This window comes from Coregonus clupeaformis, chromosome 33 (assembly GCF_020615455.1).
Source record: "Coregonus clupeaformis isolate EN_2021a chromosome 33, ASM2061545v1, whole genome shotgun sequence".
Lineage (NCBI taxonomy): Eukaryota > Metazoa > Chordata > Actinopteri > Salmoniformes > Salmonidae > Coregonus > Coregonus clupeaformis.
The window spans coordinates 7,523,208-7,590,016 of NC_059224.1; the positions used below are offsets into that span (position 1 = coordinate 7,523,208).

A 66,809-nucleotide genomic window follows, 5' to 3' on the forward strand; every position below is an offset into this window, starting at 1 on the left:
AGGCCTGAGACCCAGTTCAGGGTCTATCGGCCGGAGGGGGCCTGGGAGGAGTTTAATCAGCTTCCCGGGGTTAATCAGGATATGGCCAAAGGTTGGACGGGCCTATGGAAGCTATAACATTGGAACAAGTTGATAAAGGAAATGATGACGGATTTCTGAATCCCGTGCGAGGAAACGGGAATTCAGATACCTAATGAAAAGGGGGGGAAATAGTAGTAGGCTGCGCTACATTCTGACCAGATTGGATGGCTGGGGAAGTAGGTAAGTTCAAATCAGGTGTTGCAGAGGAGACAATTAGTGTGCTGCAGGTCCCTTGGAGTCAGGCAGACCGAGCGCCTGTCCACTGACAGGGAAGGAGCCTGTGCAGCTGGGGGGGTGAAACTTAGGACGGTCTATGTGCCGCTAACGGGTCAAATCAAATCAAAATGTATTTGTCACATACACGTGTTTAACAGATTTTATTGCGGATGTAGCGAAATGCTTGTGTTTCTAGCTCCAACAGTGCAGTATATCTAACAAGTAATATCTAACAATTTCACAACATATACCCAATACACACCAATCTAAGTAAAGCAATGGAATTAAGAATATATAAATAAATATATGGACGATATATGCAAGATATGTAAACATTATTAAAGTGACTAGTGTTCCATTTATTAAAGTGGCCAGTGATTTCTAATCTATGTATATAGAAATCAGCCTCTAACGTGCTAGTGAAGGCTATTTAACAGTCTGATGGCCTTGAGATAGAAGCTGTTTTTCAGTCTCTCTGTTCCAGCTATGATGCACCTGTACTGACCTCGCCTTCTGGATGAAAGCTGGGTGAACAGGAAGTGGCTCTGATGATCTCTTTCGACAGACGTAAGAGTCAGGAGTTGGAACTGACCTGGTAAGAAAGGACGCCCAGAACCAGAACGAGCCAGAACCTAGGAAGGGTAAGAATGGGGACAAAGGGAGGAAAAAGGAGATGGAGCCTTCCCACCATCTGGGCCCGCAGGAAAGCCAAGCAGGAAGCGGTGTAAACGAGGGTATGAAATTAGCATGTTGTTTGGGGCTCTGCTCATGGTGGGTCTCTATGTCCTCGGGTCATCTGGCTGGGAACGCTCACACGTTAGGGAATAAGGCCAACTAGGCGGTATAAAGGAACAGCATATAATCCAGTGTTTGAAACCTACATGCAACCAATGATCTGTGGATGGGTGCATGGTCGGGGCCCCAGAGATGGTAGTCATTTATTCAGGCACTGGAATGTAAGCTAAAAGTGGAATGGGTTCAACGAAGCAATGGGTAGGGAGTTGAACAATACGGCTGACAACTGTACACAAGGGCTGGATAATTGGGCCACTGATGGCAACTTGAATGATAAGACTGGCTTTCGAGTTTTGGACATGAACTGGGACCGTAGGTACTTGTACCTGGCCACGTTGTCATGGTCCGAACTAGAGGACAGATCTATGCAGGTGAACTGGATTAGAGAAATGGGATCACATCCTTGGCAGTATGCTGATTGGTGCATTAACAACCCTAAGGGAGATCCAGACACACCATTCTGGGAAAGGGGATGCGTGGAAACGTTGGATCAGGGGGAGGCTGAATGCATTGTAGGCATATATTGGGATGGCCGGTTCTGGGGAGAACTGAATTTGACATGCCATGGGTCAAGGGTGGCAAGCACAGCTGTAAGATCTGAAGGTGACCTGAGGCAGGTTAATAAAGACCTTGGGCTCTATAAATACAATGAACAGTGTGTTACGAAGATACTGGACATGGACACGGGGGGTGTTGGGTCAGGTAGTGGTTCATGCATGAAATGGCCCAGCCGCAGTATAACCGAGGTGGGGGTAGATAGGGAGATTAATGAAACATTGGGTGTGGAAGAGGCCAGTTACACTATACATATTAGGTGTAAACGACCCCCCGGAGAAGTGGGAAAAGGTACAGGTAGAAATGTGGGTACAGCGCCAGCCCACCCCTGGGGATTTGGAAGGGGTTGAATTGAACTTACTTCACGGCACTGGATAAGTGTGTGAGTGAGGCGATGGCTGAGGCCGAGATGACAAGGACTACACCTTGGATGGAGATAGGAATCCTTGGGGAACCCCTAGGACCTAGGTGCTCTATACGCCAGGGGGGAGCCTGGGTGGAGGGCTATTGGAGGTATAATTCCACAGGGCTATGAGGATCGAGCATGGTGAAAAGCTCACAGAAATTGTACACCCAGGTGTTTACCATTGATGAGGCCCGGGTTTGGTGGGGTCTGCAAACTAGGGAAGTGCTGAACTATGTGAAACCATGCCTGAATAAACTGGATTGGAGGAATAATTACTGGACTAGCTATCAGTATTTGGCCACGGTTTATTCAGCAGCGGATACACAGGAAATACCCGAGCCCTGACGCAAGCCCTGAAGCAAGCTTCAAGAAAATTGGAAATGAAATGGCGCTCCACCAAACTGGAAGTCTTCCTACTAGCTTGGAAAGAAAGTACAGTGCAATATCGAAGAGCCCTCACTGCTGCTCGATCATCCAATTTTTCCAACCTAATTGAGGAGAATAAGAACAATCCAAAATGTATATTTGATACTGTCGCAAAGCTAACTAAAAAGCAGCATTCCCCAAGAGAGGATGCCTTCCACTTCAGCAGTGATGAATTCATGAACTTCTTCGACGAAAAGATCATGATCATTGGAAAGCAAATTACGGACTCCTCTTTGAATCTGCGTATTTCTCCAAAGCTCAGCTGTCCTGAGTCTGCACAAAACTGCCAGGACCTAGGATCAATGGAGACATCCTATATCTCTTGACACATTCATGAAAATAGTAATGGCCTCTAAACCTTCAAGCTGAATACTGGGCCCTATTCCAACTAAACTACTGAAAGAGCTACTTCCTGTGCTTGGCCCTCCTATGTTGAACGTAATAAATGGCTCCCTATCCACTGGATGTGTACCAAACTCACTAAAAGTGGCAGTAATAAAGCCCCAAACCTAGAATCTCCCATTCCTCTCAACATTTTTAGAAAAAGCTGTTGTGCAGCAACTCACTGCCTTCCTGAAGACAAATAATGTATACGAAACGCTTCAGTCTGGTTTTAGACCCCATCATAGCACTGAGACTGCACTCGTGAATTACCTTTTAATGGCATCAGACCAAGGCTCTGTATCTGTCCTCGTGCTCTTAGACCTTAGTGCTGCTTTTGACACCATTGATCACCACATTCTTTTGGAAAGATTGGAAACCTTAATTGGTCTACACGGACAAGTTCTTGCCTGGTTTAGATCTTATCTGTCGGAAAGATATCAGTTCGTCTCTGTGGATGGTTTGTCCTCTGACAAATCAATTGTAAGTTTTGGTGTTCCTCAAGGTTCCGTTTTAGGACCACTATTGTTTTCACTATATATTTTACCTCTTGGTGATGTCATTCAGAAACACAATGTTAACTTTCATTGCTATGTGGACGACACACAGCTATACATTTTGATGAAACATGGTGAAGCCCCAAAATTCTCTACCCTGGAAGCCTGTGTTTCAGACATAATGAAGTGGACAAAACATAGATGCTAGTTCTAGGTCCCAAGAAACAAAGAGATCTTCTGTTGGATCTGACAATTAATCTTGATGGTTATACAGTTGTCTAAAAAAAAACTGTGAAGGACCTCAGCGTTACTCTGGACCCTGAACTCTCTTTTGACGAACATATCAAGAATATTTCAAGGACAGCTTTTTTCCATCTTTGTAACATTGCAAAAATCAGAAACTTTTTGTCAAAAAATGATGCAGAAAAGCTAATCCATGCTTTTGTCACTTCTAGATTAGACTAGTGCAATGTTCTACTCTCCGGCTACCCGGATAAAGCACTAAATAAACTTCAGTTAGTGATAAACACGGCTGCTAGAATCTTGACAAGAACCAAAAAATGGTATCATATTACTCCAGTTCTAGCCTCTCTATACTGGCTTCCTGTTAAGGCTAGGGCTAATTTCAAGGTTTTACTGCTAACCTACAAAGCATTACATGGACTTGCTCCTACCTATCTCTCCGATTTGGTCCTGCCGTACATACCTACACAATTTTATGGAATGGTCTGCCTATCCATGTGAGAGACGCAGACTCGGTCTCGACCTTTAAGTCTTTACTGAAGACTCATCTCTTCAGTAGGTCCTATGATTGAGTGTAGTCTGACCCAGGGGTGCGAAGGTGAATGGAAAGGCACTGGAGCGACAAACCGCCCTTGCTGTCTCTGCCTGGCCGGTTCTCATCTCTCCATCGGGATTCTCTGCCTCTGACCCTATTATGGGGGCTGAGTCACTGGCTTACTGGTGCTTTCCATGCCGTCCCTAGGAGGGGTGCATCACTTGAGTGGGTTGAGTCACTGATGTGATCTTCCTGTCCGGTTTGTCGCCCCCTCGGGCTCGTGCAGTGGAGGAGATCTTTGTGGCCTATACTCAGCCTTGTCTCAGGCTAGTAGGTTGGTGGTCGGTTCACATCCCTGTTAAAGGCAGAGAATGGGATGTAAGCCAAGTGTTGAGGGTGAGGGCTGCACTTGAGAGAACGGGAACCAAGGAGCAAGATGGATAACAACCTCACCAACAACACTGAAGGCAACTTTACTGAAAACGAGGCAAACCTGAATGGGTCCTGGGTGAGGGAAACCAATGAGCAAGATGGATAACAACCTCACCAACAACACTGAAGGAAGGCAACTTTACTGAAAATGAGGCAAACCTGAATGGGTCCTGGGGGAGGGGAATAGACTACACCTTACATACATACTGGTATGGTTGAGAGACTGTGTACTGGGCTCATGGAAGGAAGGTTGGGTAATTAGAGTGATTATTTTGCTAGTAGGAACACATCAAACAGGCAGGGCGGATCTGGTTGAGAGGGTCATGGAGGTACCCACGTGGTTGGTTCGTGGCCTACCCACTGGAGAGAAACCAATAGAACCGGGCAAGGCTAGGTACTGCAAATGGAGAGTATTGATGGTGTGGCCAAGCCGTGGATGTAGGTGTGGAGGTCTACGACATCCCGAGGCCTCTGTTATGGGTGATAGAAGCCCTGATAGGAGTTTACTTAGGACCGTATCTAGTGGTGTGTGTGTGAACATGGGAAACAGGAAAGCGCGCCAACAAGATAGGACCAAAGCGGCTTTGCAAGGATGGGAAAGTGCTGCGGAGCTTAAGTGTGTATTTGTGAAGACCCAGAGAACTGGGCCGCATGTAAAATGTTGGGGTGGCTGCTGTTGTTGGGGGGTGTTCACCGCATTAGACTGGATTATACTTAAAAGGAACGATCTGGCTGTGCTCTGGCTCGTAATGTATGGTATCCTCTTTACAGAATGGGAAAGCCGCTTGGGGTCCCTCGATGCCCTTGCCGTGTCACAAGTGTAAACGAGTGACGAACAGGGAACAAGGAGGGGTGATTTAGAGGGGCTTGTATAGCAATCTGCAGCACATGTCACCAGGCGGGTAAAGGAAGGGACCCTGCAGGGTCAGAACTTAGGGCCATGGAGTGTGTTACAGGGGGACTTCGGACGACCTGCGAGCAGGGAGGATGAGCAACGTGTTATATCCTGGTGGGTGGCAGGATATCGAATATGGTCAGGTCCCGATACACCTAACCTGAACGTTACGCTGGTGGGAAGAACCTGGTACATGGGTCAGCCGGCGCATAGAATGAGTGGTGGCGCCGTCGGGGATATAAGGGTATACTACAGGCTCGGCCGGTGAGGGGTCATAGGGCGCCTGTTGTATTACAAGGGGAACCTACGGAAAGGATGAGGGAACCGAGCTACTCAACCATAGGTGGAGTGGCGGCCGACGGGCTCAGGGGGAACCAGGGTCAGGCACCGGTGGAGGTAATAGTGGTGAGCTTTGTGGAATCGGTAGATCAGATGGGTCATGAGGATGACCAAGAGGTACCGGTGCCGAGTGAAACTCAAGCTACCTCCCCGGAGGTGAAACCCGTCTCCAGAGGGAAGGTATGGAGAGTATTACATTTACATTTTAGTCATTAGAAACAGGGGACTCATATGTATTATGTGCTATCTGTTTAGAGAGACGAAATGGTTACAAGGTTGAGGTGTAACCATGAGTTCCATAGCGCATGTCTTCAGGAGTGGCTGCGCACCAGGGGCATGACAGGTAGGAGCGCGAGTGGTGGGGGATCTTTTTGTATTAGGTCTAGACGAGTGGTCCAGGGAGAATCCCGTAGTCCTGCTGAAAGCACCCTAGAACGAGCTAACCGTTCATTGCTAAGGTTGCTCGAGAGGTCCCGCTAGGGAGGAAGACTGGGAGAGAGGTTATACCTGCTGACTTCCTCATATGCGTTCTCCTGTTCTATTGGTTTCTTTCAACTGTCTTTCATTGTCTAGCAGCCAAAGGCATTATCCCAGTCATATTAGCAACCCATGATAGCTGTTGCATCTTTAGATCTCCCATCTTTCTACATTTCTAACGGATGTTTTCATCTTTCATTTTCATTCATTTTAGAATGTTTTTTTCCCCCACAAATGTCATTTTGGAACATTGGTGCATAGGTCTACCTCCGTGTGCACATTGCTGCACCTAAAATGTGAAGAAATAATAGTTTATCAACATTTTAAGCTAAACGTTCTGATTCGTTCCATCAGCCTTATTAATTGATACAGCGTATACTTCCACTACACTACTTTAATACCAGAGGAGGCTGCTGAGGGGAGGACGGCTCATAATAACGGCTGGAACGGGGGAATGGAATGGCATCAAACACATGGAAACCACGTGTTTAATGTGTTTGATACCATTCCACATATAATGCTCGAGCCATTAACACGAGCCCGTCCTCCCCAAAAAGAAATGTTTTGTCATACCCGTGGTATACGGTCTCATATACTACGGCTTTCAGCCAATCAGCATTCAGGGCTCGAACCACCCAGTTTATAAATAGCCTTTTGACTGTAAGACGATAGACTTGCTATTTATTGTTGCATCTTTCCATTAAGCTCTAAACAGTGCTTGACTTGAACTAAAATAGGTACCGGTACTCATTAAGAGGGTGCCGGTACTGTTTATATTTAGGTGCAGGAACTGCAAAATACTTTTGAGCTAATATTTTTAAAGAGGTGTGAGAACAAAATGCAGTAGAACATTTGAGGCGCCGGTAGTCAGGTCCGGTGAGCTCCTGCCCAAGTCAAGCACGGTCTCTTTTGCCCTCAGAACAGCCTCAATTCGTTGGGGCATGGACTCTACAAGGTGTCGAAAGCGTTCCACAGGGATGCTGGCCCATGTTGACTCCAATGCTTCCCACAGTTGTGTGAAGTTGGCTGGATGTCCTTTGGGTGGCGGACCATTCTTGATACACACGGGAAACTGTTGAGTGTCAAAAATCCAGCGGCGTTGCAACTCTTGACATACTCAAACCGGTGCGCCTGGGACCTACCATACCCCGTTCAAAGGCACTTAAATATTTTGTCTTGCCCATTCACCCTCTGACTGGCACACATACACAATCCATGTCTCAATTGTCTCAAAGCTTAAAATCCTTATTTAACATGTCTCCTCCCCTTCATCAAATCCACTGATTCAAGTGGATTTGAAGTGACATCAGTAAGGGATCATAGCTTTCACCCGGATTCACCTGTCATGGAAAGAGCAGGTGTTCTTAATGTTTTGTACACTCAATGTATATCTTTTAGATCTAAGTGCTTTAAGTGTTCTTGATCGATGACAGTCTTGCAGAAATCCTTACAGCATTGGAACACTGACTGTAAATATATGCTTCTAGAACAACGGCAACATGAAACATTCTATCACTGCAACGTTCCACTCTGAAGAGACAGACAGCAGAGAAAGAGAGGAAGAGAGAGAGACAGAGAGAGTTCATACTTTCCTACTGCTTTTTTAATTGAAAATACTTGTTAAATGACCTGTTTAATTAAAAGACTTGTTAAATGACCTGTTTATTTAAATGACTTGTTAAATTACCAGTTTATTTAAAAGGCTTGTTAAATGACCTGTTTATTGAAATGACTTGTTAAATGAACTGTTTATTGAAATGACTTGTTAATGACCTGTTTATTTAAATGACTTGTTAAATGACCTGTTTATTGAAATGACTTGTTAAATGACCTGTTTATTGAAATGGCTTGTTAAATGACCTGTTTATTTAAATGACTTGTTAAATGACCTGTTTATTGAAATGACTTGTTAATGACCTGTTTATTTAAATTACTTGTTAATGACCTGTTTATTGAAATGACTTGTTAAATGACCTGTTTATTGAAATGATTTTTTAAATTACCTGTTTATTTAAATGAAAGAATGTCTCTACCCTAGTTTACAGTAGAATGTGTCTACCATAGTTTACAGTAGAATGTGTATAATTGTAAAACATCTTATCACTTACTGTGTAAAAAAATAAAATCTATGACAGATATTTTAATGTCTCTGTTATTATTTTGTTATACAATTGTTATTATTTAATTTTTTTCTGACTAAGCCGCTCTGGATAACAGCATCTGCTAAAAGACCCAAAATGAAAAATGTAAATATTTTCCTAACAACAAAAGACAAAAAAGAGAGAACTGGAGCTGTGTTCTGAGTTCAGTCAAGAGAAGCGTTTACTGACCATGCCAAAGAGTAGATTAGAACATAACGAATACACATATATCAAGTAAAACCCCCACATTCCCCAAACATATCACACAACTCCACAATGAAGACAGAGGTCATGTCCTAAATAGCACCCTATTTCCCTATATAGTGCACTACTTTTGACCAGGGCTCATAGGGCTCTGGTCAAAAGTAGTGCACTATGCTGGGTTTGATCAATCAGACCTGAAAAAGATCTTGATGTGAAAAGATCTGATGTGATTGGTCAAAAACACAAATGAGATCAGAATTGGGCTGCCTGTGTAAATGCAGCCTATGTAGGGAACAGGGTGCCATTTGGGGACGTACCCAGTGTGGCTCTAGCTAACGTCAACCCCAATCTCTTCTCTCATTCTCTAATATCTCTTTATTTTCTCTCATAAAAAAAAACAACCCATCAGACAATCACAGTTAACAGAGCACAGTGACATCATGCCAAAGAAAAGCGCACCCATTGGATGGTCTGGTCTGACAGCTCAAGCAGTTTTACCATCCTGTCAATCAATCAATGAACCAATCAGAACAAGGTCATCGCCTTCCCTAACGTCCAAGATGTGTTCTGCTCCATGTTCCTTTGTATCGGGAGTGATTTTGAGTTGTGGTTTAAATAAGTGATGATTTATATGTCAATTAATAAACAGAGTGCATTTTGTGCTCTAAGTCTAGCTAAATGTATGTCAATCTATCAGTCAATCTATCAGTTAATAACTAAAGTTGATAAAGTTACTCGAGAGCTTTTTCCAAATGACACCAACCCAATCTTTTATCTGACATTCACAAATTCATAATTTATAGTGTTCCCTGGTAAATTCAAAAATAGCACTTGTTTACCGCATCCTGTTCAAGCTATAGGGTAGACATAGCTCTCGTGTGTACGAGCGTGCGTGTGAGATACAGAGAGATGTGTGTATGAGCGTAGATGTGAGGTGTGTAAACTATGGGAAAGCAGGCTGTAAGGGCGTTTTACAGTAACTGTTCTCCCCAACTGATTAGGGCACCATACCCATTCTAACATAATCATCACATCACCCCCCTCACACTACCAGACCACTTCCTCACTCGTGTGCATCTTGATCTGCCAGCCAGACAAAACACTGCATCTTTCTTTTCCTCTTGTGTTTCATCATTTCGTCACAATGTTTTCGTTTTGTATGTAGTCAAATGCCCCCAGAAGAAACTGTTTTTTGGTTTGTGCGTTTGTTCCAAATCGTTGCCGCATACATCAACTCCTGTTTTCATCGCTCTGACGTTCTTTAGTTTTCCTTTTTTTCTCACTGTCTTGATCTCTTGTTTTTTTAATGACACTAAACCAGTCCTCCGTTCTCTCTCCTTCCATCTTTCCACTCGTCTACAGGCAGGCTTCCTCCTTTTTCTTCCGCACCTCTAATGCGTGTTTGTCCTGCCACACAGAAAAACAACAATAACAACAACAATATTTACATTCAGGAATCTATTAGCATGAATGATCTAGCACCAGATGTAAACAGATTAAACAACAACTTGAAAACATTCGTGCATATATTACTCAACAAGGGAGGTACTCAACAAGGGAATGATCAGACAGAAACTTAGACAAGGGAGAAACACAAATATAACTCCATGTATTATTCATCAAGACTGTAGAAGTTTGAAAATGAATGTAGCTGAGAGAGAGAGAGAGAGACTAGAGGGAGAGAGACAGTGAGAGAAAGAGAGACAGACAAACACAGACAGAATGAGTGACTAGAGAGAAAGACAGAGAGAAACTCAAGAGAATGAAAGGAGAGCCAGATAGTAGCAAAAACGTTGCCTTCTCCTGAGAGAGAGAGAGAGAGAGACAGACACACAGACTGAAGTGAGAATCGAGAGAAAGAGAGAGATCACAGCTAAACATTACCTTCTCCTGCAGTCGTTCCAACATGGCCGCCAGCAGAGCCTCTCTGTTCTCCTTGTTGGCCTCCATCTTCTGCTCCAGCTTCTCCTTGGCGTTCTTGATGAAGTTGTTGTTCTCCTCAAAGGCCTTCTGGATCACTTCTCTCCCGTGCTCTCTCTTCTCTGCCAGGTGCTTCAGCAGCTCAGCCTCCTGGCACTAGAGGGCGGTGTGAGAGTATCAGGAGCAGGATACAGACAGACATAGATTATGGTGAGTGTTTGTGCGTATACTGTATATGCATGCTTATGTGTGTGTGTGAGAGACTGTGTGTGTGTGTAACTGTGTGTGTGTGAGACTGTGTGTGTGTGTGTGTGTGTGAGACTGTGTGTGTATGTGACTGTGTGTGTGAGAGACTGTGTGTGTGTGAAACTGTGTGTGTGTGTGAAACTGTGTGTGTGTGTGGGACTGTGTGTGTGTGTGAGACTCTGTGTGTGTGAGACTGTGTGTGTGTGTGAAACTGTGTGTGTGAGAGACTGTGTGTGTGTGTGTGTGAGACTGTGTGTATGTGTGTGTGTGAGAGACTGTGTGTGTGTGTGAGACTGTGTGTGTGTGCGAAACTGTGTGTGTGTGAGAGACTGTGTGTGTGTGGGGAACTGTGTGTGTGTGTGAGAGAGACTGTGTGTGTGTGAGAGACTGTGTGTGTGTGTGAGACTGTGTATGTGTGAGAGACAGTGTGTGTGAAATTGTGTATGTGTGTGTGAAACTGTGTGTGTGTGTGAAACTGTGTGTGTGTGTGTGAGACTGTGTGTGTGTGTGACTGTGTGTGTGTGTGAGACTGGTATGCTGTCCTCCTCCCTCTCCCCCTCTCCTCCTCTCCTCCTCCTCACCTTCCTCCTCCTCCTCCTCTCCTCCTCCTTCTCCTCTCCTCCTCCTCCTCCTCTCCTCCTCCTCACCTTCCTCCTCACCTTCCTCCTCCTCCTCCCTCTCCTCCTCCCTCTCCTCCTCCTCACCTTCCTCCTCCTCCTCCTCCTCCTCCCTCTCCTCCTCCTCCTCCTCCTCTCCTCCTCTCCTCCTACTCCTCCTCTCCTCCTCCTCTCCTCCCTCCCTCCTCCTCTCCTCCTCCTCCTCCTCTCCTCCTCTCCTCCTCCCTCTCCTCTCCTCCTCCCTGTCCGCCTCACCTTCCTCCGCTCCTCTGCAGCCTCTAGTTTCTTCTGGATCTCTTCCATGGAGAGTTCCCTGCGTTGGGGCATGGTAGCGTTGAGCTCTGGGACGCCATCGAACGACGGGGGCTTCAGGATGACCTCAAAGGCCTGGCCCGACGCACGCTTGTTCAACTCTATCACCTCCACGTCCTTTATCACACACCAGTCCAGATCCACCGCATCTGCCAAAGCTAGTACCTTTTTCCTCACCTCTTCTGCATGTTTGTCCTGCCACACAGGAAAACAACAACAGCAATATTTACATTCAGGAATCTACTGGCATGAATAAAACCCAGATGTAAAAACTGCATAAAACAAAAAAATACTAATATATACAAAAGTATGTGGACACCCCTTCAAAATGTGTATAAAATCAGCCATGCAATCTCCATAGTTAAACATTGGCAGCAAAATGGCCTTACAGAAGAGCTCAGTGACTTGCAACGTGGCACCGTCATAGGATGCCACCTTTCCAACAAGTCAGTTCGTCAAATTTCTGCCCTGCTAGAGCTGCCCCGGTCAACTGTAAGAGCTGTTATTGTGAAGTGGAAACGTCTAGGAGCAGCAACGGCTTAGCCGCGAAGTGGTAGGTCACACAAGCTCACAGAACGGGAACTCTGATAAAAATCGTCTGTCGTCAGTTGCAACACTTACTACCAAGTTCCAAACTACCTCTGGAAGCAACGTCAACACAAGAACTGTTCGTCGGGAGCTTCATGAAATGGGTTTCCATGGCTGAGCGGCTGCACACAAGCCTAAGATCACCATGCGCAATGCCAAGCGTCTGCTGGAGTGGTGTAAAGTTCGCCGTCATTGGACTCTGGAGCAGTGGAAACGTGTTCTCTGGAGTGATGAATCATGCTTCACCATCTGGCAGTCCGACGGATGAATCTGGGTTTGGCGGATGCCCCAATGCATAGTGCCAACTGTAAAGTTTGGTGGAGGAGGAATAATGGCCTGGGGCTGTTTTTCATGGTTTCGGGCTAAGCCCCTTAGTTCCAGTGAAGGGAAATCTTAACTCTACAGCATACAATGACATTCTAGATGATTCTGTGCTTCCAACATTGTGGCAACAGTTTGGGGAAGGCCCTTTCCTGTTTCAGCATGACAATGCCCCCGAGCACAAAGCGAGGTCCATATAGAAATGGTTTGTCGAGATCGGTGAGGAAGAACTTGACTGGCCGGCACAGAGCCCTGACCTCAACCCAACCGAACACCTTTGGGATGAATTGGAATGCCGAACGCGAGCCGGGTCTAATCGCCCAACATCCGTGCTGACCTCACTAATGCTCTTGTGGCTGAATGGAAGCACGTCCCCCGCAGCAATGTTCCAACATCTAGTGGAAAGCCTTCCCAGAAGAGTGGAGGTTGTTATAGCAGCAAAGGGGGGACCAAGTCCATATTAATGCCCATGATTTTGGAATGAGATGTTCGACAAGCAGGTGTCCACATACTTTTGGTCATGTAGTGTACATCATTCATTCAGCGTCTGTATAATATTCATGACATTTGAGATCTTAATCGAGAGGAAAATAGATGAGATTTTGTCATGAGTGCAAATATATTTTTTTTTACAAATGATACATTCTAGAATAATATAATGAAATAAAAAAGTGTATTTGTCACGTACACAGATGAGCAGATGATGTTAAAACAGGTGTAGCTTTGTTTCCAGTTATATGGGATGAGCTATGTCCAGAATACAGTATGTACAGCAGTAGTTATATAGGATGAGCTATGTCCAGAATACAGTATGTACAGCAGTAGTTATATAGGATGAGCTATGTCCAGAATACAGTATGTACAGCAGTAGTTATATAGGATGAGCTATGTCCAGAATACAGTATGTACAGCAGTAGTTATATAGGATGAGCTATGTCCAGAATACAGTATGTACAGCAGTAGTTATATAGGATGAGCTATGTCCAGAATACAGTATGTACAGCAGTAGTTATATAGGATGAGCTATGTCCAGAATACAGTATGTACAGCAGTAGTTATATAGGATGAGCTATGTCCAGAATACAGTATGTACAGCAGTAGTTATATAGAATGAGCTATGTCCAGAATACAGTATGTACAGCAGTAGTTATATAGAATGAGCTATGTCCAGAATACAGTATGTACAGCAGTAGTTATATAGGATGAGCTATGTCCAGAATACAGTATGTACAGCAGTAGTTATATAGGATGAGCTATGTCCAGAATACAGTATGTACAGCAGTAGTTATACAGGATGAGCTATGTCCAGAATACAGTATGTACAGCAGTAGTTATATAGGATGAGCTATGTCCAGAATACAGTATGTACAGCAGTAGTTATATAGGATGAGCTATGTCCAGAATACAGGCCAAACATGGCGAGTTGAGTTGATGCCAAAGAGCTCGATTTTGGTCTCATCTGACCACAACACTTTCACCCAGTTCTCCTCTGAATCATTCAGATGTTCATTGGCAAACTTCAGACAGCCTTGTATATGTGCTTTCTTGAGCAGGGGGACCTTGCGGGCGCTGCAGGATTTCAGTCCTTCACAGCGTAGTGTGTTACCAATTGTTTTCTTGGTGACTATGGTCCCAGCTGCCTTGAGATCATTGACAAGATCCTCCCGTGTAGTTCTGGGCTGATTCCTCACCGTTCTCATGATCATTGCAACTCCACGCGGTGAGATCTTGCATGGAGCCCCAGGCCGAGGGAGATTGACAGTTATTTTGTGTTTCTTCCATTTGCGAATAATCGCACCAACTGTTGTCACCTTCTCACCAAGCTGCTTGGCGATGGTCTTGTAGCCCATTCCAGCCTTGTGTAGGTCTACAATCTTGTCCCTGACATCCTTGGAGAGCTCTTTGGTCTTGGCCATGGTGGAGATTTTGGAATCTGATTGATTGATTGCTTCTGTGGACAGGTGTCTTTTATACAGGTAACAACTGAGATTAGGAGCACTCCCTTTAAGAGTGTGCTCCTAATCTCAGCTCGTTACCTGTATAAAAGACACCTGGGAGCCAGAAATCTTTCTGATTGAGAGGGGGTCAAATATTTATTTCCCTCATTAAAATGCAAATCAATTCATAACATTTTTGACATGCTTTTCTGGATTTTTTTGTTGTTATTCTGCCTCTCACTGTTCAAATAAACCTACCATTAAAATGATAGACTGCTCATTTCTTTGTCAGTGGGCAAACGTACAAAATCAGCAGGGGATCAAATACTTTTTTCCCCTCACTGTATATAGGATGAGCTATGTCCAGAATACAGTATGTACAGCAGTAGTTATATAGGATGAGCTATGTCCAGAATACAGTATGTACAGCAGTAGTTATATAGGATGAGCTATGTCCAGAATACAGTATGTACAGCAGTAGTTATATAGGATGAGCTATGTCCAGAATACAGTATGTACAGCAGTAGTTATATAGGATGAGCTATGTCCAGAATACAGTATGTACAGCAGTAGTTATATAGGATGAGCTATGTCCAGAATACAGTATGTACAGCAGTAGTTATGGGATGAGCTATGTACAGCATTAGTTATATGGGATGAGCTATGTCCAGAATACAGTATGTACAGCAGTAGTTATATAGGATGAGCTATGTCCAGAATACAGTATGTACATATAAAGTGAGTAATCAATTAGTTAACTTTTTCAGAGATCAAATCTTATCTGTTCCTAATGACAGAAACGATTTCAGAACAATAAACATGATGTAAACATTATTAAAGTGACCAGTGTTCAATGACTTCAATGGCTTGCAAAAGTATTCACCCCCCTTGGCATTTTTCCTATTTGGTTACCTTACAACCTGGAATTAAAATTGATTTTTGGGGGGGTTTGTATCATTTGATTTACACAACATGCCTACCACTTTGAAGATGCAAAATATTTTGGGGGGTGAAAATAACAAGAAATAAGACAAAAAAACAGAAAACTTGAGTGTGCATAAATGTTCACCCCCCCAAAGTCAATACTTTGTAGAGCCACCTTTTGCAGCAATTACAGCTGCAAGTCTCTTGGGGTATGTCTCTATAAGCTTCGCACATCTAGCTACTTGGATTTTTGCCCATTCTTCAAGGCAAAACTGCTCCAGCTCCTTCAAGTTGGATGGGTTCCGCTGGTGTACAGCAATCTTTAAGACATACCACAGATTCTCAATTGGATTGAGGTCTGGGCTTTGACTAGGCCATTCGAAGACATTTAAATGTTTCCCACTCAAGTGTAAACCACTCGAGTGTTGCTTTAGCAGTATGCTTAGGATCATTGTCCTGCTGGAAGGTGAACCTCCGTCCCAGTCTCAAATCTCTGGAAGACTGAAACAGGTTTCCCTCAAGAATTTCGCTGTATTTAGCGCCATCCATCATTCCTTCAATTCTGACCAGTTTCCCAGTCCCTGCCAATGAAAAACATCCCCACAGCATGATGCAGGATGGTGTTCTCGGGGTGATGAGAGGTGTTGGGTTTGCGCCAGACATTTTCCTTGATGGCCAAAAAGCTCAATTTTAGTCTAATCTGACCAGAGTACCTTCTTCCATATGTTTGGGGAGTCTCCCCAGATGGCTTTTGATGAACACCAAACGTGTTTGCTTATTTTTTTCTTTAAGCAATGGCTTTTTTCTGGCCACTCTTCCGTAAAGCCCAGCTCTGTGGAGTGTACGGCTTAAAATGGTCCTATGGACAGATACTCCAATCTCGCTGTGGAGCTTTGCAGCTCCTTCAGGGTTATCTTTGGTCTCTTTGTAGCCTCTCTGATTAATGCCCTCCTTGCCTGGTCCGTGAGTTTTGGTGGGAGGCCCTCTCTTGGCAGGTTTGTTGTTGTGCCATATTCTTTCCATTTTTTAATAATGGATTTAATGGTGCTCCGTGGGATGTTTCTGATATTTTTTTATAACCCAATCCTGATCTGTACTTCTCCACAACTTTGTCCCTGACCTGTTTGGAGAGCTCCTTGGTCTTCATGGTGCCGCTTGCTTGGTGGTGCCCCTTGCTTAGTGGTGTTGCAGACTCTGGGGCCTTTCAGAACAGGTGTATATATACTGAGATCATGTGACGCTTAGATTGCACACAGGTAGACTTTATTTAACTAATTATGTGACTTCTGAAGGTAATTGGTTGCACCAGATCTTATTTAGGGGCTTCATAGCAAAGGGGGTGAATACATAAAAAAAAACTTTTTTAGAAACAACAGGTTGTAATGCAACAAAATAGGAAAAACGCCAAGGGGGATGAATACTTTTGCAAGGCACAAGGTCAGCAGTCTCTAAGGTGCGTAAGGGGCAGGGTACTGGGCGGAGGCCGGCTAGTGATGACTGTTTAACAGTCTGATGGCCTGGAGATAGAAGCTGTTTTTCATTCTCTCTGTTCCAGCTTTGATGCACCTGTAGATGGTAACTGGGTGAACAGGCTGTTGCTTGGGTGGCTGAGGTCTTGATGATCTTCTTGGCCTTCCTGTGACACTGGATGCTGTAGATGTCCTGGAAGGCAGGCAGTGTGCTCCCGATGATGCGTTGGGCTCACAGCACCACCCTCTGGTTGCGGGCGGTACAGGTGCCATACCAGGCGGTGATACAGCCCGACAGAATGCTGTCGATGGTGCATCTGTAGAAGTTTGTGAGGGTCTTAGGGGCCAAGACACATTTCTTTAGCCTCATGGGGTCGAAGAGGCGATCTTCAACACGGTGTCATTGTGGAAGGACTATTTCAGGTCCTCAGTGATGCTGAGGACCTTCTCCACTGTGGCTCCGTTGGTGTGGATGGGGGCGGGATCTCTCTGCTGTCTCCTGTAGTCCACAATCAGCTCCTCCGTTTTGTTGATGCTGAGGGATAAATTATTTTTTCCTGGCAGCACTCTGCCAGAGATCTCACCTCCTCCCTGTAGGCTGTCTCGTTGTTGTTGGTAATCAGGCCTACCACCTTTATGTCATCAGAAAACTTGATGATTGAGTTGGAGACGTGCGTAGCCACGCAGTCATGGGTGAACAGGGAGTACAGGAGGGGGCTGAGCACACAACCCTGTAGAGGCACCGTGTTGAGGATCAGCATGGAGGCACCGTATTGTTGCCTACCTTCACCACCTGCGGTTGGCCCGTCAGGAAGTCCAGGACACAGTTGCACAGGGAGGGGTTCAGACCCAGGGCCCTGAGCTTGGTGATGAGCTTGGAGGGCACTATGGTGTTGAAGGTTGAGCTGTAGTCGATGAACAGCATTCTCACATAGATATTCCTCTTGTCCAGGTGGGATAGGCCAGTGTGCAGTGCAATGGTGACTGCGTTGTCATGATGACTGAAGTGAGTGCTACGGGGGAAATAGTCATTTAGTTCAGTTACCCTTGCTTTCTTGGGTACAGGAACAATGGTCGACATCTTGAAGTGGGGACAACAGACTAGGATAGGCAGATTGAATATGTCCGTAAACACTCCAGCCAGCTGGTCTGCACATGCTCTGAGGATGTGGCTTGGGATGCTGTCTGGGCCAGCAGCCTTGTGAGGGGTTAAAAAGCTTGAATGTCTTACATTGGCCAAGGAGATCGGGAGCACACAGTCCTTGTGAGTGGTGGGGCCCACGTCGGCGTCTCTGTGTTGTTTTCCTCAGAGAGGGCGAAGAAGGTGTTTATCTTGTCCGGGAGTGAGGCGTCGATGTGGCTTTCCCTTTATAATCTGTGATTGTCTGGAGTCCCCTGCCACATGCGTCTCGTGTCTGAGCCGTTGAATTGCAACTCCACTTCGTCCCTGTAGTGTTGTTTTGCCTCTTTGATTTCCTTACGGAGGTCATAGCTGGTCTGTTTGTACATGTCCATGTTCCCAGTCACCTTGCCGTGGTTAAACACTGTTGTTTGCGCTTTCAGTTTTGCACGGATGCTGCTATCTATCTATTGTTTTTGGTTTGGATAAGTTCTAATCGTCACAGAAGGAACAACATACTCTATGCACTTCTTGATGAACCCAGTCACTGAGTCAGTGAATATGTTGATACTATTCCCAGAGGCGACCCAGATCATTTCCCAGTCCACTTGATCAAAACAATCCTGAAGCATAGATTCCGATTGGTCAGACGAACGTTGAACAGTCCTTACCACGGGTGCTTCCTGTTTAAGTTTCTGCCTAAAGGCGGGGAGGAGCAGTATGGAGGCTGATTTGCCAAAGTGGGGGTTGGGGAGGGCCTTGTAGCCGTCCCGGAAGGGAGAGTAACAATGTTCATGCGTGTTCTCTCCGCATGTAGCACAGGAGATGTGTTGGTAGAATTCCGGGAGCGTTCTCCTCAGATTTCCTTTATTAAAGTCCCCAGCTACAATAAATGCGGCCTCAGGATATGCAGTTTCCAGTTTGCACAAAATCCAGTGTAGTTCCTTGAGAGCCGTCGTGGTGTCAATTTGGGGGGGATATACACTGCAGTGACAATAACCGAAGAAAATTATAATGCGGTCAATATTTGATGGTGAGGAATTCCAGATCGGGAGACCAAAAGGACTTGAGTTCCTGTGCGTTAACACAATCACACCATGAGTTGTTAATCATGAGATATAACCCTCCACCTTTGTTTTTCCCGGAGAGTTATTTCTTCCTGTCCGCGTGATGTACGGAGAACCCCGCTGGATGTATAGACGGTGACAATATGTCCGGGGGAAAGCCATGATTACGTAAAACAGAGGAGATCCTCAGCCTGAGCTTGTCTACATTATTGTCCAGGGACTGAACGTTAGCGAGTAAAATACTCAGAAGCGGTGGATGGTTTGTTCACCTCCTGAGCCTGACTAGAACCCCATCTCTCCTCCCTCTCCTCTGGCGTCAACGTTGTGGTGTAGCACCCGGCGTGAACGGGGCTGCCTCGGGAAGTCCAAACAAAGGATCCAGGTCAGGGAAGTCGAATTTCTGGTCAAATGTCTGGTGAGTGACAGCTGATGTAATGTCCAAAAGTTTTTTGTGTTTGTAGGAAATAATACTACAAATGTTCTGAGCAAATAATGTAAGGTATAACACTAAAAAAAGAAAAATACTGCAAAGTTGGCAAAGAGCTAGAAACAGGGAGACCGTGTCTGTCGGCGCCATCTTGTCATATATCTACCTTCCTTTATAGAATAATTTACAGAGACTGGTGAGAGGAAGAGACAAACTAAAGGGAGACACTAAAGAGAGAGACGAGAGAGGAGAGAGAGAGAGAGAGAGAGAGAGAGAGAGAAAGAGTGACTAGAGAAAAATTACCTTCTCCTGCAGTCGTTCCAACATGGCCGCCAGCAGAGCCTCTCTGTTCTCCTTGTTGGCCTCCATCTTCTGCTCCAGCTTCTCCTTGGCGTTCTTGATGAAGTTGTTGTTCTCCTCAAAGGCCTTCTGGATCACTTCTCTCTCGTGCTCTCTCTTCTCTGCCAGGTGCTTCAGCAGCTCAGCCTCCTGGCACTAGAGGGCGGTGTGAGAGTATCAGGAGCAGGATACAGACAGGTGTATGTTTGTGCCATGGAGATAGTTCGAGGACATTATATCTGTCCCATTATGGCGTCTTGTGAGATTATGGGTAGCGCCGTTGAGGCCATCTCCATTTTTAAGTCAATTTTCTTCTACTACTTCTATGAGTTGGTAAACCAACTGAAAGGGGTGCATACTGCCACCTGGAGTGTGTTGTTTGAACAGGTATAAAGCGTAAGGTTGGCGATTTACTGCCACCTGCAGTTATGGAATGTTTGCTCACGAGTATAATTCATTGGCTGATCCCTCCTGTTGACCTGGATGGAATTATGTGATCCTTCCTTAACCTATAGGAAGTCCCATCCAGTTGACTACTTAAAAATTTAGAAAGTCCTCAATGGCAATTTCCATGCTAAAACGGGCCTTTGGGCACTAGAGTCCTCTATCTATATATATATATATATATATGGGCACTAGAGTCCTCTATCTATCTCTATGGTTTGTGTGTGTGTCTCTCCTCGATTCATGTCTTCTCACCTTCCTCCTCTCCTCTGCAGCCTCTAGTTTCTTCTGGATCTCCTCCATGGAGAGTTCCCTGCGTTGGGGCATGGTAGAGTTGAGCTCTGGGACGCCATCGAACGACGGGGGCTTCAGGATGACCTCAAAGGCCTGGCCCGACGCACGCTTGTTCAACTCTATCACCTCCACGTCCTTTATCACACACCAGCCCAGATCCACCGCATCTGGGGATGGAACAGGGGAGACTGGGGGTAAGCACTTTAAAACACAATCCTTTAGATAACTAGCTACATATGTTAATAAATATTATTTAAGTCTATTCATTTCTGTCTGAATATGTTGCACTGTGATGTCATCATGATGTATACTGAACAAAAATATAAACGCAACATGCAACAATTTCAAAGATTTTACTGAGTTACAGTTCGTATAAGGAAATCAGTCAATTGAAATAAATTCATTAGGCCCTAATCTATGGATTTCACATACAGATACAGTGCCTTGCAAAAGTATTCATCCCCCTTGGCGTTTTTCCTATTTTGTAGCATTACAACCTGTAATTTAAATTGATTTTTATTTGGATTTCATGTAATGAAACAGTAATACACAAAATAGTTGAAATTGGTGAAGTGAAATGAAAAGAATAACTTATTTATCTTTTAGAAAATAATGTAACAACAGAAAAGAGGTGTGTGCGTATGTATTCACCCCCTTTGCTATGAAGCCCCTAAATAAGATCTGGTGCAACCAATTACCTTCAGAAGTCACATAATTAGTTAAATAAAGTCCACCTGTGTACAATCTAAGTGTCACATGATCTCAGCATATATACACCTGTTCTGAAAGGCCCCAGAGTCTGCAACACCACTAAGCAAGGGGCACCACCAAGCAAGCGGCACCATGAAGACCAAGGAGCTCTCCAAACAGGGCAGGGACAAAGTTGTGGAGAAGTACAGATCAGGATTGGGTTATAAAAAAATATCTGAAACTTTGAACATCCCACGGAGCACCATTAAATCCATTATTAAAAAATGGAAAGAATATGGCACCACAACAAACCTGCCAAGAGAGGGCCACCCACCAAAACTCACGGACCAGGCAAGGATGGCATTAATCAGAGAGGCAACAAAGAGACCAAAGATAACCCTGAAGGAGCTGCAAAGCTCCACAGCGGAGATTGGAGTACATGTCCACAGGACCACTTTAAGCCGTACACTCCACAGAGCTGGGCTTTATGGAAGAGTGGCCAGAAAAAAGTAATTGCTTAAAGAAAAAAATAAGCAAACACGTTTGGTGTTCGCCAAAAGGCATGTGGGAGACTCCCCAAACATATGGAAGAAGGTCAGATGAGAACTGGTCAGATGGTCAGATGAGACTAATAATATGTCTGGCGCAAACTCAACACCTCTCATCACCCCAAGAACACCATCCATCATGCTGTGGGGATGTTTTTCCATCGCCAGGGACTGGGAAACTGGTCAGAATTGAAGCAATGATGGATGGCGCTAAATACAGGAAACTTCTTGAGGGAAACCTGTTTCAGTCTTCCAGAGATTTGAGACTGGGACGGAGGTTCACCTTCCAGCAGGACAATGACCCTAAGCATACTGCTAAAGCAACACTTGAGTGGTTTAAGGGGAAACATTTAAATGTCTTGGAATGGCCTAGTCAAAGCCCAGACCTCAATCCAATTGAGAATCTGTGGTATGACTTAAAGATTGCTGCACACCAGCGGAACCCATCCAACTTGAAGGAGCTGGAGCAGTTTTGCCTTGAAGAATGGGCAGAAATCCCAGTGGCTAGATGTGCCAAGCTTATAGAGACATACCCCAAGAGACTTGCAGCTGTATTTGCTGCAAAAGGTGGCTCTACAAAGTATTGACTTTGGGGGGTTGAATAGTTTGTCTTATTTGTTATTGGTTTCACCCCAAAATATTTTACATCTTCAAAGTGGTAAGCATGTTGTGTAAATCAAAAGATACAAACTCCCAAAAAATCCATTTTAATTCCAGGTTGTAAGGCAACAAGATAGGAAGAATGCCAAGGTGGGTGAATACTTTCGCAAGCCACTGTATGCATCTGTTGGTCACAGATACCTTAAAAAAAAAGGTAGGGGCGTGGATCAGAAAAACAGTCAGTATCTGGTGTGACCACCATTTGCCTCATGCAGTGCGACACATCTCCTTCGCATAGAGTTGATCAGGCTGTTGACTGTGGCCTGTGGAATGTTGTCCCACTCCTCTTCAATGGCTGTGCGAAGTTGCTGGATATTAGCGGGAACTGAAACACGCTGTCGTACGCGACGATCCAGAGCATCCCAAACATGCTCAATGGGTGACATGTCTGGTGAGTATGCAGGCCATGGAAGAACTGAGACATTTTCAGCTTCCAGGAATTGTGTACAGATCCTTTGCGACATGGGGCCGTGAATTATCATGCTGAAACATGAGGTAATGGCGGCGGATGAATGGCACGACAATGGGCCTCAGGATCTTGTCACGGTATCTCTGTACATTCAAATTGCCATCAATAAAATGCAATTGTGTTTGTTGCTCGTAGCTTATGCCTGCCCATACCATAACCCCATCACCACAATGGGGCACTCTGTTCACAACGCTGACATCAGCAAACCGCTCGCCCACACAACACCATACACGTGGTCTGTGGTTGTGAGGCCAGTTGGACATACTGCCAAATTCTCTAAACCATTGTTGGAGGCGGTTTATGGTAGGAAAATTAACATTAAATTCTATGGCAACAGCTCTGGGGGACATTCCTGCAGTCAGCATGCCAATTGCACGCCCCCTCAAACATCTGTGGCATTGTGTTGTGTGACAAAACTGCACATTTTAGAGTGGCATTTTATTGTCCCCAGCACAAGGTGCACCTGTGTAATGATCATGCTGTTTAATCAGCTTCTTGATATGCCACACCTGTCAGGTGGATGGATTATCTTGGCAAAGGAGAAATGCTCACTAAGAGGGGTGTAAACAAATATGTACACACAATTTAAGAGAAATAAGCTTTTTATCCGTATGGAAAATTTCGGGGATCTTTTATTTCAGCTCGTTTCATGGGACCAACAATTTACATGTTGCGTTTATATTTTTGTTCAGTGTATATAAATGAAATATCAGTGGCCAGTTGATTAAGTACACCACCCTGTTCACAAAAATGGTTAGCTCCTGAGTCACGTGGCCGTGGCTTGCTATATAAAGCAGGCAGACAGGCATTGAGTTACTGTTCTATTGAATGTTAGAAATGGGCAAAACGAGTGACCTAAGCGACTTTGAGCGTGGTATGATCGTCTGTGCCAGGCGCGCCGGTTCCAGTATCTCAGAAACGTCCGGCCTCCTGGGCTTTTCACGCATTACAGTGTCTAGGGTTTACCGAGGCGCGACTAACAAAAAACATCCAGTCAACGGCAGTGCCGTGGGCATAAAAAGCTTGTTGATGAGAGAGAGAGCAAAAAATGGTGGAAGTTAACAGGCAGGTCAGCAAATAACGGCGCAGTACAACAGTGGAGTGCAGAACGGCATCTCGGAATGCAGAACTCATCGGTCCTTGTCAGGGACGGGCTATTGCAGCAGACGACCACACTGGGTTCCACTCCTATCAGATAAAAACAAGAAGAAGCGGCTCCAGTGGGCACGCTATCACCAACACTGGACAATTGAGGAGTGGAAAAGCATCACCTGGTCCGGCAAATCCTGGTTGTGTGGTTGGGTCATGCTGATGGCATAGTCAGGATTTGGCGTACGCAGTCCATGGCCCCATCCTGCCTGGTGTCAACGGTACAGGCTGGTGGCGGTGGTGTAATGGTGTGGGGAATGTTTTCCTGGCACACGTTAGGTCCCTTGATAGCATGGTGCGAATAATTCAGGCTGTTCTGGAGGCAAAGTACCCGGTACTAGATGTACCTAATAAACTGGCCACTGAGTGTATAAATGTCTTACCTTCTGCTTTGTATGTGGGCTTACAGTCGATGGTCTGAGGGTTGATGCAGGAGCAGAACAGAGACACTAGGGGGAGCTCTTTCAACTTCTCTCTGTATGCTGCAGGACACAGACACACACACACACACACACACACACATATGGTTCATCATAAAGACACAGACACATACGTCATCATCGTCACATTTAAATGTTAAACTCAAGGGCAAATTGAGTAGTTGGCCAGCTCACACGTGACATTTGGTTCTGGGTGACAAGAGCCCATCTTCACTAAATTACTATCATTATCAAAGATGAGTCAGGATGTAGATTTTTTACATTTAAATTCATGTACTGTTTGCACGTTTTAAAAAAACAGGACAACAGTGATTTTTTTTGCTAGCCTCATACGAACTATTCTGGTCTCGCAAGCTTGCATTCTGTTTCGCTACACGGAAGCGAAACAAAATGTTAGCGTGCGAGATCAGGATAGTTCGTACAAAGGTCATTTATTCCCCCAGTAGAGTTCAGTCAGTAGAGGACAAGACCAAAAGCCGCATCTAGCCCATCTCTGCTGTAGGTAGCCTAGCCTAGCCTAGCCTAGCCTAGCCTAGGTCAACTGTAGGGTGCAGTTTCTCGCTGACAGTGTAAACACATCCCACGCCAACACAAGAATACGGCGCCTGGTTAGGCCAGACTAATGTTAACCCAATCTCCCAATAATACACAGTGCGTTCGGAAAGTATTCAGACCCCTTCCCTTTTTCCACATTTGGTTACTTTACAGCCTTATTCTAAAAATGGAATGAATAAAATGAAAAAATCCTCATCAATCTACACACAATACCACATAATGACAAAGCAAAAAACTGTTTTTCAGATTTGTTTGGCAAAGAATTTTAAAAAAATCATAAAACGGACATAAATCAAATCAAATCAAATGTTATTTACAGTGAAATGCTTACTTACAAGCACTTAACCAACAATGCAGTTATAAGAAAAATAAGTGTTAAGTAAAAAATAGATAAGTAAAAAGAAATAGAAAAATAACAAATAATGAAAGAGCAGCAGTAAAATAACAGTAGCGAAGCTATATACAGGGGGTACCCTGTTACACCCACAGGGCTGCAATAGTCTCGTAGCCAGTTATGGAGGGCTAAAGGTCTGCTGAACCATTCAATGCCACGATTTAGGGAGGGCAGAGGGCCAGATATTATGGGGTATTTGTTGGTGTCAAGTAGAGACCCAATCAGTTCTTTAAAAAATCCATCTTCAGCTGTTCTGAGCTGCCCTTCATAATGTCATTTGACCCCACATGAACCATGACAGTATCAGCCCCCGGTGACTGACTCACAGCCTCGGGAAAGCAACCTGGTGATTTCCTGAACTTTTGCCCCCAGGAAAACACAAAGTCTTTGCCCCAGGTACAGATATATGCCTCCCCATTGAACTCCCATCGAATGATCCGGCCTCTGACGTGTCTCGAAGCAGATTGCAAGGCCAGAGCCACAGAACTCACCTGAGAAGAGGGTTGCTGAGACACCGGCTATGTGCAGGCCACAACCACCAAAGGGACAGAGCTCTGGCCGCGGTGGTCCAGGCTTTGCCCAGGCAGTTGATTGACTAGGACAGGGAGAGGTAGCTGGAGGGTCATTCACAGCCATGGAGGGAACACCCAAGCCCCCGACTGTCACGCCCTGGCTCTGGGGACTCTAGTATGTTGAGCCAGGGTGTGAGTTTTCATGTGTGTTGGTTCTAGTTGGTGTATATCTATGTTGGCCAGGGTGGCTCCCAATCAGAGACGGCTGTAGCTCGTTGTCTCTGATTGGGAGTCATACTTAGGTAGCCGTTAGGCATTCATTCATTGTGGTTTCTTGTTCGTGTTGGTTTGTGTTTGACCATTGACTGTCACGTCATCGTTTTGTTGTTTTTGATCGTGTGATCATTAATTAAATAATATGTTCGCATTCAACGCTGCGCCTTGGTCCTCCTCTGTTCCCGACGAGCGTGACAGAAGAAACCACCAAGACTGGACCAAGCAGCGTGTCCAGGAGCCATCGCCAGGGAGATCTCTAGCAGATCTCCTTCGCCTCCTCGACTGGGTCAAGCCGGGTGAGGAAGAGAAGGGCTTGACATGGAAGCAGAAGGGCGAAAGGCTGGCGAGGGACATGGAGACCTGGTCCACGGGTAGGAGAGACGCCCAGAAAATTTTTAGGGGGGGGCTAACGCCGTGGACGACGGGCCAGCAGGAGACCGTGGCAGAGCGGCCCAGCGGGTTGGCAGAGGAGGCCGCCAGGTTAAGGGGGCCACTGGTCGAAGAGGGGATGGAAGGTGTAGAGGCACGGCGAGAGGTACTGGGGTGTGTTACCAGTCCGGTCCGGCCCATTCCAGATCCCTGCGTAGGACCAGTGGTGTGTGTCCCCAGTACGGTCCGGCCTGTTCCTGCTCCCCGCACCAAGTCAGTGGTGCGCTTCGTCAGCCCGGCTCGGCCCGTTCCTGCTCCCCGCACCAAGTCAGTGGTGCGCTTCGTCAGCTCGGCTCGGCCCGTTCCTGCTCCCCGCACCAAGTCAGTGGTGCGCTTCGTCAGCCCGGCTCGGCCCGTTCTTGCTCCCCGCACCAAGTCAGTGGTGCGCCCGTCAGACCGGCTCGGCCCGTTCCTGCTCCCCGCACCAAGTCAGTGGTGCGCTCGTCAGACCGGCTCGGCCCGTTCCTGCTCCCCGCACCAAGTCAGTGGTGCGCTTCGTCAGCCCGGCTCGGCCCGTTCCTGCTCCCCGCACTAAGTCAGTGGTGCGTTTCGTCAGCCCGGTTCGGCCCGCTCCTGCTCCCCGCACCAAGTCAGGGGTGCGTTTCGTCAGCCCGGCTCGGGCCGTTCCTGCTCCCCACACCAAGCCAGTGGTGTGCGTCGTCAGTCCGGCACAGCCCGTGCCTGTTCCACTGGTGCCTGGTTCAGCACGGGTCAGCTGCTTCACGCCGGAGCTAGAGCAATCCGCTCCACCAGTGTGCAGTCCAGCTCCGGTCAGCAGGGCCAGACCGGACCAGGGGTACTTTGGGGGTTAGAGAGCGAGTGGGGATCATGCCCGGAGCCGGATCCGCCGCCAAGGCGGAGTGCCCACCCGGTCCCTCCCATGTGGTATTGGTTGGCGCGGTCGGAGTCCGCGCCTTTAGGGGGTACTGTCACGCCCTGGCTCTGGGGACTCTAGTATGTTGAGCCAGGGTGTGAGTTTTCATGTGTGTTGGTTCTAGTTGGTGTATATCTATGTTGGCCAGGGTGGCTCCCAATCAGAGACGGCTGTAGCTCGTTGTCTCTGATTGGGAGTCATACTTAGGTAGCCGTTAGGCATTCATTCATTGTGGTTTCTTGTTCGTGTTGGTTTGTGTTTGACCATTGACTGTCACGTCATCGTTTTGTTGTTTTTGATCGTGTGATCATTAATTAAATAATATGTTCGCATTCAACGCTGCGCCTTGGTCCTCCTCTGTTCCCGACGAGCGTGACACCGACAGAGGACAGCCGGTACAGAGGCTCAAAGCAATTTGAAAGTCTTAAGTCCAGACGCGGGGGAAGAAGGCAGGCCCGCCGAGAACGATTCTTCTCCTTCTTTCTGATTCCGACACACATCCATTTACGCTCACTTGGAGTCGAACAGTGAGCAGTCATTTTCTGGTTCAAGCTAGTAGAGGGGTGCAGTGGCGGGAATTGATCATAGTCCAGGAAGGTCCCATTATGATCCTCTTGGATGTTTTGATAGGAAGCATTTAAAGATGCCGATAGTCTCATAGAATCCTTATTCAGTTCAAGGCGCTTGGTCAACATTTTTTTCTTTCTTCATGAAGAGTAATAATCCTTCTGGCTTGGGGGTAGAAGCTGTTAAGAAGCCTTTTGGACCTAGACTTGGTGCTCCGGTACTGCTTGCCGTGCGGTAGCAGAGAGAACAGTCTATGACCAGGGTGGCTGGAGTATTTGGCAATTTTTAGGGCCTTCCTCTGACACCGCCTGGTATAGAGGCCCTGAATGGCAGGAGCTTGACCCCAGTGATGTACTGGGCCGTACGTAGTACCCTCTGTAGTGCCTTGCGGTCAGAGGCCGAGCAGTTGCCATACCAGGCGGTGATGCAACCAGTCAGGATGCTCTCGATGGTGCAGCTGTAGAACCTTTTGAGGATCTGAGGACCCATGCCAAATCTTTTCAGTCTCCTGAGGGGGAATATGCTTTGTCATGCCCTCTTCACGACTGTCTTGGTGAGTTTGGACCATGATAGTTTGTTGGTGATGTGGACACCAAGGAACTTGAAGCGCTCAACCTGCTCCACTACAGCTCCGTCGATCACATTTACATAAGTATTCAGAACCTTTACTCAGTACTTTGTTGAAGCTCCTTTGGCAGCGGTCCTGAGCGCTATGGAGCAGGTTTTCATTAAGGATCTACAGTGAGGGAAAAAAGTATTTGATCCCCTGCTGATTTTGTACGTTTGCCCACTGACAAAGAAATGATCAGTCTATAATTTTAATGGTAGGTTTATTTGAACAGTGAGGGACAGAATAACAACAAAAAAATCCAGAAAAACGCATGTCAAAAATGTTATAAATTGATTTGCCCCGTCCATTGTCCCTTTGATGCGGTGAAGTTGTCCTGTCCCCTTAGCAGAAAAACACCCCAAAGTATAATGTTTCCACCTCCATGTTTGACGGTGGGGATGGTGTTCTTGGGGTCATAGGCAGCATTCCTCCTCCTCCAAACACAGCGAGTTGAGTTGATGCCAAAGAGCTCCATTTTGGTCTCATCTGACCACAACACTTTCACCCAGTTCTCCTCTGAATCATTCAGATGTTCATTGGCAAACTTCAGACGGCCCTGTATATGTGCTTTCTTGAGCAGGGGGACCTTGCGGGCGCTGCATGATTTCAGTCCTTCACGGCGTAGTGTGTTACCAATTGTTTTCTTGGTGACTATGGTCCCACCTGCCTTGAGATCATTGACAAGATCCTCCCGTGTAGTTCTGGGCTGATTCCTCACCATTCTCATGATCATTGCAACTCCACGAGGTGAGATCTTGCATGGAGCCCCAGGCCGAGGGAGATTTACAGTTATTTTGTGTTTCTTCCATTTGCGAATAATCGCACCAACTGTTGTCATCTTCTCACCAAGCTGCTTGGCGATGGTCTTGTAGCCCATTACAGCCTTGTGTAGGTCTACAATCTTGTCCCTGACATCCTTGGAGAGCTCTTTTGGTCTTGGACATGGTGGAGCGTTTGGAATCTGATTGATTGATTGCTTCTGTGGACAGGTGGCTTTTATACAGGTAACAAACTGAGATTAGGAGCACTCCCTTTAAGAGTGTGCTCCTAATCTCAGCTCGTTACCTGTATAAAAGACACCTGGGAGCCAGAAATCTTTCTGATTGAGAGGGGGTCAATTACTTATTTCCCTCATTAAAATGCAAATCAATTTATAACATTTTTGACATGCGTTTTTCTGGATTTTTGTTGTTGTTATTCTGTCTCTCACTGTTCAAATAAACCTACCATTAAAACTATAGACTGATCATTTCTTTGTCAGTGGGCAAACATACAAAATCAACAGGGGATCAAATTCTTTTTTCCCCTCACTGTATCTGTGCTTTTCTCGATTCATCTTTCCCTCGATCCTGACTAGTCTGAACTCCCGAGTGGCGCAGTGGTCTAAGGCACTGCTTTGCAGTGCTAACTGTGCCACTAGAGATCCTGGTTCGAATCCAGGCTCTGTCGCAGCCGGCCGCGACCGGGAGACTCATGGGCGGCGCACAATTGGCCCAGCGTCGTCTAGGGTAGGGGAGGGAATGGCCGGCAGGGATGTAGCTCAGTTGATAGAGCATTGCGTTTGCAACGCCAGGGTTGTGGGTTTGATTCCCACGGGGGGCCAGTATAAAAAAAATATGTAATCACTAACTGTAAGTCGCTCTGGATAAGAGCGTCTGCTAAATGACTAAAATGTAAATGTAGTCTCCCAGTCCCTGCCGATGAAAAACATCCCAACAGCATGATGCTGCCACCACCATGCTTCACCGTAGGGATGGTGCCAGGTTTCCTCCAGACGTGACGCTTGGCATTCAGGCCAAAGAGTTCAGTCTTGGTTTCATCAGACCAGAGGAAAAATTTTCTCATTGTCTGAGAGTCCTTTAGGGGCCTTTTGGCAAACTCCAAGTAGGCTGTCATGTGCCTTTTACTGAGGTGTGGCTTCCGTCTGGCCTCTCTATCATAAAGACCTGATTGGTGGAGTGCTGCAGAGACGGTTGTCCTTCTGGAAGATTCTCCCATCTCCACAGAGGAACTCTGGAGCTCTGTCAGAGGGACCATCGGGTTCTTGGTCACCTCCATGATCAAGGCCTTTCTTCCCGATTGCTCAGTTCGTCCAAGCGGCCAGCTCTAGGAAGAGTCTTGGTGCTTCCAAACTTCTTCCATTTAACAATGATTGAGGCCACTGTGTTCTTGGGAACCTTCAATGCTGCAGAAATTTTTTGGTACCCTTCCCCAGATCTGTGCCTTGACACAATCCTGTCTCAGAGCTCTACGGACAATTCCTTCAACCTCACGGCTTGGTTTTTGCTCTGACATGCACTGTCAACTGTGGGACCTTATATAGACAGGTGCGTGCCTTTCCAAATCATGTCCAATCAATTGAATTTACCACAGGTGGACTCCAATCAAGTTGTAGAAACATCTCAAGGATGATAAATGGAAACAGGATGCACCTGAGTTCAATTTTGAGTCTCATAACAAAGGGTCTGAACACTTATGTAAATAAGGTATTTCTGTTTTTTATTTGTAATACATTTGCAAACATTTCTAAAAACCTGTTTTCGCTTTGTCATTACGTAGCATTGTGTGTAGATTGATGAGGAAAATGTTTTATTTATTGAATCCATTTTAGAATAAGGCTGTAACGTTACAATGTGGGAAAAGGGAGAAGGTCTGAATACTTTCCGAATGCACTGTACATAGCATTAACCCCACCCCTTTTAGTTAACAGTTTAAATCAACACCTCCCAAACATGGCTTAACACAATAGCTACTGTATATGCAGCGTCAGGGTTCATTATATCTTTTTGTGGCATACAGTGGGGAAAAAAAGTATTTAGTCAGCCACCAATTGTGCAAGTTCTCCCACTTAAAAAGATGAGAGAGGCCTGTAATTTTCATCATAGGTACACGTCAACTATGACAGACAAAATGAGAAAGAAAAATCCAGAAAATCACATTGTAGGATTTTTAATGAATTTATTTGCAAATTATGGTGGAAAATAAGTATTTGGTCAATAACAAAAGTTTCTCAATACTTTGTTATATACCCTTTGTTGGCAATGACACAGGTCAAACGTTTTCTGTAAGTCTTCACAAGGTTTTCACACGCTGTTGCTGGTATTTTGGCCCATTCCTCCATGCAGATCTCCTCTTGAGCAGTGATGTTTTGGGGCTGTTGCTGGGCAACACGGACTTTCAACTCCCTCCAAAGATTTTCTATGGGGTTGAGATCTGGAGACTGGCTAGGCCACTCCAGGACCTTGAAATGCTTCTTACGAAGCCACTCCTTCGTTGCCCGGGCGGTGTGTTTGGGATCATTGTCATGCTGAAAGACCCAGCCACGTTTCATCTTCAATGCCCTTGCTGATGGAAGGAGGTTTTCACTCAAAATCTCATGATACATGGCCCCATTCATTCTTTCCTTTACACGGATCAGTCGTCCTGGTCCCTTTGCAGAAAAACAGCCCCAAAGCATGATGTTTCCACCCCCATGCTTCACAGTAGGTATGGTGTTCTTTGGATGCAACTCAGCATTCTTTGTCCTCCAAACATGACGAGTTGAGTTTTTACCAAAAAGTTATATTCTGGTTTCATCTGACCATATGACATTCTCCCAATCCTCTTCTGGATCATCCAAATGCACTCTAGCAAACTTCAGACGGGCCTGGACATGTACTGGCTTAAGCAGGGGGACAAGTCTGGCACTGCAGGATTTGAGTCCCTGGCGGCGTAGTGTGTTACTGATGGTAGGCTTTGTTACTTTGGTCCCAGCTCTCTGCAGGTCATTCACTAGGTCCCCCCGTGTGGTTCTGGGATTTCTGCTCACCGTTCTTGTGATCATTTTGACCCCACGGGGTGAGATCTTGCGTGGAGCCCCAGATCGAGGGAGATTATCAGTGGTCTTGTGTGTCTTCCATTTCCTAATAATTGCTCCCACAGTTGATTTCTTCAAACCAAGCTGCTTACCTATTGCAGATTCAGTCTTCCCAGCCTGGTGCAGGTCTACAATTTTGTTTCTGGTTTCCTTTGACAGCTCTTTGGTCTTGGCCATAGTGGAGTTTGGAGTGTGACTGTTTGAGGTTGTGGACAGGTGTCTTTTATACTGATAACAAGTTCAAACAGGTGCCATTAATACAGGTAACGAGTGGAGGACAGAGGAGCCTCTTAAAGAAGAAGTTACAGGTCTGTGAGAGCCAGAAATCTTGCTTGTTTGTAGGTGACCAAATACTTATTTTCCACCATAATTTGCAAATAAATTTCTTAATAATCCTACAATGTGATTTTCTGGATTTGTTTTCTCAATTTGTCTGTCATAGTTGACGTGTACCTATGATGAAAATTACACGCCTCTCTCATCTCTTTAAGTAAGTGCTGTAATTGTGAAGTGGAAACATTTAGGAGCAACAACGGCTCAGTCGCAAAGTGGTAGGCCACACAATCTCACAGAACAGGAACTGAAGCGCGTAAAAATTGTCTGTCCTCGGTCACAACACTCACTACCGAGTTCCAAACTGCCTCTGGAAGCAACGTCAGCACAAGAACTGTTCTTCTGGAGCTTCATGAAATGGGTTTCCATGGCCGAGCAGCCTCAGACAAGCCTAAGATCACCATGTGCAATGCCAAGCATCGGCTGGAATGGTGTAGAGCTCGCTGACATTGGACTCTGGAGCAGTGGAAACACATTCTCTGGAGTGATGAATCACGCTTCACCATCTGGCAGTCTGACGGACAAATCTGGGTTTGGTGGATGCCAGGAGAACGCTACCTGCCCTAATGCATAGTGCCAAAGTTAGGTGGAAGTGGAATAATGGTCTGGGGCTGTTTTTCATGGTCAGGCTAGGTCCCTTAGTTCCAGTGAAGGGAAATCATAACGCTACAGCATACAAGAACATTCTAGACGATTCTGTGCTTCCAACATTGTGGCAACAATTTGGGGTAGGCCCTTTCCTGTTTTAGCATGACAATGCCCCCATGCACAAAGCGAGGGCATACATGGTTTGTCGAGATTGGTGTGGAAGAACTTGACTGGCCTGCACAGAGCCCTGACCTCAACTCCATCGAACACCTTTGGGATGAATAGGAACTCTGACTGCGAGCCAGGCATAATCGCCCAACATCAGTGCCCGACGTCACTAATGCTCTTGTGGCTGAATGGAAGCAAGTCCCCGCAGCAATGTTCCAACATCTAGTGGAAAGCCTTCCCAGAAGAGTGGAGGTTGTTATTGCAGCAAAGAGGGGGACCAACTCCATATTAATGCCCATGATTTTGGAATGAGATGTTCGAAGATCAGGTATCCACATTCTTTTTTTGTCATGTAGGTATAAGGTATCAAATCAAATGAAATCACATTTTATTTGCCACATGCGCCGAATACAACAGATGTAGACCTTACAGTTAAATGCTTACTAACATGCCCTTAACCAACAATGCAGTTTTAAGAAAATAAAAAAGTGTTAAGTAAAAAATAGATAAGTAAAAAATTAAAAATAAAAATAATTAAAGAGCAGCAGTAAAATAAAATAACAGTAGTGAGGCTATATACACAGGGGGGTAACGGTTCAGAGTCAATGTGCGGGGGCACCGGTTAGTCGAGGTAATTGAGGTAATATGTACATGTGTGTAGAGTTAAAGTGACTATGCATAAATAATAAACAGAGAGTAGTAGTCCGGTAGCCATGATTAGCTGTTCAGCAGTCTTATGGCTTCGGGGTAGAAGCTGTTTAGAAGCCATTTGGACCTAGACTTGGTGCTCCGGTACCGCTTCTCTCTGTTCATGCCGTCTGTAATTATAATAGATACTTAGTATAACATTAATATATATTATAAGTTATATCTTACCTGCTAGGGTCATGTTTGCAATGTGTCTGTGTTCCACACCAGAGATGAGCTCAGATCTTCACAGTGCTGTCCCTGTAGATAAAGAGGGCTTCAGTGAGGTTTTAATTTATAAGAATGAGTATTAAAATATTCTGGAGTTAACTTCCTATGTTCAAGAGACCGATGCTTGAAGTCATGGTGACAAAAATGGCTAAACATAGAAATATAAATTCAAGGAAGTCTCAGGTAATAAAAACAGAGATTAAAAGTTAAAGAGAAACTCAAACTGTATAGAGTGGTTTTGATGTGTTTATAATCAGGGTGTTTATGGTGGTAATCATCATGAATGTGTTTATAATCAGGTAATCATCATGAATGTGTTTATAATTAGGTAATCATCATGAATGTGTTTATAATCAGAGTGTTTGCCTCCTGTAGCTCAGTTGGTAGAGCATGGCGCTTGCAACGCCAGGGTTGTGGGTTCGATTCCCATGGGTGGCCAGTATGAAAAATGTATGCACTCAATAACTGTAAGTCGCTCTGAATAAGAGCGTCTGCTAAATGACTAAAATGTGAATGTAAAAAATGTGTTTATGGTGGTAATCATCATTCATGTGTTTATGATAGTGAAATATATATACAGATTGGGGGGGGGAGCTATGCACGCGTGGGTGTTGTCACCCCTGCATAGTGATAAATCAAATTCGTAACACATGCGGCGGGAACGGCAGATCTCTGACTCCACCCTCAGACCTCAGATGGGATCCTCAACACTGAATTGATATTCCACAACAAAAGCATCACATATCTTTTCAAAGGGGCCTAAAACAGCTATAGTTTGAAAATATGATGAATACCTTTTTTCTCATTTGGATCGATGCTGGGTTCAAAGATGTAGCCAAATAAAACACAATCAAACCATATTATACTGCTACAACAAAGAAACCCAAGGATCTCCATCCTACTACAGTAGATGTGAACAGTATCATCCTAGGGAGGCCCTGGTACAGTGATATAGAACACCTCACTCACACACACTGCAACTGTCGCCTTTAGGCCCATAGCTGTTCTGTCTGTGCCTGTCAACAAACAGTTTTTTTTTTTCTGGATCAAAATTAGGCTTAGGTGGTGGGCGTGGTCAATTGCGCGATCGCCGACCGAACATTTTAGAGGCCCTCCTCTTGGCCGCAGAGACAAAATGTGGCTGTTTTAAAGTTCATTTCCTGCAATTCTACACATTTTGACACGGCTTGTGCCGTGTTCTTATGTTATCTGAGTGACTCAAACAAATATAACAAAATCAAGGGGGGCCCCATGCCATGACAAAAATACTCCTGAATGCATCATTTTTGGAATTTGAAATTCTCCCTGATTTTCTAGTTTTTATCTAGGTGATTGTTAGTTCTCAAAGATGACCTTATTTTAAAATATATAGGTCCATTACCTTTTCTACATACTTTATATCTGGTTTTAGTTGTTTAAGTTTACACTGAAAACAGTTTACCATCACATTATTCTTTGGTATATATATTTATTTTTTACTTACTTTTCTATACAGAAAAAACCCTACAATGTGACATACCACCCCCTACAAAGAGCAGGGCTCTCTCTCTCTCTCTCTCCCTCTCTCTCCTTCTGTCTCTCTCCTTCTGTCTCTCTTTCCCTCTCTCTCTCTCTCTCTCTCTCTCTCTCCCTCTCTCTCCTTCTGTCTCTCTCCTTCTGTCTCTCTTTCCCTCTCTCTCTCTCTCTCTCTCTCTCTCTCTCTCTCTCTCTCTCTCTCTCTCTCTCTCTCTCTCTCTCTCTCTCTCTCTCTCTCTCTCTCTCTCTCTCTCTCTCTCTCTCTCTCTCTCTCTCTCTCTCTCTCTCTCTCTCTCTCTCTCTCTCTCTCTCTCTCTCTCTCTCTCTCTCCCCCCACCTTTTCTCTCCTCCCCCTCTCCTTTATTTATCCTATTACCTTATTGTCCAGTCAAAGCTCCTCCAAATACACCCAAAGTGAAACCAGTGCTCCGAAGATGATATCCATTCAAAGATGGTATCCATTCAAAGATGATATCCAATGACATTAACCTACACATAATTTGTGAGCGATATTGTTCAGCTGAAAATGCTGTTTTAGAACACATGGTTATGAGGATGTAGGTAAATACCTGAATCATGAATCTTATGTCATCCTGTTCTCACACCCAGACAGACGTGTCCATAACACACATACCGGTTAGGTACACTACGTACATACACATCTATAACAGATACACATACCCTGCAAGTTTACACACAAACACACACACATACACACACACACACACACACACACACACACAGACACACACACACACACACAGAGCTGCGTTGGAGACATTATTAATGACAGACAGGGGGGCACACAGCGTGGAGTAGAGAGAACATGGAGTACTGTAGACGACGAACGCTGCACCATGATCCAGTCTACAGCTCCTACATATACACTACATATACACTACATATACACTACATATACACTACATATACACTACATATACACTACATATAAACTACATATACACTACATATACACTACATATACACTACATATACACTACATATACACTACATATACACTAGCTAGTCTCAGAACTAGCTCTAATAACAGTCTATATCACCTCATTCAACTCTTTCTAGGTTGTGTTTAGTAGAGGTGCATTCTTATCCCAGAGCGGTGCTGAGATGATGATGATGATGATGATGATGATACCTACAATACATCTACAATACATTGCATTGTAACATCCCATACTAGTTTAATAACAACCTCCCTCTCTGTATCTACCTGTGATTAGCCTTATCTTCCTCCAGAGCAGTGCTGAGATGGTGGTGGTGGCGATGGTTGTGTTTGGTCCCAGTTATCAGGCTGTCTGTCTCCTTCTCTGTCGATCTGGCCCCTTGGATACAGGCTAGCAGCAGCATCAGCCACAGCCCCTCTCCTTCCCCATGACATCACCACCCAGCCCTGCTATTGGCTCAGAGGAGTGGCAGCATCCAGCCCCGGGAGCCTATCAGGTTAGAGAGCAGGGAGGGGAAGGGCTGCAGGGGGGCATCATCCAGAATTATACACTAGAGCAGGGAGGGGTGTGTGTGTGTGTGTGTGTGTGTGTGTGTGTACGTGTGTGTGTGCCAGGCAGGCAGGCAGCACGAGAGATGACTAAATTATTTACATCTCCCAGACTGTAGACAGAGGACCAAGAGGAGTCCTTTACTGTCATTATCATGGAATGGTGTCTCTCTCTTTCTCTCTCTCTCTCTTTCTCTGTCTCTCTGTCTCTCTCTCTCTGTCTCTCTCTCTCTCTCTCTCTCTCTCTCTCTTAATTCAATTCAAGGGCTTTATTGGCATGGGAAACAAATTTTAACGTTGCCAAAGCAAGTGAAATAGATAATAAACAAAAGTGAAATAAACAATAAAAAATGAACAGTAAACAGTAAACATTACACTCACATTACACACAAAAGTTCCAAAGGAATTTAGACATTTCAAATGTCATATTTTGTCTATATACAGTGTTGTAACAATGTGCAAATAGTTAAAGTACAAAATGGAAAATAAATCAATATAAATATGGGTTGTATTTACAATGGTGTTTGTTCTACACTAGTTGACCTTTTCTTGTGGCAACAGGTCACATATCTTGCTGCTGTGATGGCACACTGTGGTATTTCTGTCACGGTTTACTAAGCCAGAACCCAGAAGCAGACCAGGACAAGGTAAGTTGAAACAAAGGTGAGTGTTTATTTAATAGATCCACGAGTGAGGCTGAATAATCCAGGGAACAGAGCGGGTGGCGTGGATGGGTTGTTGAGGGTGCAGTGGTAGGTCCAGTAATGGCTAGGCAGCCGCCGACCATCAGGCAGAGGTTGGGTGAAGGTTCCGGGTGAGTGACTTCAGATAGAACAAAACGGAGGTAAGTATACAGCAAGTCAAAAAGGTGCAAAACAACAAAACTAACGCTAGAAGTTCCAAGGCTGATACACGGACAAACATACTGTTCATGGCTAACGATCCGGCAGGGAATGGATGTTAGGACAGAGCCTAAGAAGGGTGATGATCAGGACCAGGTGTGCAGATTGCTGATGGGATGCAGGTGCGGAAATCAAGAGAGCTCCCGCCTAGCAACGTTGCCCGGCAACCAGGCAGGGAGCGTTCCAGAACCCTGGGGAAACTGGAGATCCCGAGCAGAAAAACTAGTACCCAGACAGAAACCGACTCAGACTGCAGGGATCGTTACAGTACCCCCCTCCGACGAACGCCACCGGGCGGACTCCCGGAGCGCCAGGATGGAGGCGGTAGAAGTCACGAATGAGGTCAGCATCTAGGATCTGTCGCCGCGGAATCCAACTCCTCTCTTCAGGACCATACCCCTCCCAGTCCACGAGATACTGGAAACCCCGGCCCCGCCGTCTGGAATCCATGATGCGTCGCACCGTGTAGGCAGGACCACCTCCGATCATCCGAGGAGGAGGAGGAGGAGGCGGAGGAGGCAACAGAGGACTGAGGAGAACAGGCTTGAGGCAGGAGTGTTATGATTTAACTGGATAAGAACCCAAATGCAGACAAGTACACGAAGCCATAGAAGTTTTAACAGGTTTATTTACAATGTTCAAAGTCCAGGTTTCCAAATATATGGGAAGAGCAAGTCCAGGTTACAGGGAGGGTAACAGATCCAGATCAGGGCAGGTGTGGTACCGTAATGTCCTAGTGTCCGTGATGAGTCCAAAAGAGAGGTCCGGTATTGGAGAGCAGGATGGTGGTGGCAGGAGTGAAGCGGAGGCAGGAGTCAGGTTCCAAATATCTGTGGCACAGGAGAAAAAGTAAATAGAACAGACCAAAAAACACAAAGAGCAAAAATAACCAGGTTGAGTCGGCAGCGAGACTAACATGGTCGTCTTGACTATGATCTGACGATGAGTGGTAAGTTTGACCCGGGTCTTAAAGGCTGAGGTGATTATGGTGAATGAGCTGCAGCTGGAACCCTGACTCCCGCACACCAGACTTCACTCCTGCAATCAAGGACAGACAGAGGGGAGGGAGAGAGCAGAGAGAGCTACCTAGCAGCAGTAGGCCTAACAGTACCCCCCTCTACGGACGCCACCTGGCGGCCGACGGGGTTTATCGGGATGTAACCTATGAAACTCTCGGACCAGAGCAGGATCCACAATGAAGCTCCTGGGCACCCAGGAACGTTCTCGGGACCATAACCCTCCCAATCCACCAGGTACTGGAAACCACGACCTCGGCGGCGAACATCCAGAAGTCGCCGGACAGTGTAGACCGGACCCCCACCCACGATCCTGGGCGGAGGAGGGGGACGAGAGGGCGGGCACAGAGGGCTAACCGACACAGGCTTAATCTGGGAAACATGAAAGGTGGAATGAACCCGTAGGGAGGCAGGAAGCTGTAGCTTAACCGGCGCAGGGGTTAACAATAGACAGTATCTTGAACGGTCCTATAAAACGAGGCGCCATCTTCTTAGACTCCACCTTCAATGGAAGGTCCCGTGACTTCAGCCATACCTCTTGACCAGGAGAGTAACCGGGAGCCTGGGACCGGTGACGGTTGGCTTGCCTCTGCATGTACGCCGAAGCTCGGGACAGAGCTACCCTGGCCTTCCTCCAGACCTTGAAGCAGCGGCGCATGTGGGACTGCACCGAGGGTACCGCCAGTTCCCTCTCTTGGGAAGGGAACAGGGGAGGTTGATAACCCAGAGCACACAGAAAGGAGACAAACCAGAGGAAGCGTTAGTCAAGGTGTTATGAGCATATTCCACCCAGGGGAGCATGGAGCTCCATGACCCAGGGTTAGACCCAGTGACACAGCGAAGAGCGGTCTCCATCTCCTGGTTCGCTCTCTCGGCTTGCCCGTTGGTCTGGGGGTGATATCCAGAGGACAGGCTGGATGTAATGCCCAAAGCTTTACAGAAAGCTTTCCACACCTGGGAGACAAACTGGGGACCCCTGTCAGAGACAATATCCGTGGGTAGACCATGAGAGCGGAACACATGTTCAACCAAAATATCAGCCGTCTCTCTGGCAGTAGGCAGTTTAGGTAGGGCCAAAAATGAGCGGAACTTAGAAAACCGATCAATCACCGTAAGAATGACAGTCTTACCAGACGAGGGGGAAGTCCAGTGACAAAATCCATAGCGATATGCGACCAGGGCCGGCTGGGTATAGGTAGAGGTCGTAGATGACCAGCGCTGGCCTGGGTGGAGTTCTTACTTCGTGCACATACCGTACAAGCAGCAATGAAGGCTCGAGTGTCCGCCTCCATCGTGGCCCACCAGAACTTACGTCGCACAAAGTCAAGGGTCCGCGAAACTCCAGGGTGACAGGTAAGGGGAGACGAGTGAGCCCACTGAAGTACCTGGGAGCGAGCAGACTCAGGGACAAACATCCGGTTAGGAGGACCCCTCCCAGGGTCAGCTTGATGATGTTGAGCCTGTCTAACAATCCCCTCGATGTCACATGTGATGACTGCAATACTGCAGGTAGGAGGCAAAATGGGTTCAGGGTTACTACCAGTATCAACAGCCGAATGAACACGAGACAGGGCGTCAGGCTTGACGTTGCGTGACCCAGGACGGTAAGACAGAGAAAAATTGAATCTCCCAAAAAATAGTGCCCACCTGGCTTGACGGGGGTTGAGCTGCTTCGCTGACTGGAGGTAAGCCAGATTCTTATGATCCGTCCAAACGATGAAGGGTTGTTCCGCCCCCCTCCAACCAATGTCGCCACTCCTCGAGAGCCAGCTTAACGGCGAGCAGTTCACGATTGCCAACATCATAATTCCTCTCTGCCTGAGAAAGTTTCCTTGAGAGAAAAGCACAGGGATGCAGTTTGTTATCTTCAGGAGAACGTTGTGACAACACTGCACCTACCCCAGTGTCGGATGCATCCACCTCCACGACAAACTGGCGGTCGGGGTCCGGCTGCATCAGAATGGGAGCCGAGGCGAAGCGATGTTTCCAGTTCTTCGAACGCTGATTCGGCCCCTTCATTCCAAGCGAACGGTCGTGAGATGGAGGTGAGAGCGGTGAGTGGCGCCGCAATGCGGCTGTAGTCCTTGATGAACCTCCTATAGAAGTTCGCAAACCCCAGGAATCGTTGAAGTTGTTTTGCGGGTAGAGGGAGCTGGCCAGTCCGTGACAGCAGAGATCTTAGCTGGGTCCATCCGCAACTCCCCCTGAGCTATGATGTAACCCAAAAAGAGGTCTCAGACACATGAAATTCACATTTCTCCATCTTCACAAACAGTTTGTTCTCCAACAACCTTTGCAACACCTGGCGCACATGTAGTTCATGTTCCTGGGAGGACTCTGAGAAAATCAAGATATCATCCAGATAGACAAAAACAAACCGATTCAACATGTCCCGAAGGACATCATTGACTAGTGCCTGAAAAACAGCAGGGGCATTGGACAACCCAAAAGGCATAACCAGATACTCAAAATGTCCCAAGGGTGTGTTGAAGGCAGTCTTCCATTCATCACCCTTACGAATGCGCACCAGGTGATACGCATTTCGTAGATCCAGTTTCGTAAAGATGGTAGCACCATGAAGGAGGGGAAAAGCAGAATTAATCAAAGGCAGAGAATACTTGTTCTTAATGGTGATGTTGTTAAGACCACGGTAATCAATACAGGGTCTGAGGGTCTTATCCTTCTTAGCAACAAAAAGAATCCCGCTCCTACAGGTGACGAGGAAGGACGCATAATACCTGCCGCCAAGGAGTCCCGAATGTAGTTCTCCATAGCCTCCGTCTCCGGCCGGGAGAGATTGTACAGGCGACTGCTGGGGAGCGGGGCTCCTGGCTGGAGGTCAATGGCGCAGTCGTAAGGCCGGTGAGGAGGAAGAGAAGTAGCTCTGTGTTTGCAGAAAACGGATGCCAGGTCATGATACGCGTCAGGGACAGCAGAGAGATCCATGGACTCCAGTGGAGGTTGAGGCACAGTACTGGCAGGAGTCTGAGCAGAACACAAACAATTCACATGACAAAATGTGCTCCATGAAACAATGTTACCTGTCACCCAATCAATGTGTGGATTGTGTCTTATGAGCCAGGGGATACCAAGGACCAGGGGTGTCTGTGGGCAGTCGATAATATGGAATTGAATGTTCTCCTGATGATTACCCGACACTCTAAGACAAACAGGAACAGTTTGATGGGTAATACGGGTCAACAATTGTCCATTTAGACCCTTAGCCTGCAGCGGACAGTCCATAGGAACAGTCTCCAAATCCATTTGTTGAGCCCACTCTCTATCCAAAAAGCTTTCGTCGGCACCAGAGTCAATCAGCGCACTAACAGAGAAATTCTGGGACTGCCACTGGAGGGATGCCTGGAGCAGAATGCGGGGAGAAGAGGAAGAATCCGCTGCTCGGCTCACCAAAACTTCTCCCATTAATGATGAGCCGGCCCTTTTCCCGGACGAACTGGGCAGGAAGGAACGAAATGACCAGCTTCTCCACAATACAGGCAGACCCGAGCCTGAATACGACGTGCACGCTCCTCTGAGGACAACCGTGCACGACCCACCTCCATGGCTTCGGGTTCAGTGCTCCTCGTATCGACTCGGGAAGACACGGCTTTCTCCGTAGGGAAGATGCAGGGAGGAGTTTGTTGATGACAGACAGGTTGCTTGGAACTAACACTCCTCTCCCGGCGGCGCTCCCGAATCCGATTATCCAACCTGATAGTGAGTGAAATAAGATTATCCAGCGTAGCTCGATTCATCATATGACACCAATTCATCTTTTAAAGTCTCAGACAAAGCATTGATGAACACTCCTTGTAATGCCTCGTCATTCCAACCACTCACTGCTGCTAAAGTCCGAAACTCCACTGCCATCTCCGCCACACTACGAGCCCCCTGTCGAAGAGAGAACAACCGTTTCGCAGCCTCCTTGCCTCGTACGGGGTGGTCAAAAACCTTCCTCATCTCCGTGGTGAAGGCAACGTAAGCGTTGCAAATGTCCGACTGACTCTCCCATACCGCGGATCCCCAGGCACGAGCGGAACCGCTAGTAGAGTTAATAAGGTAGGCAATACGGGCTCTTTCTGAGGCGTAGGTGAGGGGCTGTTGTTCAAACACTAACGAGCATTGAGTCAAAAAAATCGCCACAGGTTCCCATGTTCCCGTCATAGCGCTCTGGAGCAGGAACAAAAGGCTCTCTGATCTGGGCTGAAGGGGTAGTAAGGGCAGACACTTGATTGGTGAGTAATTGAACCTGATTAAGCAGCACCTGACTGTCCTCAGCAATCGTCTTAAACAGGGTATCATGTTGGCCAAGTAAAATGCCCTGATTGGCTATGGCAGTCCAAATTTCAGTGCACTCTGGGGTGGTATCCGAGCTACTGTCTGCTGGGTTCATGTTGGTCAGATCATACTGTTATGATTTAACTGGATAAGAACCAAAATGCAGACAAGTACACGAAGCCATAGAAGTTTTAACAGGTTTATTTACAATGTTCAAAGTCCAGGTTTCCAAATATATGGGAAGAGCAAGTCCAGGTTACAGGGAGGGTAACAGATCCAGATCAGGGCAGGTGTGGTACCGTAATGTCCTAGTGTCCGTGATGAGTCCAAAAGAGAGGTCCGGTATTGGAGAGCAGGATGGTGGTGGCAGGAGTGAAGCGGAGGCAGGAGTCAGGTTCCAAATATCTGTGGCACAGGAGAAAAAGTAAATAGAACAGACCAAAAACACAAAGAGCAAAAATAACCAGGTTGAGTCGGCAGCGAGACTAACATGGTCGTCTTGACTATGATCTGACGATGAGTGGTAAGTTTGACCGGGTCTTAAAGGCTGAGGTGATTATGGTGAATGAGCTGCAGCTGGAACCCTGACTCCCGCACACCAGACTTCACTCCTGCAATCAAGGACAGACAGAGGGGAGGGAGAGAGCAGAGAGAGCTACCTAGCAGCAGTAGGCCTAACAAGGAGACATGAAAGGTGGGATGGACTCTGAGCGTCCTCGGTAGTTTGAGTCGAACTGCCACCGGATTGATCACCTTCTCCACCACAAACGGACCAATGAACTTCGGTGACAACTTCCTAGACTCAGTCCGTAAAGGAAGATCCCGTGTGGCCAACCAGACCCTATCTCCGATGGTATAGGTGGGAGCGGGGATCCGGCGACGATTCGCCTGGAGCTGATACCGGTCCGAAACTCTAAGGAGTGCCTTTCTGGCCCGATGCCAGGTCCGGTGGCAACGACGAATATGGGCCTGAACAGAGGGCACTGAGAGCTCCTTCTCCTGAGAAGGGAACAAGGGAGGTTGGTAGCCATACAGGCACTGGAAGGGAGACATCCCAGTGGCAGATGTAGGGGAGAGTATTGTGGGCATACTCAACCCAAGGCAACTGAGAGACCCAGGAGGTGGGGTTGGAGGAGACAAGGCAGCGTAGCGTGGATTCCATCTTCTGGTTGGCTCTCTCCGCCTGACCATTAGATTGGGGGTGAAAACCAGATGTGAGACTGACTGTAGCTCCAATGGCCAAACAGAAGGACTTCCAGACAGCAGAGGTAAACTGAGGGCCACGGTCGGAAACGATATCACTGGGCAAACCGTGGACCCTGAAAACCTCCCTAACTAGGATCTCGGACGTCTCCGAGGCAGAGGGAAGCTTGGCAATTGGCACAAAGTGGGCGAACTTGCTGAATCTGTCCACGATAGTCAGAACGACCGTGTTCCCCTCAGAAGAGGGCAACCCAGTGACAAAGTCCAGGGCCAGATGCGACCATGGTCGCCGGGAATAGGAAGGGGGTGAAGTAGTCCAGAGCTGGGCCGATTGGTACTCTTATTCTGCGCACACACTGGACAGGCAGCAACAAAACCCCGGTATCCTCGGCCATGGCAGGCCACCAAAAAGCGTCTGCGAAGAAACGCCATCGTCCGAGCCACGCCAGGGTGACAAGCCATCTTGCTGGCGTGGGACCATTTGAGGACAGCAGGACGAACCGACTCAGGCACAAACAACCGACCGGGTGGACCGTTACCGGGACCGGGCTCGTCCGAAGGGCCGCCATCACCTCCTCCTCAATCTTCCACATAACTGCTCCCACGACGCAGTTCCGGGGGGAGAATTGTCTCGGTCTTGGACCCATTCTCTTCCGTCTTGGAGAACATCCGGGACAAGGCGTCCGCCTTGCCGTTCTTAGATCGCAGGTCGGAACGTCAGGGAAAATTGAATCGTCCGAAAAACAACGCCCACCTGGCCTGGACGGGAGTTGAAGGCGTCTAGCCGATTGCACGTAAGCAAGATTCTTGTGGTCAGTCCAGACAATAAACGGTTGCTCCGCCCCCTCAACCAGTGGCGCCACTCCTCCAAGGCAAGTTTCACCGCGAGAAGCTCCCGGTTACCCACATCGTAGTTCCTCTCCGCAGGCGAAAGGCGACGAGAGTAGTAGGCGCAGGGATGGAGTTTACTGTCCGTGGAGCATCGCTGCGACAGGATGGCGCCAACTCCCACATCAGACGCGTCCACTTCAACGACGAACTGACGGGCCGTGTCCGGTTGAGAGAGAATCGGTGCGTTGGTGAATCGCCTCTTCAAATCCAGAAACGCTCGATCCGCCTCCGGATTCCACTTGAAGGTCCTGATACTGGAAGTCAAGGCAGTTAACGGAGCGGCCACACGGCTGTAATCCCGGATGAATCTGCGGTAGAAATTGCAAACCCCAAAAATCTCTGGAGCTGCAATCTCGTACCGGGCTGGGCCCATTCCAGAACCGCTCTAACCTTCTCCTGGTCCATCCTAATCTCTCCCCTGGAGATGATGTACCCGAGAAAGGATGTCGTGTGGGCGTGAAACTCGCACTTCTCGGCCTTCACGAACAGGCGATTCTCCAACAATCGCTGCAGAACCTGCCGGACATGCTGGACGTGGTCGGAAGGTTCCTTCGAGAAGATCAGAATGTCATCCAGGTAAACAAACACAAAGAGACCGATCATATCTCTCAGGACGTCGTTCACCATACTCTGGAATACCGCTGGAGCATTGGTCAGTCCAAACGGCATCACCTGATACTCGAGTGACCCATCGGTGTATTGAAACCCGTCAACCACTCGTCCCCCTCTCTGATCCGGACCATGTGATACGCATTGCGTAGGTCTAGCTTGGTGAACACCGTAGCACCCTGTAAGGAGTCGAAGGCAGAACTCATCAAGGGCAGGGGATACTTGTTCTTGACCGTGATGTCATTCAACCCCCGATAATCAATACACGGTCGAAGAGAGCCATCCTTCTTACCCACAAAGAAGAATCCTGCCCCCAGGGGTGATGACGAGGGACGAACGAGACCAGCAGCTAGGGACTCCTTGATGTAGGTCTCCAAAGCCTCACGTTCAGGTCGGGAGATACTGTATAACCTTCCCTTGGGGTAGACAGCTCCAGGGAACAGGTTGATGGCACAATCATATGGTCGGTGGGGGAGGGAGTGACAGAGCCTTCTGCTTACTGAACACTTCCCCCAAATCGTGATATGTCTCGGGAACCAGGGACAAATCTGGGGGTTTAGCCTCAATCACCTGACTGGGAACCGAATGGGGACAGGCAGTCTTGAGACAGTTAGCATGACAATCAAGGCTCCAACTCGTTACCTTGCCCGTCACCCAATCGAACGTGGGATTGTGTTCCTTCAGCCAGGGGTATCCAAGGACCAGAGGAACATGGGAAGACGGCAGAATGAAGAATGAAATCATCTCCGAATGATTCCCCGACAACAGCATCTTAACCGGTTCAGTCCTCATCGTGATACGTGCCAGACTACTGCCGTTCAGAGTGGTCGCTTCAATGGCTTCCCGGCAATTGCTCCTTGGAAAGCCCCAGCTGTTCCACCAACTTCGGCATCAAGAAAGCTTCCATCGGCACCTGAATCGATAAAGCGTTAATCGCTAAGCTCTGATTCCTGTTCATAAGGGTAGCCGGAAACGGGTCTGACAGAGGTATTGAGAGGTCGAAACTGGCTCGCTACAAGTCCTCCCAACTTTAGCGAGCCGCGCAGTTTGACGACCGCCGGGAACAGGTGGCGAGGTAATGTCCCGAACCACCACAGTAGAGGCAACAGTTAGTCCTACGTCTGAGTTGGCGTTCCTCCTTGGTTAACCCGTGCCGCCCTACTTGCATTGGTTCAGAATCGGGAGACCGGACCTCTCCACTAATCCTGTGTGGTGACGATGATCGACGTATTCTGGTCCAATCCCCGACCCGACTGGAACCTGAGAAGCTGATCGATTGGACGGAACCCATTGCTTCTCCCTCCTTCGCTCTCGGACTCGATTATCCACCCGAATAGACAAGGCTACCAAGCTGTCCAGGTCACTAGGCTCCGGATAGGAGATCAACTCATCCTTGAGCTGCTCCGACAGACCCTGGTAAAAGGCCGCTTGCAGAGACTCCTCATTCCACCCACTCTCCACAGCCAACGTCTTGAACTCGATCACGAAGTCGGCCACGCTGCGAGTTCCTTGGCGAAGCGAAAACAGGCGCCTAGCTGCGTCCCTCCCTCGGACGGAATGGTCGAAGAGCTTCCTCATCTCGGCCGTGAACCCCTGGTATGAAGCCATGCAGGGGTCCTGTCGTTCCCAAACGGCTGAAGCCCACTCCAGCGCTCGACCACGCAGCAACTCAATCACAAAGGCTATCCTAGCCTTGTCTGTGGCATAAGAGTAGGGCTGTAGATCGAACACTAACCCACACTGCATAAGGAAAGAACGGCATCTTCCCAGCTCCCCTCATATTTATCCGGCGTCGGAACCTTGGGCTCACGGAAGGACACAGCTCCAGAAGCGGCAGGCGAGATGGGTGAAACCGGTAGTGGATCCTCCACCGGAAACTTGCGCTGGTTCTGGACCTCCGTCAGACCGGTAGAAAGGTTCCGAACTGCCACGCGATCTCCTGTAGCTCCGTGCTATGATGGCCCAACATCTTCTCCTGATGGGTAATGGCATGGCGAACAGAGTCCAGGTCCGCTGGGTTCATTACTGGCCGGATCGTTCTGTCACGGTTTACTAAGCCAGAACCCAGAAGCAGACCAGGACAAGGTAAGTTGAAACAAAGGTGAGTGTTTATTTAATAGATCCACGAGTGAGGCTGAATAATCCAGGGAACAGAGCGGGTGGCGTGGATGGGTTGTTGAGGGTGCAGTGGTAGGTCCAGTAATGGCTCGGCAGCCGCCGACCATCAGGCAGAGGTTGGGTGAAGGTTCCGGGTGAGTGACTGCAGATAGAACAAAACGGAGGTAAGTATACAGCAAGTCAAAAAGGTGCAAAACAACAAAACTAACGCTAGAAGTTCCAAGGCTGATACACGGACAAACATACTGTTCATGGCTAACGATCCGGCAGGGAATGGATGTTAGGACAGAGCCTAAGAAGGGTGATGATCAGGACCAGGTGTGCAGATTGCTGATGGGATGCAGGTGCGGAAATCAAGAGAGCTCCCGCCTAGCAACGTTGCCCGGCAACCAGGCAGGGAGCGTTCCAGAACCCTCGGGAAACTGGAGATCCCGAGCAGAAAAACTAGTACCCAGACAGAAACCGACTCAGACTGCAGGGATCGTTACAATTTCACCCAATCGATATGGGAGTTTATCAAAATGTGTATTGTTTTTTCGAATTCTTTGTGGGTCTGTGTAATCTGAGGGAAATATGTGTCTCTAATATGGTCATGTAGTAGGATGGCAGGAGGTTAGGAAGTGCAGCTCAGTGTCCACCTCATTTTGTGGGCAGTGTGCACATAGCCTGTCTTCTCTTGAGAGCCAGGTCTGCCTACGGCGGCCTTTCTCAATAGCAAGGTTATGCTCACTGAGTCTGTACATAGTCAAAGCCTTCCTTAATTTTGGTCAGGTATTCTGCCACTGTGTATTCTCTGTTTAGAGCCAAATAGTGTTCTAGTTTGGTCTGTTTTCTTTTTTTAAATCTTTCCAATATGTCAAGTAATTCTCTTTTTATTTTCTCATGATTTGGTTGGGTTTGTGTTTGCGAACAGAGCCCCAGGACCAGCTTGCTTAGGGGACTCTTTTCCAGGTTAATTTCTCTGTAGGTGATGGCTTTGTTACGGAAGGTTTGGGAATCACTTCCTTTTAGGTGGTTGTAGAATGTAGCTTTTTTCTGGATTTTGATAATTAGCAGGTATCGGCCTAATTCTGCTCTGCATGAATTATTTGGTGCTTGTACACGTAGGATACATTGTACACAAAGGATATTTTTGCAGAATTCTGCATGCCGTCTCAATTTGGTGTTTGATAGGGAAGCTGAGAGGTCAAATATACTGTTTAGGTTTTCTACTGTCAAGTTTACACCTTCACTATTACAGTGGAACGTTTTGTCCAGGAAGTTGTCTAGAATGGATTGAATTTGTTGTTGCCTAATAGATTTTCACACTACTTGCCTTCCATCTATAGCATTTCTTAATATTATTCAGTTCCTTTGGCTTTGATGCCTCATGATTGAGCATAGCTCTGTTCAAATAGAGTGTGATTTTGCTGTGATCTGATAGGGGTGTCAGTGGACTGACTGTGAACGCTCTAAGAGACTCTGGGTTGAGGTCAGTGATAAAGTAGTCTACAGTACTACTGCCAAGATATGAGCTATAGGTGTACCTACCATAGGAGTCCCCTCGAAGCCTGCCATTGACTATATACATACCAAGCGTCCGACAGAGCTGTAGGAGTTGTGACCCGTTTTTGTTGGTTATGTTGTCATAGTTGTGTCTAGGGGGGCATATGGGTGAGGGAATGCTGTCACCTCTAGGTAGGTGTTTGTCCCCCTGTGTGCTGAGGGTGTGTCACGATCGTTTAAAGATTGGTCGAACCAAGGCGCAGCGTGATAAGCGTACATGTTTATTATAACTGTGCAAACACGACAAAACAACAAACAAACGATACGTGAAGTCTTAAGGTACACACAACAAACCTATACGGAACCAGATCCCACAACACACTAGTGCCAACAGGCTACCTAAGTATGGTCCCCAATCAGAGACAACGAGCTACAGCTGCCTCTGATTGGGAACCACCCTGGCCAACATAGATCTAAACGATCTAGAAACTAAACATAGAAAACACAACATAGAAACTACACACCCTGGCTCAACATTTAAGAGTCCCCAGAGCCAGGGCGTGACAGGGTGTCAGGTTCTTGTCCAGTTCTGGCATTCAGGTCACCACAGACTAGTACATGTCCCTGGGCCTGGAAATGGTTGATCTCCCCCTCTAAGATGGAGAAGCTGTCATCGTTAAAGTATGGGGATTCTATTGGGGGGATATACAGTGCCTTGCAAAAGTATTCATCCCCCTTGGCGTTTTTCCTATTTTGTTGCATTACAACCTGTAACCAAATGGATTTTCATTTGGATTTCATGTAATGGACATACACAAAATAGTCCAAATTGGTGAAGTGAAATAAAAAAAAAAATCTGAAAGGCCCCAGAGTCTGCAACACCACTAAGCAAGGAGCACCACCAAGCAAGCGGCACCATGAAGACCAAGGAGCTCTCCAAACAGGTCAGGGACAAAGTTGTGGAGAAGTACAGATCAGGGTTGGGTTATAAAAAAATATCCGAAACTTTGAACATCCCACGGAGCACCATTAAATCCATTACTAAGAAATGGAAAGAATATGGCACCACAACAAACCTGCCAAGAGAGGGTCGCCTAAAATTAGACTAAAATTGAGCTTTTCGGCCATCAAGAAAAACGCCATGTCTGGCGCAAACCCAACACCTCTCATCACCCCGAGAACACCATCCCCACTGTGAAGCATGGTGGTGGCATCATCATACTGTGGGGATGTTTTTCATCGGCAGGGACTGGAAAACTGGTCAGAATTGAAGGAATTATGGATGGCGCTAAATACAGGGAAATTCTTGAGGGAAACCTGTTTCAGTCTTCCAGAGATTTGAGACTGGGATGGAGGTTCACCTTCCAGCAGGACAATGACCCTAAGCATACTGCTAAAGCAACACTTGAGTGGTTTAAGGGGAAACATTTAAATGTCTTGGAATGGCCTAGTCAAAGCCTAGACCTAAATGGGCATTTCTACACATGACCCTAATATTGTGATGTGGTGTTGATAGGTATAATATTGTGGCATGTGGTGTTGATAGGTATAATATTGTGATGTGATGCTGATAGGTATAATATTGTGATGCTGATAGGTATAATATTGTGATGCTGATAGGTATAATATTGTGATGCTGATAGGTATAATATTGTGGCATGTGGTGTTGATAGGTATAATATTGTGGCATGTGGTGTTGAAAGGTATAATATTGTGATGTGATGCTGATTGGTATAATATTGTGATGCTGATAGGTATAATATTGTGCATGTGGTGTTGATAGGTATAATATTGTGATGTGATGCTGATTGGTATAATATTGTGATGCTGATAGGTATAATATTGTGATGCTGATAGGTATAATATTGTGGCATGTGGTGTTGAAAGGTATAATATTGTGATGTGATGCTGATTGGTATAATATTGTGATGCTGATAGGTATAATATTGTGATGCTGATAGGTATAATATTGTGGCATGTGGTGTTGATAGGTATAATATTGTGGCATGTGGTGTTGAAAGGTATAATATTGTGATGTGATGCTGATTGGTATAATATTGTGATGCTGATAGGTATAATATTGTGCATGTGGTGTTGATAGGTATAATATTGTGATGTGATGCTGATTGGTATAATATTGTGATGCTGATAGGTATAATATTGTGATGCTGATAGGTATAATATTGTGGCATGTGGTGTTGATAGGTATAATATTGTGATGTGATGCTGATTGGTATAATATTGTGATGCTGATAGGTATAATATTGTGATGCTGATAGGTATAATATTGTGGCATGTGGTGTTGATAGGTATAATATTGTGCATGTGGTGTCGCAGCCCTTTGATCTGTTATTCAGCTCACATAACCCTCATAATGTAACAGGCACCAGATGATGTCGCCACACTGTCTACAGGCGTGTCTACACTGCCCTGAGAGAGAGACAGGGGGGGAGGGAGGGAGGGAGGGAGGGAGAGAGAGAGAGAGAGAGAGAGAGAGAGAGAGAGAGAGAGAGAGAGAGAGAGAGAGAGAGAGAGAGAGAGAGAGAGAGAGAGAGAGAGAGAGAGAGAGAGAGATTTCAGGGCGTGTCCTATTGTCACTGTCCTCTCTTCTCTGCTCCTCTCTGCTCCTCTCTGCTCCTCTCTGCTCCTCTCTGCTCCTCTCTGCTCCTCTCTGTTCTACTTGAGCCTAGAGCCTCTGACAGGAAACACACGCCTCAGATCAGACAACACACACATCCTGGAAATGAGCTCACTAGAGAGAGATTTTTACAAACCTTCTTGAGTGCAATGTTTACTGATATTTTCTAATCGTCTTTTGTTGATGTTGTTTTTGTTTGTTTCTTTTCACTTTTGTTTATTGTTTATTTCAATTGCTTTGGCAATGTAAACATACACTGAGTGGACAAAACATTAAGAACACCTTCCTAATATTTACTTTCACCCCCTTTTGCCCTCAGAACAGCCTCAATTCGTTGGGGCATGGACTCTACAAGGTGTCAAAAGTCTTCCACAGGGATGCTGGCCCATGTTGGCTCCAATGCTTCCAACAGTTGTGTCAAGTTGGCTGGATGTCCTTTGGGTGGTGGACCATTCTTGATACACACGGGAAAACGTACATCTTTTGTCTTGCCCGTTCACCCTCTGAATGGCACACTTTTACACAATACACAAAGCAATCATAGCTTTCACCGAGATTCACCTGGTCAGTCTATGTCATGGAAAGAGCAGGTGTTCTTAATGTATCATAGTGTATATAGAATAGAATTGAATTGAATTGAATTTATTGAGATAGATAGAAAGGGGAAAGGGAGAGGAAATGAGAGAAAGAAGGAGGTAGAGGGGAGTGAGCAGATCAGACATCAAACTGATTGTGAGGAGGAAGAGGGGAGTGAGCAGATCTATGTTAACCTGGCACTGTGTGTGTGTGTGTGTGTGTGTGTGTGTGTGTGTTTGTGTTTGTGTGAGCAGATATAAGCAATACACACATACCAGAATGCACACCCTCACACACTCTCTCTCTCTCTCTCTCTCTCTCAAGACAAAAACAGATAGGGCAGTCAGTCAGAGAGTGAGTGGGTAACAATCTAAAATCTGACATCATCCCTGTTGCTTCACGATGAGATCATCTTCAATTAAATTATCTAGGGCACACTGACTCTATAACCCTGACTCTATAACACTGACTCTATAACCCTGACTCTATAACACTGACTCTATAACAATTACTTTTTTACGGTAGTGTCATCGTGAAATCATTACATTTTACATTTTTAGTCATTTAGCAGTATTATACGTATTGTATCTGTATATTGACCAGGTCGTTCTGTTGAACTGGCCAAACCCTTCTGGATCAGACTGTTGCCATGGTTACAGTATAGCGTTAAAAAATATGCTTAATGGTGTTTGTGGGGAGAGGCCAGCCCCTACACCTTTACCAGACTAACTCTGTCATAATGTTGTTTACTGAGGTGACACCTTTACCAGACTAACTCTGTCATAATGTTGTTTACTGAGGTGAGACTCCCCCAACACCTTTACCAGACTAACTTTGTCATAATGTTGTTTATTGAGGTAAGACTCCCCCCCACAACATTTTAACTCTAACATGTATTTTCTATGCAAAGGAAAAGGAACACTGCAACCCAAGTGAGTTTTTAGACCCCTCCAGGGACTTTTAACGGTCAAAGAGTCTAGCGACAAATTCAGCTACTTTTCAGGCTGCCTTTGGGGAGTTTTGAGGGTTTCTATGGTTTTGATAGCATTTAGAGACTTTTCCCACAAAAACAATTTTCAACAAACGAGAGTGGAGCTGTCTGTCAACTGAAGTCATAGCAACGGCCCACACACAGGCAAAGAAGCAAGCGACGTCGGGGAGCGCAGCAAGGCAAACCGGTGCTCTGACATCATCGCGGCAACGGCAAAAAACGTCGTCTAATGATAAATCAAGGAGCCAATAGCGATTCTCAAAAAAATTGTTGCCGACACTGCCAACTCACTGGGCACAAACTGGTTTAATCAAGCGTTGTTTCAACGTAATTTGTCAACGTATTATTGTGACGTGGAATCTACGTGGAAAAACATTGGAGTTGGAAAAAAGTAATCAACTGTTGTTTTGAAGGGGTAAAATTTCAACCACAGGATTATGTCATCAAAGTAACCAACTTTCAACATCGACAAACCTTGTATATAATATGGTGAATTTGTACCTCTGAAACAACATCAGATCTTCAACGTAATATCTACTATAAGAAAAAAACTATGGTCTGGGCAGCACCTCCTACTGGAGAGTTGATCTATCTACAGCTGTCCATTCAGTCTCACATCTAAGGTTTTAACCAAGCCCAGCCCTGCTTAGCTTTGATATTTGTTACTGACTATTGCCAATGTGCTATCGTGAGAATGACTGTCGAGAAATCTCCACTTAATAGATTCACTGTTGCTATCGAAGTCATTCCAAAGGGTAAGTTCAACAGAGCAAATGAAATGTAATCATACTTTATCAATCATATATCATCAATTATGCTATTTAGGCCTATATAGAATTTGGGAAGTCATCAACAGCTATTGTTTAAATTCTACCCAGGACAATACATATTGGCCTAGGGTTTCAAGCTTTGGTTGATTTGTAATGGAATCTACAAGTTAATAATAAATATCTCAACTAAAAATAAAAGTTAAAAAATAGAACTAAATCAAATTAAACTTTATTTAAAGTGCATTTAACTTAGAATTTTGGTTGAAATGGAGACGTTGAATCCAACATATTAATTATTAATTTGTAGACAAAATGGAATTAAAGCCAGTCTCAGTGTCACAGATGGAACTATCTAAGCAGAATATACATCTCCTTCAAATGTTGATATTTGGTTGTGTTGACAACCAAACACAATTCAATTTCACTTTTGCAATACAGTAAATAGCCTATTAACTTGTCGACAAGTTAACAAATTATATGTTGGATACGTGTCTCCATCTCAACCATAAATAAAAGTTAAAGAATAGGATTAAGCTAGTGGCTCAGAAGGAACTATCCAAGCAGTAAATGTTGATATTTGGTTGCATTGTCAACCAAACACAATTCAATATTACTTTTGTAAGACCGTAAATAGCCTAATGTTAAGGCTATCTTACAAACTAATGTAACAGTATTTAGTCAACCTTAAAATGGCCACATATTGAGGTTAGCCTACTGTAACTATACATGTCTTCTTATGTAATCATAGAAAGCGTGCATATTCAGGGTCACAGGTCTGTGGAGATCTTCACAATTGCTAAAATAATCTGCAGAGAATCTCAAATGGCGTTGATCACTTGCATCATGTACCTTAATGTAATCTCAACTAACTGCAATCCGGGTCATTTGGTTGTGCTATGAAATGAAGCACATTAATAACACATTGAGTTGTTGTGTAAATAAACAAGATATCCCACTGAGCACAGACGTCAATTAAATGTCTATTCCTCATTGGTTCAACGTCATTTCATTGAAATTACGTGGAAACAATGTTGATTCAACTAATGTATACCCAGAGGGATTTGACATTGTATTTGTCGCGAACTCTGATGCGGATGTGGTGTGAATCAAATGCAGGACACAGGAGCTAAGTCAAACCAGACTTTACTTGCATAAACCAAAATAACAAAACGGGTCTAACCAACCCGGAGGCGAACAATACGCCACAGTGCGTAAAACACTCCAAAACCGACTGCGCACAAAACAACAGTGCGACGGTACAAAATGAGCGACTGGCAAACAGCACTGCACCAAACGACAGGTGAAAACAATTACACACAACACATGACAAACAAATGGAACATATAAAGGGTACATAATCACACTAACAGGGAACAGGTGTACAACAACTAGACAAAACCAAACGAACATCGAAACATACAACGGTGGCAGCTAGTACTCCGGGGACGACGACCGCCGAAGCCTGCCCGAGCAAGGAGGAGGAGCAGCCTCGGCCGAAACCGTGACAGTACCCCCCCCTTGACGCGCGGCTCCAGCTGTGCGCCGACCCTGGCCTCGGGGATGACCAGGAGGACGCGGAGCCGGGCGCGCGGGGTGCCCCCGGTGGAACTCCGACAGGAGAGACGGGTCTAGGATGTCCCTCCGCGGCACCCAGCACCGTTCCTCCGGGCCGTACCCCTCCCACTCCACGAGATACTGGAGACCCCCCATCCGACGTCTCGAGTCCAAGATGGACCGAACGGTGTACGCCGGAGCCCCCTCGATGTCCAGTGGGGGCGGAGGAGTCTCTCCTATCTCACCTTCCTGGAGTGGACCAGCTACCACCGGCCTGAGAAGAGACACATGGAACGAGGGGGTTAATATTCTTATACTCAATAGGCAGTTGTAACCTATAACACACCTCGTTCAATCTTCTTAGGACTTTAAAAGGCCCCCACAAACCGCCGACCCAGCTTCCGGCAGGGCAGGCGGAGGGGCAGGTTTCTGGTCGAGAGCCAGACTCGATCTCCAGGTGCGTACACCGGCCCCTCACTGCGGTGGAGATCGGCGCTCGCCTTGTGTCGACGGATGGCCCGCTGCAGATGGACGTGTGCAGCGTTCCACGTCTCCTCCGAGCGCCTCACCCACTCATCCACCGCAGGGGCCTCGATCTGGCTCTGCTGCCATGGTGCCAGAACCGGCTGGTACCCTAACACACATTGGAAAGGGGTTAGGTTGGTGGAGGAGTGGCGGAGAGAGTTTTGGGCCATCTCTGCCCAGGGAATGTACCTAGCCCACTCCTCCGGCCGGTCCTGGCAATACGACCTCAGAAACCTACCCACATCCTGGTTCACTCGTTCTACCTGCCCATTGCTCTCCGGGTGGTACCCCGAGGTAAGGCTCACCGAGACCCCCAAACGCTCCATGAACGCTCTCCAGACTCGGGAGGTAAACTGGGGGCCTCGATCAGACACTATATCCTCGGGTACCCCGTAATGCCGGAAGACGTAGGTAAATAGTGCCTCAGCGGTCTGTAGGGCAGTAGGAAGACCCGACATAGGGAGGAGACGACAGGCCTTAGAGAACCGGTCCACAACGACCAGGATGGTGGTATTCCCCTGAGAGGGGGGAAGGTCTGTCACAAAATCCACCGAGAGGTGGGACCAGGGTCGTTGTGGAACGGGCAGGGGTTGTAACTTACCCCTGGGCAAGTGTCTGGTTGCCTTACACTGGGCGCACACCGAGCAGGAGGAGACATAAACCCTCACATCCCTGGCTAACGTTGGCCACCAGTACTTAGTGCTAAGACAGTGCACTGTCCGGCCAATACCCGGATGTCCAGAGGAGGGTGACGTGTGAGCCCAGTAAATGAGTCGATCCCGAACCTCGAGCGGAACGTACGTCCGACCCACAGGACACTGTGGAGGGCTAGGGTCGGCACGCAACGCCCGCCGATTTCAGCATCGACCTCCCACACAACCGGTGCCACTAGACAAGACGCCGGTAGTATGGGGAGTAGGCTCAACGGACCTCTCCTCTGTGTCATACCGCCGGGACAGAGCGTCTGCCTTACTGTTCTGGGACCCAGGGATGTACGTGATCTTAAACACGAACCTGGCTAGAAACATGCTCCACCGAGCCTGGCGAGGGTTCAGTCTCCTAGCTGCCCGGATGTACTCCAGGTTCCGATGGTCAGTCAAAATGAGGAAAGGGTGTTGAGCCCCCTCAAGCCAATGCCTCCACACCTTAAGGGCCTGTACCACAGCTAACAGCTCCCTGTCCCCGACGTCATAATTTCGCTCCGCCGGGCTGAGCTTTTTAGAGTAGAAAGCACAGGGGCAGAGTTTAGGTGGCGTGCCGGACCGTTGAGAAAGAACGGCCCCTATACCGGCCTCAGACGCGTCCACCTCAACCTGAAAGGGTAAGGCAGGATCCGGATGCGCCAGCACCGGAGCCGAAGTAAACAGGTCCTTCAGTTTCCCAAAAGCCCTGTCCGCCTCAGCTGACCACTTCAGGCGCACCGGACCACCCTTCAGAAGAGACGTTATGGGAGCTGCCACCTGTCCAAAACCCCGGATAAACCTCCGGTAGTAATTCGCAAAGCCCAAGAACTGCTGCACCTCTTTAACAGTGGTTGGGGTTTTCCAATTACGCACGGCTGACACACGGTCCACCTCCATCTTCATCCCTGACGCGGACAACCGATAACCCAAAAAGGAGACCGACTCCTGAAAAAACAGACATTTCTCTGCCTTGACATACAGGTCGTGCTCCAACAGCCTCTTCAATACACGACGCACCAGGGCTACATGCTCGGCTCGGGTAGAAGAGTACACTAGAATGTCATCAATGTACACGACCACCCCTTGCCCCTGCATATCCCGGAAGATCTCATCCACGAAGGATTGGAAGACTGACGGAGCATTCATCAACCCGTATGGTATGACGAGATACTCGTAATGACCCGAAGTGGTACTAAATGCTGTTTTCCATTCGTCGCCCTCCCTAATGCGCACCAAGTTATATGCGCTCCTGAGATCCAGTTTTGTGAAAAACCGCGCTCCGTGCAATGACTCCGTCATGGTCGCAATCAGAGGGAGTGGATAACTGTACTTCACAGTAATCTGATTGATACCACGGTAATCAATGCACGGGCGCAACCCTCCATCTTTTTTCTTCACAAAAAAGAAGCTTGAGGACGCAGGGGAAGTGGAGGGCCGTATGTATCCCTGTCTCAAGGATTCGGATATGTAAGTCTCCATAGCCTTTCTCTCCTCTTGAGACAAGGGATACACGTGGCTCAGTGGGAGCGCTGCTCCTGCCTGGAGGTCTATCGCACAATCCCCCTGTCTGTGAGGAGGCAGCTGCGTCGCCCTCGCTTTACTGAACACAAGTGCCAAATCCCCATATTCAGGTGGAATGTGCAATGCGGGCACTTGGTTTGGACTTTCCACCGAGGTCGCCCCCACGGAAACACCCAGACATCGCCCCTCACACTGAGCAGACCACTCCTTGAGAGCTCTCTGTTGCCACGAAATGGCAGGGTTATGGGTACTTAACCAGGGAATTCCCAGCACCACCGGGTACACAGGGGAGTCGATCAGATATAGCTGAATAGTCTCCTCATGACCCCCTGCGTACACATCCTAAGTGGTGCTGTGACTTCCTAATCAACCCCCGACCCCAACGGGCGGCTATCTAAAGCATGAACGGGAAAAGGATCGTCAACAGGCAGGAGGGGAATCCCTAAATCTAAACAAAACTTCCGATCAACAAAATTCCCAGCTGCGCCTGAATCTACTAGCGCCTTATGCTGGGAATGAGGTGCAACCTGTGGAAAACTAACAGGTATACAAAAGTGCACAACAGAGAGCTCTGGGTAAGTGGGGCGTCTACTCACCTGGGAATGCTCCCCAGTGCGTGGCCTGTTGTCCCCTCCTCCTGGAGACCCTCCCCAGCACCTGGCCGCAGTGTGCCCTCCACGGCCGCAATTGGTGCAGGGGACAGCCCCCCTCGGGCTCCTTCTCCTCCTCTCTCTAGCGCCAGCACCCCCGAGCTCCATAGGGCTCGGCTCGGAGGTGCTGGAGGATGGAATGGACGGACCCCACTCGGAACGTCCACGGGTGGCCAGCAGGGTGTCCAGACGGATGGACATGTCGACCAACTGGTCGAAGGTGAAATTGGTGTCCCTGCAGGCCAACTCACGCTGAACGTCCTCCCGTAGGCTACATCGAAAATGATCGATGAGGGCCCGTTCATTCCATCCTGCATCTGCCGCTAGAGTCCGGAACTCCAGTGCGAACGCCTGTGCGCTCCTCCTCCCCTGTCGGGGGTAGTATAGACGCTCCCCGCCGCTTGCCCTCAGGTGGATGGTCGAACACGGCCTTGAAGCGACGGGAGAACTCCGCGTAGGAGATGGTGGTGGCGTCTATCCTCCTCCACTCGGCGTTGGCCCATTCCAACGCCTTGCCCGTGAGACAGGAGATGAGGGCGGAAACGCTCTCGTGTCCCGAGGGCACCGGGTGTACAGTGGCCAGGTAGAGCTCCACCTGCAGGAGGAACCCCTGACACCCGGCAGCTGTGCCGTCATACGCCCTCGGGAGCGAGAGCCGAATCCCACTGGGTTCCGGGCCTGGGATGGGCGGACCGACCGATTGTGGTGGTAAGGTAGGTGGGGGTGTGGGTACCCCTCTGGACTCCCATCGGTGCAGGGTGTTGATGACGTCCTGCAGAGCGGTCCCCAGTTGTCGGATCTGGTCATCCTGGCCGCGGACGTGCTCCTCCAGCGACTCAGGTGCTGCTGTTGCTCCTGCTGATTCCATCTTAAGGTGTGTAATTCTGTCGCGAACTCTGATGCGGATGTGGTGTGAATCAAATGCAGGACACAGGAGCTAAGTCAAACCAGACTTTACTTGCATAAACCAAAATAACAAAACGGGTCTAACCAACCCGGAGGCGAACAATACGCCACAGTGCGTAAAACACTCCAAAACCGACTGCGCACAAAACAACAGTGCGACGGTACAAAATGAGCGACTGGCAAACAGCACTGCACCAAACGACAGGTGAAAACAATTACACACAACACATGACAAACAAATGGAACATATAAAGGGTACATAATCACACTAACAGGGAACAGGTGTACAACAACTAGACAAAACCAAACGAACATCGAAACATACAACGGTGGCAGCTAGTACTCCGGGGACGACGACCGCCGAAGCCTGCCCGAGCAAGGAGGAGGAGCAGCCTCGGCCGAAACCGTGACAGTATTCCAATTTGAACTTTGGTGTGCAGTAGGTGACAACTATACCAAAAATCTGACATTGATTTTCCATTGGAATTTGGTTGTGCTTTTAGATGACTGAAAGCATAGTGAAAACACATTGAGAATTCAACAAACATTCTGAGTGGGTGAAAATAGGTTGGAATCTCATTGATCAACGTATCTACCAAATATTACCCATTTCTCCAACGTTGAAATGACGTAGTGTGTCCAGTGTGAAGGTGCATGAAATCAGGAGCACTCTGAAGCAGAGAGGTTAGTCAGACAGTCTTGGAGGACAATGTAAGTTGATCAAAATGCTTATTTATTGTTAAACCCAACGTGTTTCGGACCGTAGTCTTCAGCAGGGGTTTTTACAGGGTATGTTTATTCTCTGTTCACTGAGCCCCACCTCCATCCAGGGTATGTTTATTCTCTGTTCACTGAGCCCCACCTCCATCCAGGGTATGTTAATTCTCTGTTCACTGAGCCCCCACCTCCTGTAACGATCCCGGCAGTCTGAGTCGGGTCCTGTCTGGTGACTAGTTTTTCCTGTTCGTGATCTCCAGTTTCCCGAGGGTTCGGGAACGCTCCGGGGAGCTCTCTTGTTTTCCGCACCTGCATCCCATCAGCAATCTGCACACCTGGTCCTGATCATCACCCTTCTTAGGCTCTGGCCGAACATCCAGTTCCTGCCGGATCGTTAGCCATGAACAGTATGTTTGTCAGCGTATCAGCCTTTGAGTTCTAGCGTTAGTTTGGTTGTTTTGCACCTTGTTGATTTGCTGTGTACTCACCTCCGTTTTGTTCTGTCTGCAGTCTCTCACCCGGAACCTTCACCCAACCTCTGCCTGATGGTCGGCGGCTGCCGAGCCATTTCTGGACCTACCACTGCACCCTCAACAACCCATCCACGCCACCCGCTCTGTCCCTGGATTATTCAGCCTCACTCGGGAGTCAATTAAATAAACACTCACCTTTGTCTCAAAGTACCTTGTCCTGGTCTGCTTCTGGGTTCTGGCGTAGTAAACCGTGACAGAACGATCCGGCCAGTAATGAACCCAGCGGACCTGGACTCTGTTCGCCATGCCATTACCCATCAGGAGAAGATGTTGGGCCATCTTAGCACGGTACTACAGGAGATCGCGTTGTCAGTTCGGAACCTTTCTACCGGTCTGACGGAGGTCCAGAACCAACGCAAAGTTCCGGTGGAGGATCCAATACCGGTTTCACCCATCTCGCCTGCCGCTTCTGGAGCTGTGTCCTTCCGTGAGCCCGAGGTTCCGACGCCGGATAGATATGAGGGGAGCTGGGAAGATGCCGTTCCTTCCTTATGCAGTGTGGATTAGTGTTCGATCTACAGCCCTACTCTTATGCCACAGACAAGGCTAGGATAGCCTTTGTGATTGCGTTGCTGCGTGGTCGAGCGCTGGAGTGGGCTTCAGCCGTTTGGGAACGACAAGACCCCTGCATGGCTTCATACCAGGGGTTCACGGCCGAGATGAGGAAGCTCTTCGACCATTCCGTCCGAGGGAGGGACGCAGCTAGGCGCCTGTTTTCGCTTCACCAAGGAACTCGCAGCGTGGCCGACTTCGTGATCGAGTTCAAGACGTTGGCTGTGGAGAGTGGGTGGAACGAGGAGTCTCTGCAAGCGGCCTTTTACCAGGGTCTGTCGGAGCAGCTCAAGGATGAGTTGATCTCCTATCCGGAGCCTAGTGACCTGGACAGCTTGGTAGCCTTGTCTATTCGGGTGGATAATCGAGTCCGAGAGCGAAGGAGGGAGAAGCAATGGGGTCCGTCCAATCGATCAGCTTCTCAGTTCCCAGTCGGGTCGGGTGGTGGACCAGAACACGTCGATCATTCTCCACCACAATGGATTAGTGGAGAGGTCCTCTCTCCCGATTCTGAACCCATGCAAGTGGGGCGGCACGGGTTAACCAAGGAGGAGCGTCAACATAGACGTCAGACCAACTGCTGCCTCTACTGTGGTAGCTCGGGACATTACATCTCCACTTGTTCCCGGCGGTCGTCAAACTGCCCGGCTCGCTAAAGTTGGGAGGACTTTTAGCGAGCCAGTTTCAACCTCTCAGTACCTCTGTCAGACCCCGTTTCCGGCTACCCCTTGTGAACAGGAATCAGAGCTTAGCGCTTAACGCTTTTATCGATTCAGGTGCCGATGGAAGCTTTCTTGATGCCGAGTTGGTGGAACAGCTGGGGCTTTCCAAGGAGCAATTGCCGGAAGCCATTGAAGCGACCACTCTGAACGGCAGTAGTCTGGCACGTATCACGATGAGGACTGAACCGGTTAAGATGCGGTTGTCGGGGAATCACTCTGAGATGATTTCATTCTTCATTCTGCCGTCTTCCCATGTTCCTCTGGTCCTTGGATACCCCTGGCTGAAGGAACACAATCCCACGTTCGATTGGGTGACGGGCAAGGTAACGAGTTGGAGCCTTGATTGTCATGCTAACTGTCTCAAGACTGCCTGCCCCCATTCGGTTCCCAGTCAGGTGATTGAGGCTAAACCCCCAGATTTGTCCCTGGTTCCCGAGACATATCACGATTTGGGGGGAAGTTTTCAGTAAGCAGAAGGCTCTGTCACTCCCTCCCCACCGACCATATGATTGTGCCATCAACCTGTTCCCGGGAGCTGTCTACCCCAAGGGAAGGTTATACAGTATCTCCCGACCTGAACGTGAGGCGTTGGAGACCTACATCAAGGAGTCCCTAGCGGCTGGTCTCGTTCGTCCCTCGTCATCACCCCTGGGGGCAGGATTCTTCTTTGTGGGTAAGAAGGATGGCTCTCTTCGACCGTGTATTGATTATCGGGGGTTGCCCGCTTCTGAGGGGAACACGGTCGTTCTGACTATCGTGGACAGATTCAGCAAGTTCGCCCACTTTGTGCCAATTGCCAAGCTTCCCTCTGCCTCGGAGACGTCCGAGATCCTGGTTAGGGAGGTTTTCAGGGTCCACGGTTTGCCCAGTGATATCGTTTCCGACCGTGGCCCTCAGTTTACCTCTGCTGTCTGGAAGTCCTTCTGTTTGGCCATTGGAGCTACAGTCAGTCTCACATCTGGTTTTCACCCCCAATCCAATGGTCAGGCGGAGAGAGCCAACCAGAAGATGGAATCCACGCTACGCTGTCTGGTCTCTTCCAACCCCACCTCCTGGGTCTCTCAGTTGCCGTGGGTTGAGTATGCCCACAATACTCTCCCTACATCTGCCACTGGGATGTCTCCCTTCCAGTGCCTGTATGGCTACCAACCTCCCCTGTTCCCTTCTCAGGAGAAGGAGCTCTCAGTGCCTTCGGTTCAGGCCCATATTCGGGCGTTGCCACCGGACCTGGCATCGGGCCAGAAAGGCACTCCTTAGAGTTTCGGACCGGTATCAGCTCCAGGCGAATCGTCGCCGGATCCCCGCCTCCCACCTATACCATCGGAGATAGGGTTTGGTTGGCCACACGGGATCTTCCGTTACGGACTGAGTCTAGGAAGTTGTTACCGAAGTTCATTGGTCCGTTTGTGGTGGAGAAGGTGATCAATCCAGTGGCAGTTCGACTCAAACTACCGAGGACGCTCAGAGTCCATCCCACCTTTCATGTCTCCTGCCTCAAGCCTGTCTTCCTCAGTCCTCTGTTGCCTCCTCCGCCTCCTCCTCCTCCTCCTCGGATGATCGGAGGTGGTCCTGCCTACACGGTGCGTCGCATCATGGATTCCAGACGGCGGGGCCGGGGTTTCCAGTATCTCGTGGACTGGGAGGGGTATGGCCCTGAAGAGAGGAGTTGGATTCCGCGGCGACAGGTCCTAGATGCTGACCTCATCAGTGACTTCTACCGCCTCCATCCTGGCGCTCCGGGAGTCCGCCCGGTGGCGTTGTCGGAGGGGGGTACTGTAACGATCCCGGCAGTCTGAGTCGGGTCCTGTCTGGTGACTAGTTTTTCCTGTTCGTGATCTCCAGTTTCCCGAGGGTTCGGGAACGCTCCGGGGAGCTCTCTTGTTTTCCGCACCTGCATCCCATCAGCAATCTGCACACCTGGTCCTGATCATCACCCTTCTTAGGCTCTGGCCGAACATCCAGTTCCTGCCGGATCGTTAGCCATGAACAGTATGTTTGTCAGCGTATCAGCCTTTGAGTTCTAGCGTTAGTTTGGTTGTTTTGCACCTTGTTGATTTGCTGTGTACTCACCTCCGTTTTGTTCTGTCTGCAGTCTCTCACCCGGAACCTTCACCCAACCTCTGCCTGATGGTCGGCGGCTGCCGAGCCATTTCTGGACCTACCACTGCACCCTCAACAACCCATCCACGCCACCCGCTCTGTCCCTGGATTATTCAGCCTCACTCGGGAGTCAATTAAATAAACACTCACCTTTGTCTCAAAGTACCTTGTCCTGGTCTGCTTCTGGGTTCTGGCGTAGTAAACCGTGACACCTCCATCCATGGTATGTTAATTCTCTGTTCACTGAGCCCCCACCTCCATCCAGGGTATGTTTATTCTCTGTTCACTGAGCCCCACCTCCATCCAGGGTATGTTAATTCTCTGTTCACTGAGCACCCACCTCCATCCATGGTATGTTAATTCTCTGTTCACTGAGCCCCCACCTCCATCCAGGGTATGTTAATTCTCTGTTCACTGAGCCCCACCTCCATCCAGGGTATGTTAATTCTCTGTTCACTGAGCCCCACCTCCATCCAGGGTATGTTAATTCTCTGTTCACTGAGCCCCACCTCCATCCAGGGTATGTTAATTCTCTGTTCACTGATGTGTGCATGAAGACACAGAGGATATATGTCTAGTCTATAAGAATACGTTTGTATTATGGGACTATACCACTTGGAATGTAGTATAATGAAAACAGTCTAGAACAGGGTTGGCTGGAGATGCACTGAGGCCCTGTGCTCCACCAGGAGTCCATAGGAATAAGTCAAGTAATTCACGGCCAGTATGTAAGGCTACGTTTGAATTAGTGATCGGATAATATACTTCTATGTGAGTAAATTGTAAGCATTCCACAGTTGACAGTTATTGTTAAGAGATTGAACTACCTTGGTATAAACAGCTATAAATACTGAGTAAACTCAACTCTACAGTGGTGCTATAAATACTGAGTAAACTCAGATCTACTGTACATCATTACAGCTCTTATCCCTCAAAACAGAAGTGATCTACTGTCCATCATTACAGCTCTTACCCCTCAAAACAGAAGTGATCTACTGTACATTATTACAGCTCTTACCTTTCAAAACAGTAGTGATCTACTGTACATCATTACGGCTCTTACCCCTCAAAACAGAAGTGATCTACTGTACATCATTACGGCTCTTACCCCTCAAAACAGAAGGGATCTACTGTACATCATTACGGCTCTTACCCCTCAA

The 66,809-nt window shown here is 47.4% G+C and overlaps 1 protein-coding gene across 1 annotated transcript; it reads right to left on the minus strand.

The window, feature by feature from the left end:
* Positions 1 to 9,754: 9,754 nt before the first annotated feature.
* On the minus strand, positions 9,755 to 37,549 carry LOC121548587 (stathmin-4). Its single transcript, XM_041860066.2, has 8 exons — positions 37,428 to 37,549; positions 34,643 to 34,714; positions 24,548 to 24,646; positions 20,610 to 20,815; positions 19,875 to 20,066; positions 11,662 to 11,913; positions 10,508 to 10,699; positions 9,755 to 10,030 (listed from the first exon to the last, which is right to left on the minus strand). Exons 2-8 carry the CDS (start codon positions 34,653 to 34,655, stop codon positions 9,980 to 9,982), a joined length of 1,005 nt encoding a protein of 334 aa, XP_041716000.1. The 5' UTR covers positions 34,656 to 34,714; positions 37,428 to 37,549; the 3' UTR covers positions 9,755 to 9,979.
* Between the last annotated feature and the right edge of the window lie 29,260 nt (positions 37,550 to 66,809).

Bases quoted from the DNA above. Each gene is read 5' to 3' on its own strand.
- LOC121548587 (XM_041860066.2), bottom strand. The intron at 20,067-20,609 runs GTGAGAAGACAT...ACCGCCCTCTAG, and splicing joins CTGCAGAGGAGAGGAGGAAG to TGCCAGGAGGCTGAGCTGCT. The intron at 10,700-11,661 runs GTGAGGCGGACA...ACCGCCCTCTAG, and splicing joins CTGCAGAGGAGCGGAGGAAG to TGCCAGGAGGCTGAGCTGCT.